This window comes from Equus przewalskii, chromosome 13, assembly GCF_037783145.1.
Source record: "Equus przewalskii isolate Varuska chromosome 13, EquPr2, whole genome shotgun sequence".
NCBI lineage: Eukaryota > Metazoa > Chordata > Mammalia > Perissodactyla > Equidae > Equus > Equus przewalskii.
Window position 1 is genome coordinate 46856917 of NC_091843.1, and position 72089 is coordinate 46929005.

A 72089-nucleotide genomic window follows, 5' to 3' on the forward strand; every position below is an offset into this window, starting at 1 on the left:
GTAGTATCCTGTTCTGCCACATTCATTGGGCTGGATTATATTGTTTCATAGACCCAGTTAACTCTGGAAGAACTTAATAGGTGCATATCATTTAGTGTGGGGGCGGGCAGCATAATTAAACTCACAGTCTCTAATTCTTTTCAAGTTCAGATGAAAGCAACAATTTCTAACATTCAGGGTGTGTTTCCAATTAAATAAAAATCATAGTAAGCACCTCTAGTTTCTTCTTCAGGATCTTTATCATGAAAACTAATTGTATGGTTCTGCCCCTTCCACCCCCTTCGCCCCCCACCTTTCTTCTGGAAGCAGCAATATCTTGCTGTACCTGAAAATCTCCATCCAGGGCACAGGTAGCCACCATAGAATGTGTCTGATCTCCTTTGTGCCCAAAAAGAAATGGCCTAAAAGTGGGGGCAGTGTTGGGTAAGACTAGATGTGGTAACTTGGATTAGCGTTCCAATCACTAGGACACACTTCCATTGGCTCCTGTCCCCTCCCACCAATTAACTAAGGCTCTTCATTGCTCAAGTAATTGTTTATAAGAGAAGATATTAAAAGAATTCTTAGGCCTACCTTTTCGTGAGGATGTCTTATAGGACCACACCTGCTCTAACTGAGGATTTCAGACTTCTCCTAGGTTAAGTTCAGTGAGTGAGGTTTATTGGCAGCCCACACTGACAATTCTCACCACACTGTGAGTCCTAGAGTGCTGGAACTTTGTCCAATTCATCTTTGCACCCCCAGCACCTGCCATCATGCCTGCTGTTAGGAAGTCACTAAATATTTGTCAAACGAGCATATCTTATTTATCTTTCCTACTAGAATTTAGTTCTCAGAAGGGAGGAAGAACCATGTGAACTTAAACTTTAGATTCAATACAGGTTGGACAAATTTCATGTACAGGGAAAGAACTTAAGCTATATCTTAATACACATTTATCAAATTAAAGAAAAAGTAGTAAGTTCAGTAAACACAAGGGGGTTTCAAATATAAAGTGTCTTCAGTCAAAGTGTAGAGCCTGAACAAGGTATGTGAAAAGACCACTCAGAACACTTGGGGCTTTGCGCTTGGAACCAGATGAGCAGCCCCCGAAGCAAAGCCCCACAAGGGGGAAAGCACGGTGGGCTGGGGGTTTCAGGGAAGGCCCAAAGTGAGAGGTGAAACCCACTGGGACTGCAAAGACTGGATGAGAGCCAGACAGAGCCCACCACTCCACCTCCACGGGCTTCCTAAATAGTCACCGCCCCCACCATTTTCAGTTGGATGATGAGTCAAACCAAAACTGTCATCAAAGCTGTTAGGCTTTTTCCTCCTGTTCTTTTTGCACCTAAGGCATACCAGGGAGAATAAAAAGACAACAAAACTTTTGCAGTAAAATAGTGAGTTTGAAGGAGTGACCTATTTATTGTCTTTGGCAAGCGTCCAGGACAGGGTTTCACTCAGCCCCTCCCCCTCCCCGGGGGGGGGGGGGTGTCTGTGGGGGAGGAGGGGGCCGAAGGAGGGCTGATTTCATCCCTTCTCTGTGCAAGCCCTCACTCCTTCTGCCTCTGAAAATAACTCTTTACCTGCAGTTTAAGTGGGACCAGGTCTAATGGGATCTCACATACGCAGAAAAAAAATTTTTAATAAGAAAACAAGAAACAAAAGCCTAGTACAGCAAATGCCACTGAATGGTACATTTTAAAATGGTTGCTAGTTGTTTATGTGAATTTTACCTCAATTTTTAAAAACCTGAATGGACCAACCTTAATTTGCCATCTGTTAAAGTCTTTCTAAAGTCATGAAATTTGTCCATCCTGCTGTGTGTTTATAAAGGGCTGGATCAGACCAAAAGGAATTCAGCACGGTGAGGAAGCCCTGGACTCCAGTCTGAGTTTTAGCCCAGCTCTCCTTCCTCTTGGGGATCCTTTAACTTCTCTATGCCTCCATTTCTTTTATAAAAATACCAGGATTGGAATATCTGTTAACCTAGGTCTCTTCCAGAAGTAAGCTGTTTGATTTAAAAGCAGGAGGCATTTACATCTTTATTGCTACCTTCCCAAAGAGCTTCTTTCACGTTAATCAGTAAGTCTGGGGCCCAGCGATGTGAGGAAAGCATCCAAACCTAAGCAAATCACTTTTCCTGGGTCTCTCCTTACCCACGCACTCGTTCATTGAAAAAAGCAACAATTTAACACATTCCGAGACACAAAAACAAACAAAACTCAACTCTACCCCTGCAAGCGTGTACCCTACCGACTATTTTGAAACCATATACAAAAGGACAAATCACGACAGCCCAGGAAGTGTCGGAGCAGCGACCCGGCGAGCGCTGTGGGGCTGGGAAAGGAGGTGGCTCCCGAGGGCGGAGCTGCTGGGACGGCCCCGCCCGGCTGAGCGCAGGCCAAGTGGGGCGGGCGGAGGAGGGGTGACTCGAGCCAGCGTGCGCAACCCGTTAGGCACTGTCATTCCCGCCTGGCCCACGGGGAACTCGGGCTTGGCAGTTGGGACGAGTAGCTCCCCACAATGTCCTTCTTAATTACAAAGAGAAAAATAGGTACCTCACAGTGGAGAAAACTGGCAGACACCGTCTTATCCAGGCATCAAAGTTAAAATCACCAGATATGGAACAAATTGACATCATGTGCTTCCTGATAATACACTGAGAATTCTGCGGAATTTCTGTCAAAAGTACCTAATTTGATTTTAATCTTTTAAACATTTTAATCAAACACCAGGCAAACCCAAACTGAAGGATATTCTACAAAATAAACGAGGACTGTTCAAAAATATTGTCCTGAAAGATTAAAAAAAAAGAAGAACCATTCTCGATTAAGAGTCTAAAGAGACATAACAACTGAATGCAATACATGATCTGGGATTTTCTGTTGCTGTAAAGAACGTTATTCAAACAACTAGAACAATCTAAATAAGATCTATAGGTTAGATAATAACATCAATGATAATTTCTTTATTTTGTGTTTATGTAAAAGAATGCTCTTATTTTTAGGAAATACACACTGAAGTATTTAGCGGTAAAGGGACATCGTGTCTGCAACTTATTCTCAAACAGTTCTGATAAAAAGCATGTGTGTATGTATACGCATAAATGGAGAGAAAGGGGACTAAAACAAATATGATAAAATGTTAACATTTGTGAAATCTGGGTGAAAGATATTTGGAAATTCTGTAAGCTGTTGCGGCAACTTATTTGTAATTCTGATTTTATATCAAAATAAAAAGTTAAAAAAAGAAGGATTTGAGAAGTTGAACCTTTTGATGCTGGAATACAAACCAAGATTCGCCTGACCATGGTTTTGACCACTGGCTATTTACTGCCTCTCTATTCTAGATCAACAATATTGGACACATCGGATTTTTTTATTGAGATATACTTTAAATACTATAAAATTCTCTTTTTTTTCTTTTCTTTTTTTTTTTTGAGGAAGATTAGCCCTGAGCTAAAATCTGCTGTCAATTTTCCTTTTTGCTGAGGAAGACTGGCCCTGAGCTCACATCCGTGCCCATCTTCCTCTATTTTATACGTGGGACGCCTACCACAGCATGGCTTGATGAGCGGTGTCTGCACCCAGGATCCGAACCGGACAACCCTGGGCTGCTGAAGCGGAACGTGCGCACTTAACCGCTGCACCACCAGGCTGGCCCCAACTTTTTAAATGTACAATTTAGTAGTTTTTATTGGTGCAACCATCACTGCTATCTAACTCCAGAACATTTTCATCACCCCCAAAAGAAACCTCTGACACATTAGCAATCACTCTTCATTCCCTCCTATCCCTCACCCCTGGCAACCACTTTCTGTCTCTATCCATGTGCCTATTTTGGATATTTCGTTTAAATGGACTCATATAATCTGTGGCCTTTTGTGTCTGGCTCCTTTCTTTTAACATATTGTTTTCAGGATTCATCTATGTTGTGACATCTAACAGTACTCCATTCCTTTTAATTACTGGGCAATAGTTCGTTGTACGGATATGCCACAATTTATCTATTTGTCAGTTGATGGACATTTGAGGTTTTGGCTATTATGAATAATGCTGCTATGAACATTCCTGCAGATTTTTTGTGTGGTTGTATGTTTTAAATTCTCTTGGCCGTGTACCTAGGAGTGAAATTGCTGGAGCACATAGTGTATTAGTTCACTAGAGCTGCCGTAACGGAATACTGCAGCCTGGGTGACAAACAACAGAAATTTATTTTCTCACGGTTCTCCAGGTTAGAAGTCTGACATCAAGGTGTTGGCAGGTTTAGTTTCTTCTGAGGCCTCTCTCCTCGGCTTGCAAATGCATCCACAAGCAGAAAATTAACTTTTCTCTTGCAGAACTTGTTTACTTTTGACGACATAACTTGTAGCACTTTATCATGTTTAAAAAAATTGGGGGAGAGGAAAAGCCGGGGTGTGCGCACGGGACAGAATATGCCTTTCTTCCACATTTGGTTAATAAAGCTCGAAAACTTCTTTTCAGAATCTTTATGCCATTGGTGCTTTATAAGAGCCTGGTAAATTAAAAAAAAAAAGAAAGAAATTTGAAAAAATTTTGTTAGTTTCATCTGCATATGTTAAATGCCTTTTGGAATAGCCGTTAGCTCTTTTTGACACAATAAAAAGTATTTTAAAGAAATCTATGTTTAATTTGTTATTTTCGTATTAAATAGTGTGACTTCTTTGGCCTTACTTTTTAAAAGGTGAGGAGTGAGTCGTTCACTCACAGAGAGCCTGAAAATGTTAATTAGAAATAGCTCAGTGCAGAGGTGGAGCATCCAAAGGAGCCAGCAGTGGCTGGTTTTCTGGTCCTGCTGAACTGGGGGCTGGAGCATCTTTCACTCCAAGCTACAGTGGATGGATCCAATCTATCCAAGAGAGCACCATCCAGGGAAGTATGTCTAAAACAACTTGTCAGAAGGAGCACGTGGCCTGAGGCAGGTACTGGGAGAACGTGCAGAGCCAAGGGAATCGGATGCCAGTGAAGATAGGAATCAGGAACGTCCAACAGGGCAGAGGAACAAGAAGCTTCTGGAGCAATTTCAGAGCTTTAGTAGTTGCCTAAAGCTAAGCTTTACATTCTAATAGAATGTTGTTTTGTCAAGCTGGATGCTTTGGAATCTTCCCGAATGGAACACATGGGAGAAATAAGAAAATTTAAAAGAAGGTTGAAGTTGATGTCACAAAACATAGGATAGAACTGAGCAGAGGTAGGTGGCTCTGACAAACCAAGGATACTTAATTTGATTATTTGGGAGAGCTGATTGAGTCAGTAACTTGTAATAAATTTTGAAAAATAGTGTTTATGTAGGTTTAAAACTCTTGAACTCAGCTTGACAGCTAGTATATAGGATCAAAGAAGAGAGGATATTGGATATTTGTATTTAAAGCATAATTTTTTTTACCCTTAAAAATCTTTTAACTTTTCTTCGTCATCACCCTTGGTATTATGTGACTTTCTTAAGGTGTTTTAGAAGGGACTGACTTCTGTTTTATAATAGGACATACGTATATAAAATAATCTATAAGAAGAAATGTTGTTTTTATTTTCTTAGTTTGCATTCCTAAAGCTTTCCATACCCACATGGGAGTACCTGCTACATTATTAAAAAGGTAGATGTATAATGAGAGGAGGAAAACAGCGTCTTTAGGACCTGCCAAAACCTCCCAGGTATGTGTCAGACACTTTGTTTTGGCAAGTTGGAACTTGTATATTTCCATAATAAACAATGTGATTCTGCTTATTTCTCAACAACTTACAGGGAGGTGAAATTATTTCCCAAGACGCAAACAAAAGTTAAATCTGCAGAAACAGATCTATAGGGTTATCTTTTGTTCTAAAACAAAAGATACATGTCATCAAAGAAGTATATCAATTTGATTGTGTTGGTGTTACATTTACAAAAAGTCCCTCAGAGCCACTTGTATAATCTGAGTCAAGAAATTGGACCAACTCTGCAAATATTAGGGTCTATTATATGGACCATTACAGTTATGATGTCCAATGAAAATTCTAGAAGAATATTGGATAGGTGGAATATTTCTAAACATTCGGAATCCTTTTAGTTATGTAATCAAATCCACTTAGCATCAGAACTTTTGGATATTTGACGGAATTACCCAAAGGAAACGGAACAACAAAAGGAGACTATTTAAGGTGTTGACTTCGTGAAGGTATCAATTCCTCAAAATTCTTCAAAAACAGATTATTGACTCAAAACATGAGACATATTCTTTTCTGCTCTATGAATATCCAGAATGCCCAGAAAGGATTAGCGAACCACAGCTGGAATATACAAAAGTTGTAGTTTTATGGATTTTTTTCAAGGATTCATTCTTTCAAGTATGTGCTTTATGGACTCAGATAGCCAACGGATACTTACATTCGGAGGTTAAATAAATTTGCTTTTAGAAAAAAAAAATTATGAATCTGCCAGGAGAACTAATCGCTTTCTTCTGGTTTTAACAAGGCCAATTTCCAAAAAAGCCAGAGAAAACCACAACAACCTGAGAAGGGAATCTTTCTAGTACTCCAACTGGAATAAATAACTCTCTCTGAGCTTACTTTTCACTGGAATTTATATCTCATTAGGGATGAAATCTCAGCAGAGTAATGTGCTCAGCACCATTCAGGCTGGAATCTCACCAGCCATAAACATCTCAGAAATACACATCTAAGCCAGCCTCGGCCGGGAGCCAAGACAATACAGTAATCCACTTGGACAGCTGAGAGGGTGAAGCTGGGTCAGAGATAAGTAGCGCCGGCTGCTTGTTCGTAGCTCACCTCGCACCTGATAAGCCCAGACACAGGGCTGCGCAGCACAGGTGTTCCGGTTGTGTCTGCCTAAGACTTAAAGACTCCACCATCCAATCTCTGTTACTGTAACTATACTCGCCCCTGAGACTCAATATTTGCCAAAATGAATAAATTTCCTAAGTGCGTGGAGGCTGCTGAAATAAAATCCTCAGTCTTTTTTTGAATTGTAGTTTTGTTTCTCCTTGATTTTATTTCATTTATTCAATAAATATTCGAGTGCTTCCTACGTGTTAGGGGTTTCCTTATGGTTAAGCCAAGCAGAGGAGAGAGAGCTGCCAAAGTTTGCCCTGTTCAGTTTCCTTCCAAAGGAACAAACTCCCAAAGGAGCCGGCAGTTTACAATGATGTTTTCTATGGCGGCCGCCAGTGGTGGGGAAACAAAAGTGTCATAGCTTACTGGTGACAGATGGAAGTAATGGCTTGGGTTCAAAAAAAATGTGAGTTTATGGACCAACCACATAAAAAAACCAAATTACTTTAGTTACACAGTGTTTAGGGTATTAGGTAGTATAAAAGTGTAATTTAGATAAGCCCTTTGGTGTTGCCAAATCCTAGTAGCTTTGAAAATTAAAATGCTGTGATTATGAAATAGATTAACACCCTCTGTATATTCCCTACCTCCAGTGTAGTAGCCAGCATGCTTTCTGTTGCAAGTGACAGAAAACCAGTGTGAGAATAAGAAAGCTTACTGGCTTGTGTAACCGGTCAATTCAGGGTGGGGCTGGTTTCAGGATGACAGATCCAGGGTCTCATGAGCTTGTCAGGTCTTTTTCTCAACTTTGCTTTTTCAGTGTTCTGGACCTATTCTCTTCTATACAGATGGGTTTTTTCCACACGGCTGGGAAATTATCAGACAATATCCCCCAGTTAACATCTGCCCCACCTCCATACTGCCAAAGGCGAAGCACCTTCTCCTTCAACTCTAAATGTAAAATCCCAGAGGGATTTTCATTGGCCTGACTTGGGTTGCATGTCCTTGCCTGCTAAAGCCAGGTAAGTGGGATGTTGGGAATGTCTGGAATGTTCCGTGCCCACTCCAGTGCAGGGTCTTGATTTAGCAGCCCCACCAAAATCCCACAATGGCATTGCTGTAGGAGAGAGCCAATTCCTGAAAGGAAGAAGAGCAATGCAAACAAAGCACAAAGACATTCCTGAAGATTCCAATCCTCAACTTTAAATCTGCCCTCATCTCTTGGTTTGCCTGTGTTCCGCTGAATCTTTGGCTAATATGGTTACAGTTCTGGCTCATTGGTTCTTAAACCTTAACATGCATCAGAAACATCTGGAGGGCTTGTTGAAACACAGATCAGTGGGAACCACCCTGCATTTCTGACTCAGTGGGTCTCTTTCCAAGTGATGCTGATGCTGCCAGATCAAGGATCACACATTGAGAAGAAGTGTTCTAGGATTTTATTTTTTTAATTGTCGAAGAGCTTCTTATCCAAATAAATACCATTCCTGGATGAATTTTGCAAATCTTTCTAATCTTCAAGGAACACATTATTGTGATGCAGATTAACATTATGGTCTTGGGCAAGTTACTTAACCACTCTGCCAATTTTCTCTTGTGTAAAATGGAAATGGTACTTACCTTATATGGTTGTTGTAGAGATTAAATGAATTAATATACGTAACACACTTAGAAGTACATCGTATGTAATATACAAGTGTTTGCAAGTATTTAAAATGCTACAGAGAATAGAGAGGGAAATCATCCAAAGTATTTTATAATGGAATCAAAATATCAATATCAAATCCTGAAAAAGATTAAGCACATAGAATGCACCTGTACATTAAAGAATACAATATTACAACCAAATTGGTTTTCATTCCATCTTCTCATTCTTGGGAAGAAAAGCTAGACCCACACTTTTCCTGGCCCTGGGACTCTGAGTCAGGAGTGGGTAATGCAAAGAAGCAGGAGTGAATGAGAACCCCGTCTGGTGGCAGCATTCGGGATCTGCAGGGGCAGCGGAGGCATCTCAACCTGGCTCTTCTGGGGCATAATTGTGGCGGAAGTCTGGCTTCCCAGCCTTTTTCTTTTTCTTTTTTTTTAGAAGAGATAAAATTTGATTTTATTTTTAAAAGATCAGTATTATTGTGTCTTATAAAGCTGGGAAAAAAAGTATTTTAGGCAGAGAGATCAGAATGCCTTAAGTTTGTTCTGTTGACCCAAGGGATGAAACTAGTAACAGGTAAATGCTACAGGAAGTTAAAGAAAATTGGCAAGACCATTACCGGCATTGGACAGAGACTGATGAGTCTTCACGTGGTACGAATGTTGCAGTGAAGACTCAGATATCAGATGGGTACTCGGACCAGGTGAATTCATATTTGCAAACTTGAGATTTATTACTGGATGCTTCTGAATCAAGGAACAAGCAAAATCCCAAACTTCAAGGGAACCCTCAATTCCATGATTCTCCATCTTTCTTGTTCTTAAAGACTGAGTTTGACCTTCAGCCTTCCCAGAGATTCCAAGAACAATCAAATATCTTTCCAAAATTTTCTTCCCTTAAGTTGCTCAGCTTCTGTTTGGTATGTTTGAAGCAAGAATTTTGACTAGTGCAAGATGAATAGCTTCTTGACCTGATCTTAAAAGTGTATATCTCAAACTAAAAGCCAATATTGTATTTAACGGTGAAACACCAGAACCATTCCCATTAATGCCAGCAATAAGACAAGGTCATCTCTTACATCATCTACCATAGGAGTCTCTAGATTTTTCTAGGGAGAGGGTGGCAGGGAACAACGTTGATTTCACCAAAATCTGTGAACACAAGTGTAGGCGAGGGAAGCTGAGCGGCCAGTAGGATGCATGAATCAAGTCAAGGAGAGATTACCACAAACCAGACCAAGGAGCTGCAGCAGGAGAACTTGATAGTGTCTTAACATATTTTAAAAGGCTTAACAAATGTTCATACCCTTGTCTCAGCGGTTTACTTCTGGGGATTCGGCCTAAGAAAATAATCAGGGCCAACGACAAAGACTTGTGTGTAAAGGGAAGAAAATTTGCACCTGGACACAACAGACAATAAGCAGTCACTTGGGGCCAGTCCGGTGGTGCATCAGTTAAGTGCACACGTTCCGCTTTGGCGGCCCGGGCTCGCCAGTTCGGATCGCAGGTGGGGACATGGCACCGCCTGGCAAGCCATGTTATGGTAGGCATCCCACATATAAAGTAGAGGAAGATGGGCACGGATGTTAGCTCAGGGCCAGTCTTCCTCAGCAAAAACAAGAGGAGGAGTGGCAGCGGATGTTAGCTCAGGGCTAATCTTCCTCAAAAAATAAAAAAACAAGCAGTCTCTCTTTTAGGTGGAAACTGATTTCTTTTTCTTCTCCTTCTCCGTCCCCTTCTCGCCCTTCTTCCTTCTTATACTTTCGTGTCCTCCACCTTCCTCCTCCTCCTCTCCCTTCTCCTCCTCCTCCTTCTTAATCTTCTCCCCTTCCTCTTCCTCCTCTCTCTCTCTTTAATTTTGTCATAGCCTAATATGCCTTTTAGTCATAAGACAGAAGATCCTGGCTACTCTGAATGCGATAGGTTGAAAAAAAGTAAGATAAGTTCTTCTGAATATCAAATGGGAAATTTTCAGGTTTGACTTTAGAGCGCCAAGTGGAGGGGCCCTTGAACTAAGAATCAAGAGATTTTGGGGAAAAGTCTCAGGATGAGGAGATGGGCCTTAGTACCCTGGAAGCTACTGAGAGCTTTGGGCAAGAAATGAAAAGTAAGAGGTTCTCTGTGGCTGAGAATGGTTAGTGAACTGGAGGGCCAGCAATGTCTGATCAGCTCGAATTTGTTTATTTTTTGCAAGTAATTAAACTCTAGTTTCGCTAGAATTTCGGTTAAAATCTATAAAACAAAAATATAAGATGGTGGTGTCTTGAGATTGTGTTCATGGGGAGCAAACAGGAGCACATAGAGATGAGCTAGAAATGACCTGAGAATGTAAGCAGAGAGGAGTCAGGACTGAGATGACGGGAAACCTCCAGGAGAATATAAATACCACCTCTCATCCAGGAGTTCTCACAACTACTGGGAGGGCACTGGGCATCCTGCATTTTTGTGGGATCAAGACACAGATATTTTCCTTGTATAGGGAAAAAAAGGGTAATCCAGAGGCAAGGGAATTTGGGGACATTCTGATTACATATGTGCAAGATTAGGGCAGCATTGTTTATACCTAGACATATCTACCTTCAGAACAACATGAAACTCTAGATATCAATTAGAATTCTCAAATTTACTGTCTACCCCAGCTTGAGGAGGCAGGAAGAGCTGGTCCAGCCCCAGTTCTGGGCCTCTCATGGCCCATCCACTTTCTCTTCCCACTCCCAGCTCTACTCCGGCCATGAGGGGGCTTGTGTGCACCCGTGAGAACACTTGTCCTCATATCTACGGTCCATCCACATTCTTGCCCACCCCTCGGGACTAGGAGCAAGCAAACGAGTGGTGTAGTCCATTCTTGGGATAATGGACCAGGAAAGGGGCCCAGTCAGGTCTCAAAAATGAACTCCTCAAGGCAGTTTGGGCAGAGAATTCCAGAGTACCCAGAGCACACTTGAAGGAGGAACTGCGACAGGTATGACAGGTCTGGTTCAAGTGCTGGCTCAAATCCAAAAGAGCTTTCAAAGATGATCTTAAGCTTGGTTTACCCTGTGATTTCAGCAATCTTGTTATGGTACAAGGGTATTTGAGGACAGGTATACTGAAGATAAGTATGAGGAAAAAACACAATCATAAAGATGTTAATAAAGAGAAAGGAGATAACTAGATAGCAGAGAAGACTGCCCCCTAAATTACTAATATAGGTGTTTAGCATAAAGCCTTCTATTCAGATAGTCCCATGTCACACCTGGGAATCTTAGGATTCCCAACACCACAGACCTTCTCTAGAGGCATCTGATCTATAGCCGGAATTTACTTAATTCTATTTTCTAAACCTTGTTTTTATAAGGATAATTTCATTTAATTATCACAACTGCTCAGTGAGGTAGATGCCAATCTAATCTGTAATGCAAGGATGAGGAAGCAGAGCCTTCGAGAAGTAATGTGACTGGGATGTGAACCCGGGCAGACCAGCTCCAGAACCCTCACTCCTGACACTAAACGGCAATTTCCCAATTGGCTAGTAAATCCAGAATAAACCTGAAAACTAGTCACTGGGTCAAAGTGGCTCCTGTTCTCCTAACTTGGTTTGGTAACGTGATGTGGGAACCCTAGTCCTTTTTACTGGCAACCTTTGTGGAGATGCATCGTCTTTCCACGTTTCCCGATTCTCTCTCTCCTGGCAGCCGGTGTAGAGGAAAGAGATTAAGCCTCGAGGATATGTAGACCAGAACTCAGCTTGCACTCTGGGAACTGGCTGCACGACTGAGTCTAAGGGCTGTCCAACTGGGGGCCAGGCCCTGTGACTGACCAGAGTGAGTATTGCTCCTCTTTGCTCTTTGAAACACCTTGCAGAACTGAGAAGGGTGTGTGTTCGTGACACACAGCTTCAGCCATGTTTCTTTGGACATGAGGTGCAATAGCGTGTGCTGGGAACAGAGATGAGTAGAGAATCTCTTTGGTTATCCAGGTTTCGGCTGGGAGACCAGGCCTCCTCTCTCTGGCTAGGGCAATGGCAGCATGGAAGTTCCCTCTGCTCTGGAGCAACTGTCTTTCGATGTGGACGCCCCTAAGGTGCGAGTGAGGGGGTGGAGAGTGGGCATCTGAGTTTTGGCTCCAGCAGTGAGACACAAGCAAGGAGGACTCCCCTTGAAATGAAGGAGCACCTTGGGAGACTCCTAAACATGTTGGGGTGGGGATGCCAGGGGAGAGAAATTGAACTTGCTGATAATCCGAGGATATATGCAAGTGGGAGGCATTGCCTGCACCCCAAGTTATCATGTGGGATACCTCAGTTACATTTTGAAGAGAAGTGAACATTTATACTGTTGCTCTAAAGTCCTGGGATCTTCACTTTGGACAGTGGAGAGGACTTTACAGATTGTCTTATTAACGACACACTCGATATTTAAATCTCCTTGCCGAGAGTTGTACAGCCTATTTCAACACATCTTTTTCCTTTTTCTTTTTTTTTTGAGGAAGATTAGCCCTGAGCTAACTACTGCCAACCCTCCTCTTTTTGGTGAGGAAGACTGGCCCTCGGCTATCATCCGTGCCCATCTTCCTCTACTTTATACATGGGACGCCTGCCACAGCACCGCGTGCCAAGTGGTGCCATGTCCGCACCCGGGATCCGAACCTGCGAACCCCGGGCTGCCAAGAAGTGGAATGTGAGAACTTAACCGCTGCGCCACCCAGCCGGCCCTCTACACATCTTGAGACTGGGATTCACTGTTTTCCAAAGCACCTCCTTCTATGTTTGGAAACATTAATAAAATGATATTTTGAAAATTAAGCCTAAATTTGTCTCGGTGTCATGTTCACTCTTTGGTCTAGGTTCTATACCCTGAAGCAATATGGGCTAAATCTAATCCATCTTCCACAAAATACCCTTCAAAAATTTAAAGGCAAGGGGCCAGCCTGGTGGAGTAGTGGTTAAGTTCATGCTCTCTGCTTTGGCAGCCCCGGTTCACGGGTTTGGATCCCGAGCTCGGACCTACACACAGCTCGTCAGGCCATGCTGTGGCAGTATCCCACATACAAAGTGGAGGAAGACTGGCACAGATGTTAGCACAGGGACAATCTTCCTCCAGCAAAAAGAGGAAGCTTAGCAACAGATGTTAGCTCAGGGCCAATCTTCCTCATCAAAAAAATAATAAAATAAAAAATGTAAAGGCAGCTTGCCAGCCTGAGACATCTCTTTTCAAAGCTAAACATGCTCAGGTTTGGTTGTGCAAACTGCTCCTTGTGTAACATATGGCCCTTCACGCTCCTGATTTCTCTCTATGAGTACTTTGCAGTTGTCGCTTTTCTTTTTAAGACACAGCATCCATGAATTGAATGTCACACTTCTGGAGTAGAGAGAGGGAGCAATTGTCATCTATGTTTTTCTATTAATGCAGACCAAGATCATAGTGGCTTTTTTTTTTTTTTTTTTTTGGTGGAAGCCACCAAATGGGTGTATCCTGATATAACTGTTGGTCACATTCCCTAAGTCATTTTCACATGAGCTGTTGCCAAACTCTGCTTTTGCTTTGCTCAAGGCAGCTGCTGTGCTCTTGTGAGACTCAAACGCCCTGAGGGGTAAGTTCAAGACCATCTAATGTTTGCAGTCACAAGTGGTATCTTTTCATAAAAGAATGATAAAGTATCTTTTAAAATCCCAGAGCGGGTACCAGATTCTCCAATGTTTTAGCAATTATGCTTTGCTCTGCAAATGTAGAAACAGTGTCAGGGTTATACATAGGTTTTGGTTTTCACATAAAATTTAAGTTCAATTTAGAAATATCTTTATTATTTCATTTCTGAAAACAATGGGTTCTTGGGCAAATGTAGTCGAGTATTTGTATTAAGCTTAAAGACTAATTTTTGAAAGACAAAGGGAAATAGCTACTTTTATCCACACAAAGTCTAATTCTTAAAATAAAAAATTATAATTCACTTTTTAATCTTTAAGGGTTTGAAAAAAGATTGAAATGAACGTGTTAGCAATGTTTAGGAAAACTTACAGGATTTTTCAAAGCACTCCATTGCTGCCAGATTTAGCTTGGATAAGTACTTAAAAATCTCAGTAATCAATGTTCCACAAGCAGAGTGTCAGTGCTAAACTTGCAGGGCTCAGTACTGCCAGCACTTGCATATCTGTCTATCATAGGAAGTGGAATGTGCCAAGTTCTTACAAGTATGCTAGTTTCTAGGGTTTTTAAAAACATATTTGGGTCATTTAAAAATCTTACAAATAATTCAGCTCAAGCTGGTTTATTAGTTCAAAACAAATTACTTCATGCTTCATCATTCTCTGGAATTCTATGTATTTTAAATCACATTTGGCCTCGAGCTGATTGTAACCTTATCTAACACGTAATGCTGTAAAGGGAAGGGTCCGGAATCATTTTTGGCAAACGTTGGTGTTTATAGACTTGAAATACTTCATTTTTCTAAAAGTAAAGAAAGGCAATGGGTTTCATTTGAAAACTCATTGAAAAAAATACTGCATAGGGGCTGGCCCGGTGGTGTAGTGGTTAAGTTCACACGCTTCACTTCGGTGGCCCAGGGTTCGCAGGTTCAGATCCCAGGTGTGGGCCTACACGCCACTGATCCAGCCATGCTGAAGCTGCATCCCACATACAAAATAGTGGAGGTTGGCATAGATGTTAGCTCAGCAACAGTCTTCCTCACCAAAAAAAAGCAAAAACAAAAGCAAAAACTGAACAATAGAACACAACTATTGATACTAACATAGTCACTCTGCAAAAGACAGCTGTCTTACTCATCAGCATGCAGATGGACAGGGTCATCCAGGACGGGCTGATCCTCTCCACTTTACCCAGAGTCCAGGTTTCGGGGTAGAATTTCTGGAGGTGGAGATTGCAGAGTTAGGTGATGTTCCTTCAAATATGAACTAAGAAGTAAAGGCAGGCCCCCTCCATCCTTCTCTGCCCTAAGTTCTGCCTCCTCCTAATGGCCTAACCCAGTCGTGAATGCAATGAAGGGTGTGTTTCCACACCACCCCACTCAGTAGGAGATGGCTCCTGGCTTTTATCAGGTCCAGTCTTGCTCAGATGATGACTATCAAGCCACAGAAAGGTCAGCTGAGCACATGGAGCCTCTGTTGGGAAAGGGGCTTGTCATTCCTGAGCAGCGTGTGGTATGCTGACTGCTCCGGGTGTTGGAGGGGGAGGGAGAGTGACCAGACGAGGATAATTAACACGGCAGCACAGCAGAGCAGTGAACCATCTCTCTTGCTTGGAGACTGGATGGCCTCTGAGAGCTGACCTGCCAGCGACGCTGGGCCTCCTTATTCAGGCTGAACACTGACGCCTGTCTCCGCCCACTTCTTCCTGTGTGGTCTCTCCGCCCTTTCTCTCCTTTCCTCCAGTGGAATCTTAATCTGGTCAGAAGGTCAGAAGGAGTGGGTGGGGAGATGGGGCGGGGAACTCTGAATGTGTATCTGAATTTTTCAGTCTTCACCTAGATTAGTGGTTTTATAACTTCAACGTGCCAATAATGGAACCCATCACGTAAAGCAAAGAATGACTCATATCTAGCTCACTGGAGAGGCCCTCAAGGTGCAAGTGAAGAATTTCAGCAAGTGCAGGGTGGGCGGGCAGGGCTGGACATTATACATTATTTATCCTTTGAAGTTTACAACCAAATGACTTCAGAGAGAATGGCAGCAGATAACCTGTAATTCGTAACAAACTAAAATATTTATATGAGTAGTTCCTCTGGCCTCTATACATAAATAAGACGAGAGGAAACCAATAAAAATGAAAATAACGCTTAATTTAACTATGTGCAATCCTTGGGAAAATTAATGTTGGCTAAGTGTTATTAATACTTTTCACTATCGATTTTTAATTTCTGTTTAGTGGAATGAAATTGTTCTTTTCAAGAGTCGTCAATGGGCCCATGTTGCCAACTGTAATAATCGCTTTTATCCTGTTTTTCTTGGTGGCATTCAACACACTTAACCATACATTCTTACTTGATTTTTACCAAAAATTATATGCACACAGTGTAAAAAGTCAAGTAATTCTGTAAGGTTTATTATTAAAAAAAAAAAATGCCAGCTGTTCCCCACCCCCCAACCTGTCACCCCACTTCCATTTCCCATTTTCAAGAGCAGTGCTTTTAACTATTTTTGCTTATTCTTTTGATACTTACCTCCATGTCGCTAAATAATATACTTATAATTCCACTGCTTGAATTTCCAGTTTTAGGCATTATCTATTGATTTCACACTATAGGAGATGAGGAATTAAAACGAACTCTGTCTGTCTCTTCCTCTCTCTCTCTCTGTCTCTCTCTGTCTCTCTCTCACACACACAGACACACACACACACACAGAGGCATATTTCTCATCCCTTTGTCTCTGAATAGAGTTAGATTGTAAGAGTGCTTAGATAAATACTCAGTCTTGCATTATTATGACCATGTGAACGTGATTCTCCACTGAGGCAGGCAGTATTCTTGAATGTTCTCCCTTTCCTGCATAGCATTCCTCTCTGCCCTACCTCTTCTCCGCTACCCTAGATTTAATAATGACTTTTTTCCCCATTTGCTTCATTTTGTCTGAATAGCATTTCTTACCAGTTCAATTTATCTTAATCCATTTGGGTTGCAATAACAAAATACCACAGACTAGGTGGCTCATAAACAACAGAAATTTCTCTCTCACAGTTTTGGAGGCTGGAAGTCAGATCAGGGTGCCAACGCGGTCGGGTGAGTGCCTTCTTCCTGACTGCAGACTTCTTGTTGCATCCTCTCGTAGCCAGCTGGAAGGGGCCGAGGGCCTCTGTGCGGTCTCTTTTATAATGGCACTAATCATATTCATGAGGGCTCCCCCCTTACGATCTAAGCACCTCTCAAATGCCCCACCTACTAACACCATCGCCCTTATGGGTTAGGATTTCAACATATGAATTTTGAAGGAACACAAACATTCAGACCATAGCAAACCCCAAACTTTACCCCAGTTTTGAAATTCTCTTCTCAAGAAGGTCAGATCCATGAGGTATTCAGTCAGTTGCTTCTTTGTGAAGAAACCCCTCCTGGAGCTTCCCAGTGAGCTCTGGCCAGGATACGTGGCCCTCCAGGCGTGCTGAGTAGCTCTTGCTCTGCAATCCCCTTTCATCATCTTTCTGGAGAATCCTTTTTTTCTTTTTTTTGAGGAAGATTAGCCCTGAGCTAGCATCTGCCCCCAATCTTCCTCTTTTTGCTGAGGAAGACTGGCCCTGAGCTCACATCTGTGCCCATCTTCCTCTGCTTTCTATGTGGGACGCCTACCACAGCATGGCTTGCCAAGCCGTGCCGTGTTCGCAGCCGGGATCCGAACCAGCGAACCCTGGGCCGCTGAAACGGAACAGGCGCACTTAACGGCACGCCACCGGGCTGGCCTCTGGAGAATCCTTATGTCTCTCTATTGTGTTGGATCCTTGGTTTCTCAGAATATACACAGTATCTTCCTCTATCTTGGTTTACTCCCTTATGGAAGGCCACTTCCTCTGGCAGCCTCCTGAGAAAGGTACGTGAGTGGTTCATCTTTTTTATTCCTCTGTGTTGGTCCATTGTGTGACTATATCACAGTTGGTTCTTTCATTTTGTCGTTGCTGGGCTTTTGGATTGTTTCCAGTTTGGGGCTATTACAAGTAGTGCCGCCATGAAAATTCTAGTTCACGTCTTCTGGTGATGTATGTAAGAAGTTTTGTTGGGTGTATACTTAGGAGTGAAATTTCTGATGTAGGAGATTAATATGCTCAGATTTAATAGATATTGCCGAAAAATTTTCCAAAGTTGTTGAACTGAGTTACACTCTCACCAGGAATGTTCAAGAATCCCAGTTCCTCTATGGCCTTGTCAACCCTTGGTTTCCTTTCTTGTTAATATTAGCCATTTTTGTGGGTATCTAACTATGATTTAATTTTCATTTCCCTGACTACTAGTAAAGTCAGACATCTTTTCAAATGCTTATTGGCTATTTGGATATCCTTTTTTGAGGAGTTACTGTTTAAATCATGTCCCTATTTTTCTGTTAGGATTGTCTGTCTTTTTCTTACTAATTTGTAAGAGTTATTATATATTCAGGATACAAGTCCTCTATCAGCTAGATGTACAATGAACATCTCTCATTCTGTGAATTGCTTTCATCATCTCTTAACAGTATCTTTTGATGAATAGGAGCTTTAGGAATTAATCGTCTATTTTATAAGTTTTTCTTTTATGGTTAGTGTATTTTATGTCCTGTTTCAGAGATCTTTCTCTCTTCCAAGATCAAGAACATATTCTCCTATGTTTTCTTTCTTTTTTTTGAGGAAGATCAGCCCTGAGCTAACATCTGCTGGCAATCCTCTGCTCTTTTTGCTGAGGAAGACTGGCCCTGAGCTAACATCCGTGCCCATCTTCCTCTACGTTCTATGTTGGACACCTACCACAGCATGGCAGAGCCAAGAGGTGCCATGTCTGCACCTGGGATCGGAAACAGAGAACCCTGGGCCGTGGAAGCAGAACACGCGAACTTAACCGCTGTGCCACCGGGCCGGCCCCCTCCTTTCTTATTAATCTCTCCTACATCTATACTGAAAGGATGTCTCTTTTTTCATTCATAATGTTGTTTATTTGTGTTTTCCTTCTTTTTTTTCTTTATCTATCCTGCAGAGGGTAGCAAATTTTTGTTCTTTTCAAATAATCGTCTTTGAGATTTAATTTTTTAATTTAAAAATTTATTATTTTTTTAAAATATGGAGTTAGAATTTATATGTGTTACAGACAGAGATTGTGGTCTTTTTTTGGACAGTTTTTGAGTTTTATTTTGTGGCTTAGCACATATAAAAATCTTTAAAATGTTCCGTATGTGCTTGAGAAGAATTTGTCTGGTTTTATGCCCGTTAGATCAGGCTTATTAATTGTGTTACTTAAACCTTTTATACTCCTGCTGAATTTTTCTGCTTTTAGGGTCATTTACTGAGAAAGGTGTATTAAAATCTCTTTCTCAGATGGGTGGATTATCCCGTTTTCCCTCATAGTGCTAATGAATTTTGCTTTATGTATTTGGTGCAACCTTAATAAGTGTATAAAAGTTTAGAACTTGTACGTTTTCTACCTGAATTGAGCCATTTATTAATATATAGTGATCCTTTTTAAGCCTAGTAATGCGTTTTTCCTTGTAGTCTTTTCTATCTGATATTATTATAGCCCCGTCAGTTTTACATATTATTTATAATATTTTTCCATGTTTGAAAGTTATAGAAATTTAAATTATGTTTTTCATTAGGAAAAAAAATCTATTTTCTTTTCTTTTTGGTTTCCAACAGTTTTCTTGAGATATAATTTACATACTATAACGGTCACCCACTTAAAGTATACAATTCAGCGTTTTTCACAGAGCGGTGCCACCATCACCACAATGGAATTTTGGAACATTTCTGTCACTCAGAAAAGACCAAATCCATTAGCAGTCACTCCTTATTTCCCTCTCCCCCACAGCTCCTGGTAACCACTATTTTACTTTCTTTCTCTGAATTTGGCTATTCTAGGTATCTCATATTAGGAGAATCATACAATATTTGTCCTTTTGTGTCTGTCTTATTTCACTCAGCATAATGTTTTCACACTTCATCTAGGTTGTAGCACGTACCAGTACTTCATTCCTTTTCAATAATGAATGGTATTTTATTGTCTGGATATACCACATTTTGTTTATCCATTCATCCATTGATGAACATTTGAGTTATTTCCACTTTTTAGCTATTAGGAATAATGCTGCTATGAACATTCATGTACAAGTTTTTGTGTGAACATATATTTTCCACACCTACGATTCCCTTGAGTAGGTGCCTAGGAGTAGAATTGCTGGGTCATATAGGAAGTCTATGTTTAACATTTTGAGGAACTGAAAGGCTGTTTTCTAAAGTGGTTGCATCATTTTGCAGTCCCACCAGCAAGGTTTGAGGGTTTTAATTCTCCACATCTTCAACAACACCCATTATTATGTCTTTTTGATTATAGCTATTCAGGAGTGTATTAGTTCAACTTGCCAAACAAAATACCATAGACCGAATGGCTGCAATAACAGAAAATCTCTCTTAGATCTAGAAGCTGGGCAGTCCAAGCCCAAGATACCAGCACATTTATTTCCTGGGAGACTCTCTTCCTGACTTGCAGGCGGGCACCATCACTCTGTGTGCTCACATGACCTCTTCTTTGTGTGTGCAGAGAGGGAGCGGTCTGGTCTCTCTTCCTCTTCTTATAAAGACATTAATCTTATCAGATCAGGGCCCTGGGCTTATGACCTCATTTAATCTTAATTACTTCCATAAAGCTTCTATCTCCAAATATAGTCACACAGGAGGTTAGGGTTTCAACATACAAATTTGAGGGGATCATAAACATTCAGTCCATAACATAGGGGCTATAAAGTAGTATCTTATTATGTGTTTCACTTGCGTTTCCCTAATACTAATGCTATTGGGCATCTTTTCATGTATTTATTAGCCATTCATGTCTTCTTTGGGGAAATGTCTATTCAAATCCTTTTTCCATTTTGTTGTTGTTGAGGAAGATTCACCCTAAGCCAACATCTGTTGCTAATCTTCCTCTTTTTGCTTGAGGAATATTTGCCCTGAGCTAACATCTGTGCCAGTCTTCCTCGATTTTGCATGTGGGTCACCACCACAGCATGGCTGATGAGTGATGTGGGTCTGCGCCTGGGATCGAAACCTGCAAATCCCAGGCCGCCAACACAGAGCATGCGAACTTAACCACTGCGCCACCAGGCTGGCCCCAAGTATTTTTGTCTTTTAATGATTGAAATGTAAGAGTCTTTTATATATTCTGGATACAATTCCTTTATTTCATATATAATTTGCAAAATCATATGTTTTCTAAAGTAACCATTTTTTATTATAAAGTCACAAAAACACAAACTTCTCCAAATATCAGAATTATTGGAAAAGCAAAGAAAACAAATTACATCAGGAAAGAATTCGAAAATTATAAAAACAGAAAATATAAAAGAAAATGACAGAAAAAAGACCAAGTATGTCTGTCACATCAAAAAATGAAAATGTGCTTATTTATCTTTTAGAAATAAACAGATTTTCAGAGTAGGTCACAAAGTAAAAACCCAAATTCTATAGCATGTGAAAGAAACACACTTAAAAATTGACTCCCAAAGGTTGAAAATAAAAGGAAGGACAAAAGTAAACCAGACAAGTGCAAATAAAAAGAAAGCGAGAGTTGCAATCGTAATATCAAGCAAAAGGAATTTATAGGAAAAAAGCATGAAATGAGACTAAATAAGCCTACTTATAATATTAAATGATACGATTTACATTGATGATATAATAGTTACAAATATATATGCACTTAAAGCATGGTAGCAATATTCGAAGAGCAGAAATAACAGGAGATACAAGAGGAAGTAGATGTTAGCAGTAATATTTACTAGATAGAAGTAGTAATGTCTCCTATATTAGAAGACTTTAATTTGCATCTCCGGGTCTAGAACAGATCAAATAAATTTTTTAAAAGGATGTGAAGATAGAGACAACAGAAATCACATAATAGGGTAGAGCTGGACAATATATCACATTTCATTGAATGGAAGATGCAGTCAATCGTAAAACATATCTTTTTTTAAGTAGCACTGAGAAAATAAATGCTATCAGTTAACCTATGACACAATGTCTTAATTATAACCCTGCAAAGTGCCTGAAGAAGTCTCACTATCCTCTGGTTGTTATTAAATTTATTTCATCTATTTTGAGGGATTTGGCAATTTCTCCTAAATTCAGTTGCTTTGTTTGGTGTACAACAGGTATCCTCTTGAGCATATCTCAGGAAGAAAACATCACACAGATTCATCTGCTCATAGTTACTGTCCTTTATTGTTTTAAGGTTCTCTAAAGTCTTTGGTTGTTTTTTGCAAGAAACTGTGGAATTATAGTAGTTCTTCCATCAACAATACTTGCCTTACTAACATCAAATTTACACCTTTCTGTTTTATTTTCCAAGCCTTTCTGTGTATCCAATAACTTTTAGTTTCAATGCCAAAACATACTGTAATCTTTTCAACCACATTTAAAACGGTAACGAAAGCCAACGTGTATAGAACCAGCAATGTAAACACAACAGGGTTGAAGTGTCGATGATATAAACAGCTGTGGCCAAGGTTGTGCGTGTGCCAGCAAAAACAACCACTCTGTGAATGCCATCTGGCCAAAAGTAATTATAAGAAGCCAGAATCGAAAAATGAATCTCAATCAGGGATTTTAAAATGTAAGAGAAAGAAAATAGTGGCTTAGATTTAATGAAACATGGTATATTATGTTCCCTTAAAATAGATAACACACCTTCATTTCAAGTGCCCATTGAAAACTGACCATATGTTGGTCAAGAAAAAACCCTGAATATCAGCCACGTTCTTTAATCACACTACACTGAAACTAGACTCTCTAATGTTATCACAGAATAAAGGCCCTTCTACCCAAATATGTAAAGAAAACAAATCCTCTTACATAACTCTTGGATCAAGAGGGATGTACTAAAACACTAGGCAGCCATAACGTGTAAAGATGGGCGTGCACCCGAGTTCTCGAATTGTTCAGGAGGAGAACAAAAGCATCCGTTTTTGGCTTTGTCAAATAATATATGAATATTTAAATTTTAGGGATTACCTGCGAGAAAAATAAATCGCATGTATGCTTTCTAAATCAGTAGAAGGGAAAGGAGCAATAAGAACCAATGTGAAGGAACTTACCCTCTCTGTTTTCTTCTAGGAGTTTTATGGTTTCAGGTCTTATATTCATGTCTTTAATCCATTCTGAGTTGATTTTTGTGTGTGGTGTAGGATAGGAGTCCAGCTTCATTCTTTTGTTTGTGGCTGTCCAGTTTTCCCAACATCACTTACTGAAGAGACTGTCTTTCCCCATTATATATTCTTGGCTCCTTTGTCATCAATTAACTGACCGTGTAGGTGTGGGTTTATTTCTGGGCTTTCTATTCTGTCAGAGTGGATTAAGTCCCTCCCTAAGGGCCTCATTTTAACCTACTCACCTCTGTAAAGGCCATGTCTCCAAATACAGTCACATTCTGAGAGACTAGGGGTCAGAGTTTCAACATGTGAACTTGAGGGGACACAACTCAGCCCATAACACAATTTATTATAAAATATTATGTAATTTTTCAATATTTCAATGCGTGAACCATAGGGCATGGCTACGTTATCACAGTGCCTCTCAAACTTTAGTTGTAGATGTGAATACTCTGGCAATCTTGTCAAAAATGCAGATCCTGATTCGGTAGTCCTGGAGGGGCAGAGATTCGGCAGTTCTGATAAGCTTACAGAGGGGCGTTTGAGCAGTAGTGAAACACTGAAACATATGAGGTGCTCGGATCCTTGCAACTTCTTGTAATCGATAGGATTGGATTGAAGAGAAGTAAGAGGATTGGAGATATTTCATGCAAGAAAAACAGCAAGATGAAATAGCAGGGGAACAAATGTGATTCATATTTGTAGATGATAAGAGAAAGAAATTTAAATGAAGTTAGGATAATGTGCCAAGACGACATACTGTCTTAGTGGAGAAAATGAGGTATAGTACTCCTGCAAATGCATAAGTTGGTAATGTTAATAGACCCCATCAAGACAGTCAGAGTTCCAAAACTACAGATTTACAAAACACTTTTTCATGCCACTGCATAATTTCAACACTGCTACAAGTGGCACATTGGGATGCCCGCCATGTGTCATCAGTAATAACAAATGCAATGTTTTTAAAAAGGAAATTATTCAATCAGTACTAATAGCTCCCTTTCCAGTTTATTTACATACATATTTTTTAGACTTATAATCATACATCACATAAGAAGGAAGCTGCGAGTTAGTAAATTATTCAAAGTCTATGTCTTTAATCCATTTGTGTTTCCTTCTCCATACCACCTTCTCCGAAACTACAGGGGTTTCTTGTAACTTCTTATAAAAGCAACAAACTCTTCATTGTTAAAGTCTACCAAATTACCACTGACTTATATTTACAGTGGGTGTATTCTGGTGGAACACTGGAAAATTGTGCAAAATGAAGATAATTCTTTGCTGTGTGAGACATTTCCACACGCTGCAGGTGGTTTAACATTCCTGGTCCCCATGCATTAAATGCTAGTGTAGCATCCTCCAGTCATTATGAGGGATACAAAGATCCCTACAAATTTCCAAAACACACTTTAGGATGGGGATTTATCCCTTTTGACCATCACTGTATAGATTCATCAACTAGACTAGACTAAACTTTACACCTTGAAGATTTAACGCAACTTCCAAATGTCTGACTTAAACCAGACATTTAATATACCAAAGCAGCAAATGCTTCATAGTTGTCTTGTCTGGTAATCCAAAAGTTTCATGCGGAAAGTTCAGGCCCTAGAAAAATCTGAAATATTCCCTTGGCATCTATCACTAAAAACCTCATGTAGCTGGATAGTCGGTGAGTTCTGGAAGGTCTTCTCTTACTAACTGGAAATACAGGAACAACAGCTTCTGTTCTTGTAACCTGTTTTACCCAGCATGGGCCTCTTCCACTCTCTGTTTTAAGCACAACATACCTGAAGACACTTTGTTTAAATCCACTCCTTCCGCAGGATTTTGTAGCATTTCTTATGGAAGACAGGACCATGTTTCGTATCCTAATTTTCAAGCTTAATTACCCTATCCTGAATGAGGTAACTTCAGGGGACCATCTGTTCAGAGAATGACAGGATGAACACTTCAGAGAAAATATATGAAAAGGATGATTAATGTGGTAAGCTAAACAAGGAGACAAACAAGAACATAGCTGGTTAATTTGGAAGGTCTCATCAGACACTTCTTTTAGCACAGCATCTGTATAAAATTATGTGATCTGTGTATCAGACCCTATAATTTGCAAAGCTACAGACTTGCCAACAAATTGGTAAACTCTGGCTTATTTTTCCATTACAGTGAATTTGACGTTGAGAGCAAAGTTTAGATGGATTAATAGCACCAATAAATTAACTCTTGATAACCTTAGTAAATTATGAAAAAAAATATTCTAACAGTAAGTTCCTAGATTCATAAGATGGTTTTGTTTTTTTGCAGGGAAAGATTCACCCTGAGCTAACATCTGTTGCCAATCTTCCTCTCTCTTTTTCTTTTCCTCTCCCCAAAGCCCCAGTACACATCTGCATGTTCCAGTCACAAGTCCTTCCGGTTCTTCCAGGTGATCTGCCACCACAGCAAGGCCACTGACAGACGAGCAGTGTGGTTCCATGCCCGGGAGCTGAACTCCAGCTGCCGAAGCTGAGCACGCCAAACCCCAACCACAGGCCATGAGCGCTGGCTCAAGATGCTCTTTTAATGTAAGCTAAAGCCATGTATTTTTGTAATGTCTGTCACCATCACACCTCAGTTTACTCCAAACATTAAAGCAAAGGGGTTGCATTTTAATTGTTTGCTACAGCTGATTCTAAGACACCTATCTGTGTACTGTGATACACAGAATAAAATCTGGAGGACTAGACCACGAAATATTGACAGTGGTTGTCTCCGGAAGCTGGGATTATATGTAATCTTCATTTTGTTATTTACATTTTTCTGGATGTTTTTTCTTTTTTTTCCCTAAATTTTTTTCAGTAAGTAGCTTTCACTTTTATAATCGAAGTAAATAAAGCTATTTTTTAAAATATAATGCATTACTAGCAGAATGTTAACCATAGCTTGTTGTTTAAACATCTCTTACTGCGTGGAAATAAATACTACCCATAACAAGCAGTATGCAGAAAATAATGCATCGAGAAAATTAAAACCACAAGCTGTGCCAAGCACTACCTGGGAAAATGAAAGCTTTTAATGTTGGGCAGATAAAATATCTGGCAACGAAAGCCATAATGGAGTCCATAAACAAACATTTTACTATTAAGCATTAAGTTTAAAGGTAATTTCCTTTTCTTTCAGAAAAGTTTGAGTCATGAGAGCACTTTAAATCTGTTTAAAAACCTTCTTAAACTCTGGTTAGAATATTTTTTAGGTAAGGTCCATAGACTGAATGTCTGTGTCCCCCTCAAATTCAGATGTTAAGTGTACATCACCCAAGGTGGAGGGTATGTGGAGGTGGGCCTTTGGGAGGTGGTTAGGTCCTGAGGGTGGAGCCGTCATGAATGACATTAGTGCCCTTATAAAAGAGACCCCAGAGAGCTCCTTGCTCCTTCTCCGGTGTGAGGACACAGTGAAAAGACCACAAGTCTGATCTGAACCGGGAAGCGGGCCCTCGCAGACGCCAATCTGCCAGCACCTTGATCTTGGCCTTCCCAGCCTCCAGAGCTGTGAGAAATTTCTCACGTTTGTAAACCAGCCAGTCTACAGTAGTCTGTTACAGCAGCCCAAACAGACTACAACAACAAGGGTTTTTCTCTTAAGATTTGTTTCTGAGGAGTTCTTTTCTCGGGAGTTTTAAGTTGTGGGTTGTGGTGATGGCCAGTGACCTGAGATCGCTGGGTCTCCATGGGTGTCGGAGTCAGGTGGGTCCACTCTCTAACTGTGACATGTGCGCAAACTTTCCTAAATACACACGCGTTATCTAGCAGCAGTTCACAAAGTGTGACCCTGAGGGCTCCTGAGACCTTTAGGGGAGGGTCCAATGATCTGCATAGTAATAAGACGTTATTTGCCTTTTTCATTCTCATTTTTACACCAGCGCACAGTGGAGTTCTCTGAGGGCTGCGTGACAGGTGACACCGCAGTAGGGTGAGTGCAGAAGCAGATCTGAGACTCTGGTGCCCTCAGTTAAAGATGACATTAAAGAGATGTACAAATTCGGTCACTCTTCTCATGAAATTGTTTTTCATTTTGGGAAATATAGTTAATTTCTTAAAAACGTCATGTTAACATGTGAGTTTCTTAATTAATTAATTTTTCATTTTGGTTTTAGTCTCTAATATAATAAATATCAATAGATAGAATCCACATAAATGAAAACTCTTTTGAGGTCCTCAATAATTTTTAAGAATGAAAAGGGTTCCAAAGACCAAAATGCCTGAGAAGCACCATTTAATAGTATAATTAATCTGAACTCTGAAAGCACAGAAAGCTTAATATAGGAGCATAATTATTTTTAGAAATGAGCTTCAAGTAAGGTTTTGTTTTATTCATGGAAGAAACAGAAATGTATAGAATGAGCATACATTCCCGCAGCCTCAACTTGCCCAAATTAATTAATAAATTAATAAACTAATTTAGTGGGACAAGTTGATATGCCAATACATGGGACTCTACCACTGATTAAAAAATATATGATGTGGCTTCACTCTGACAAGTACTGGAAAACACTAGAATTCCTTTTGTCTTATTTTTCATAGCTACAATTCTTAGCCTAGACTGTCATCTCTGAAAGTCTCGTGTGTAGAAAATTGCATTGGTAGGATGTCAGGTTATGGAGCAACACAGCCAGTGATGCGTGAGCAATTAGAGGCCTGATCTAATTAGAGGCCTGATTGACCCCACCAATTATATCAAGCCAAAGGAGAATTATGGTTTGAATGGGTGTGGGTTTTCTTTTTTTTAATGATACAATTTAAGGAGGTGACAGAGTTAATATACGTCTTTAGATACATGAATTTTTGACATTTCATTATGGAAAATTTCAAATATAACAAAATTAGCTAGTGCAGCAGTTTAAGCCCCATGTGTCCATCCTCAACTTGAACAATTAGCAACATTTTACCAATATTGTTTCAACTATCCCATCACTCCTCTGCCCCTCTTTTTAGCCACAGTATTTAAAACAGATCAGAGACATATTATTTCACTGATAAATAATTCGACATGAATTGGTAACAAAGACTTTTGAAATCATATTTAATAAAATAGTCAATAATTTCTTGGTGTAATCTAACACTCAGTCCATGCGCAAATTTCCCTGTCTCAAAACTATTCATTTGCTCTGGTCTTTTTCTTTCTTTTTTTTTTTTTTGAGGAAGATTAGCCCTGAGCTAACTGCTACCAATCTCCCTCTTTTTGCTGAGGAAGACTGGCCCTGAGCTAACGTCTGTGCCCATCTTCCTCTACTTTTTATGTGGGACGCCTACCACAGCATGGCATGCCAAGTGGTACCATGTCCACACTTGAGATCCGAACCGGTGAACCCCAGGCCACCAAAGTGGAACGTGTGCACTTAACTGCTGTGCCACCCGGCTGGCCCCTGGTCTTTTTCCTCTTTTCCTCAGGATGCAAATAAGTTCCACTGATTGTCTTTGTCTCTTAAATCTCTCTTAATCTCATTTGTTTACTGAAGAAGCTAGGTTGTATATGAACATTTTAATTTTATAATCAAGAAAAGAGGCACAAGGAAAAGATAAGAATGCCAAACATTTTAAAATTTAATGGATTCAAATTAGATGTAACCAAGAATCTCTAGCTAAAATTAGACAGGGAGATAAAATACGACATTTTTCATTTGAAATAGAGTACTAAATTGCTTTCTCAAGTCACAATTACTTTGCTTACTTCTCTTTCCCCTTCTGTCACCTGAAGGAAAATAGGGACATTAAAAGAACGTAAGGAGGGGCTGGCCTGGTGACCAAGTGGTTAAGTTCACGTGCTCCGCTTGGGCGGCCCGGGGTTTCACCGGTTTGAATCCTGGGCACGGACACGGCACCGCTCATCAAGCCATGCTGAGGCGGCATCCCACATACCACAACTAGAAGGACCCACAAGTAAAATATACAACTATGTACCAGGGTGCTTTGGGGAGAAAAAAGGAAAAATAAAATAAAATCTTTAAAAAAAAAAAAGAACGTAAGGACTCTGCTGGATGAGACGGGGGCGCCAGGAGGTCAAACAGCAATGTCAGAGTAGGCTATCAAAAAAGAGTGCTCCCAGCCTCCAAAGACACATTCAGATGGGGGCTTTGGTCCAAGTCTCTTAAAATTTCAGAGTAGCGTACTAGCTCCTTGCCCGCCCCACCCAAATTATTATATTTAGTCATTTTGGAATACATTCTAAGGTATTCCGCCTTGATCCCCTCTTTAGGGCTCAGGAAACCCTAGCTGCTTTTAGGAACTTTGGTGGGAATGGCATTAGCTCCTGGGAGCTGTCTCCCCCAAGATTACGTCCCTCCCAGAGGGCAGCCCCAGGCCAACGACTGGCTGAGGCAGGGATACAAAGTCCTGGTTTCCTGGCCTCATCTGGGACGATGCTGAAGGACCGTCCCAGTTCCGGAGCTCACCACAGGACTGTAGGACAGGCCGAGGCTCAGCTGCATCTACATCATGGGTCAATGTCTCCCTCTACCCATGCTGCCTTCTTCACTCCCTTGCAGGTGCATCTCCTAAGAGCCCTCCCCAGTAAACCGTCTGCAGTCCTTTTCGTCTCAGTGTCTGTTTCCAGCAAACTCGATCTAAAACAGCTGATTTCAAAAGTAAGTTTCTTCCCATCCTTATTCTCCAGCCACCCATTTACTTTCCAGAGGCAATCATGTTTATCAGTTTGCCACATATGCTCGCAGAGATGGTCCATGCAGGTATAAACATACGTGCATGTATTCTGTCCATCTCTTGTGTTTTTTTTTTAAACATGATAGCTTACTACACAAATCATTCTTTACTTGGCTTTTTTCTTTTAATAACATATTTATCTCTTAATAATACGTTTTGCAAAGCTGTCATTATTTTTAATGGATGTTTACAATGGATATACCACAATTTATTTAACCATTACTCTATTATGATTGTATATGTAAGTTGTGTCCAATCTTTTTTTAGTACATACCATGCTGTAATACATAACCTTGTGTGTGTGTGAGTTTTCAGAAATGTGTAACTACATCTCTAGAACACACAGCTAGAAGTCAAATTGTTTGGTCAGAGGGTATGCATTTAAAATATTGATAGATGTTGCTAAATTGCAAATTGATGTATGAGAATGCTTATTTCTCTTTACTCTAGCCAATGTCCTGAGTTATTAACCTTTTTGATCTTGATCAATCTGTTAGGGAGGGAATTATCTAATTATAGCTTTAACTTGCTATTATGAATGACATTGAGTGTCTTGTGTTTAAAAGGCATTCAGAGTGCATTTTTTTCCCATGAACTATCAGTACATGTTCATTGTTTATTTTTTCATTGGGTTGTTGTATCTTATCTATTTGTAGGAGCTCTTTATATATTAGGAAATCTAGTATTTTAATATGAGCTACAAATATTTTTTTCACAATTTGTCATTTGTATTTAGACTTTGCTTTTGGTAGTTTTTGTCATGCTAATTTCTAGAATGTAGTTTAGTTTATCAGCCATACTTGGTTTCTAGGATTTGTCTTATAAGAACACTAGGAGAAAAAGACTTTTAGATAAAATCCAGGGTATACTAGAAAAGAATATTTTAATGAGAATTTTGGATGAAACCAGGACTATCAAATTATCGCTGGTAACAATAAAAATCTTAATCTTCCCCCGATCCCACCCACTAAAACTTGCTGCTCTCATTGTCTACCCCATCTCGGTAAGTGCCAACTTTATTCTTCTGCTTGCTCGAGGATAACCTTGGAATGGTCCTTGGCTCTCTCTTTCTCTCACATCCCACATTCAATCCATCAGCAGTTCTTATCAGCTCTACTTTTTAAATATCTCTAGAATCTGACCTCTTTGCATAACCTTCACCACCAGCCTGGTCCAAGTCATCATTGCAGATTATCATAGAAGCTTCAGAATGGTTTCCCTGCTTCTACCCTGGCCTACACAGTTTACTCTCAAGCAGTCAGAGAGATCTTTTAAAAATGTAAAACAGATCATTGAACGCTCTGCTCAGTGCCCTGCAGAGTCTCCCTATCTGGTTCAGGGAAAAAGTCAAAGTCCTCACAATGGCTTATTGTCCACTGAGACCCTCCCACCTCATCTGCTACCGTACACTGGCTGGCTCATCCTGCTCTCCTTGCTACTTATTAGTAGAAGATCAAAAGTTCCTGGCTCAGGGCTGTTGCATGTCTTCTGCCTATCTTTAGAATGCTCTTCCCTCAGTAGCCACAAGTTCATTCCCTCGCCAATTCCAGTATTTTCCTCAAATGGCACTTTCTCAGTGGGACGCCCTGTGATGACCCTTTGAAAATTTCACCCCCATCTCAACCACTTCTGGTACTCCCTGTCCTCCTTCCCACTCTACTTTTCTCTGCAGCTCACATCCCATATGGCATTCTATATGTCTCTTATTTATTTGTTTAATGTCTTCCTCCCGTACCCCTGCCCCATGAGGGCAAGGATTTATTCCTGGAATGTTCACTTTTGTATCCCTAGCCCAGTGCCTGTCACATAACTATGATGGAATGGATCTTGAATTGTACCCAAGGGAATTTATTTTCTAATTCAGTTCCACAAAAGTGTACTGAAAACTAGCTACATGAATGGCTCTGCACTTAGACCAGTGGAGGTTGCAAAGAAAAATCAAAACCAGACCCTATTCACGTGGAAAAAGTTTCAAAGGAGAATCAAGGCATAGTATGAAAAAAGGCACAGATGTAAGAAAGCTTCAGCTTTTCCAGATACTTGTATTAGAGTTAGATGTGTGAAATAGGTACTAGGAAATTAATGCTGGAAAATGCAAATTTGAGCTTAGTTTTAAGAGATGTGAGGGCAAGCTTACACTTAATTATGTATGCACTGAGACGAAATGAGCAGAAATTAATATGATGGGAAATGGATTTTAAATGCTTAGTCTACTAGCATGTCGAAGTTGCACTGGGGCTGGAAAGGCAGTTTAGAGTTGAGTGCTGCAGTGTCAGTGGAGGAGCCTGAAGATGGGGACGGTGGCCTTAGAAAGAATTGATATGAAAAACGTTGATTAACATAAATTGGCAAGTGATTGGTCATAAAAAGGAAAAGAGAGGGGGCAGATGGCACTGAGATTTTAAGTCGAGGTGATCCTCAATAGCATGCTGCGGACGCCTTGTGGAACCAGGTCTCAGATCCTTCAACTTGTCCTCTGGTGGTTTGATGTATTTGTATGAAAGGAGATTTTGAGATTATTCCATAGATCCTCAGCAGAGAAAACCAGCAACGCCTCAGCTCTCGGTGCTTAAGCAAAGAGCTGGTCTCTTTATGCAGGAATATAAGGAATAAACAGCCCAACATCGGGGAGCCGGGGCTGTGAGGAGGCGAAAGGAGCCCGATGCTTGGTAAAAAGGCTGAAGAGATTATCTGCCTTTTCTGTCCCTTGAAATGCTTTACAGGATGTCATTGCTAGAATTTGCTGAAGCCCCAGAATTTGACAAACGTTTTCATGGCTGTTCAGGAAGGCGTAATCCAACAGCCTAAACTGAATCCAGCAGCTCCTCCAACCTCTGAGGACTGCTCATCAGCCCAATGAAAATATGCGTATTATACAAGGGGTGAGGCAAAGGCAGCACAGAAAAAGGACAGAGAGAGCCCAGACACTTTCCAGTCCCTTCCGTATTACACTCAGCCTAGGTTTCTCACACAAATATTGAGATCAAATGCCCCGGGCCAGTATAGAAAAAGAAAGTCTATGTGATTCAGAGACATAGAATTTCAGACTTATTTATCAGAGAAACAGATTTATCTGTAGTAGCTTGTGGAATTTTTTCTTTAATAATTTTGTGCCTTCTAAACGACTCTCTTTAGGTTTGTTAATTTTTAAAAGATAATTACTGAAACCAGTAAACAAAGTTTTATTGGAACATAACCATGCCTATTGACTTATACAGGAAATGAAACTTTAATCAGCCTATAGCTTAATGTTGTATTCATTCTCAGTGTGGGCTGTGTGTCACTGACATGGTCATGGCCAGGTGCCCTGGAGCATTTCTTGGCATTGCAAACACAGCCATTTCCCACTGAACTCACTTGGCACCATTTCCCACTCCTCTGAAACAAATCATCCTCGATTACGGCCTTAATTGAATGGAGTATCTGTGCTGTTTGAGACAACTTGACTACGTCTAGAGCCAAAAGCAACAAACCTAGTGTCTTTGACTCTTCTCCAAATTTTGAAGTCCAATAATAAAAGATATCCTGTGATTAAAGGGTTTGTTATAGGTTAAGTTTAGTGCAACATTTAAGGCACTAAAGTTCTGTGCTCCCATTTCTCCCAGTCTATAAAGACTTGTTGCTGTACATTTTTTTTTCTTTTTTCTTTAAATGGGAACTTAATTTTATTTTTTTGAGGAAGATTAGCCCTGAGCTAACATCTGCTGCCAATCCTCCTCTTTTTGCTGAGGAAGACTGGCCTTGAGCTCACATCCATGCACATCTTCCTCAGGTGACCTTTATATGTGGGACGCCTACCACAGCATGGCTTGCCAATGGGTGCCATGTCTGCACCCGGGATCCAAACTGGCGAACCCTGGGCTGCGGAAGCGAAACACGCAAACCTAACCGCTACACCACCGGGCCGGACTCTGTACATTTCTTGAAGAGATTTTATTTTAATATAACACAGAGAGTCACTAAATACAAGAGCAAAGAAGGACCTTAGAGGCCATGTTGCCCTCTCTCACATTGCATTTCATTTGTGTTTTACGGTTGATGAAGCTGAAACTCAGAAAGGTAAAGCTATACTTTACTAGAGTCTATAACAGGCTGGTGGAGGAAGCAGAACTGGGATCCACTTGTTCTGATCCAGTGGTTTTGAACTCTGTTATGTTTACTATAGGATAATAAAGTGACTCTATGTAACAATGCAAACTTCAAGTACAATAACTCATAAATAATTCAGTCATTTTTCAGAGGAAATGTACCAGAGAATCTGTGTCAGAAGGGACCTTCAGAAGCATCCAGTTCAACTTCCTAGTATGTCAGGAATCCCATTAGAGTTCACAGATAGAGAGTATACTAGTTATGGTAATGTCAGCTGCTGTAACAAAACAACCCACAAACTTCAGTGACTAAACACTATCACAGTTTATTTCTCACTCATTTAACAGTACAAGTGTTCCTGATTGGTAGCAGTCTTCCCCATGGTGACCCAGGAACCCAGGCTCCTTTTATCTAGTGGACTACCTTCCCGGATTTCCACGTCCTCTGCATGCAGGAGAAGGACGGGGGAAAGAACAAGTAGAGCAGGCTTCTTAATCTTGGTCTGGAGAGAATACACCTCACCCCTCCCAAACTCTATTGGTGAGAACTATTTACATGGTCCCATTTAGTTGCAAGAGGGGCTGGGAAATGCAGTCTGTGGCTGGACAGTTGCCTCTGTACTCTGTGGAAGGAGAACTACAAATGTTTAGTGAACCCTCCCAGAAGCAAGGGCACTGGGCCTATACTCCTGCATCAGTCAGTCAGTCACTGACCCCAGCCTATCCCTGGGGTGGGAAGTGCCTTAGCCTCCCAGTTGTCTCTGACTTAGGTACCTCCCTTCAGCCAAATGTAAGCCTCTGGGTAAGAGCACAGATGTGAGCCATTAGCAGCCAGCTCTGGCACACCAGCCTTTAAAGGGGATTTAGGAAGACGCTAATATCACCTACTACAGTCTATCCTTTGTACCGCTCAGAGCCAACTGTTTCTCACGTTAATGTGACTTCATCTGATCGCAGGTTCTCCAGGATTCTGCCTGGTGCAATTTCTGGGTTGTTATACGAGGAAGATTACTAGAACAAACTCCAACCTTGATTGTCGCAGATGGTCCTCAGGTTATGATAAATACAGTTATGTCCAGGGTGATCAGTCGTTGCTCTTTCCAGCATGAAGGGAATCTGATATAATCATTTTACCACCAAGTAGCTGTTGGTTCTCTCAAGGGGTTGCACTGTGAGGAGGACTCAGCGTTGCTCTTCGTTACTGGTGTTTGGATGGGCAGCAGTAGCAGTACCTAGATCAGCTTTGAGGAGAGGAAACCCACACTATTGAACTCATGCATAACTCCCATTGCTGCCACCAAGGCTATTCTGTTCATAAGCCAACTGTGCAAGGGCCGGTGTGGCTGAGGATAGGAGCTAGTTGGCATCTGCTGGGTGACTCTTCCTGTCCCTTGGTTGGTTGTGCCTGATCTGCAGTAGCTATCCTCTGGTGGACATTAACCAGTGCTTCTTGCCCACTCCTATTGATCTATGCACATGCGTCTTCTCCAGACCTACTTCTTCATGATTTTCTAGTCTTGCTCTTTCCCAGCCAGGCCATTTGCCACTGCCCATGAATCTGTGTATCACATTTTCTGAGGGCCGTTTTCTCTCCACAAAGAGTAGATAACCAGGAGCACCATCTGAAGCTCTACCCACCAGGAGAATTTTCCTCTATCACCATTTTTCAGCCCAAGTGGGCTGGAGTAAGCAGCAATCTATTTTCAACCTATATTAACACACCAAGATGAGGATTTTTCCTCCTCCATCAGCTGATCTTAGGGAAACTTCTAGAAGCTATAGATATGAACTGAAGGGAAAGTGTTGATGTAAGAGTGGCAGCAGATATGTCATCCTGAACTACTTGTTTGTGCAGCTTAGTTACGCTTTTAGGCCCCGCTTGAGCCCAGTTTCAGATGTACTGTTTCCACCTTGTGTTGGAATGCTGCTGGTGAACCCAATCCTATGACTTGGTAGGTCTGACCAAACCCAGCTCCTGGTGGGTAGCTCTAGTATCATAATCACTTGATGTGTCATAATCAGATGGTCACTTCTAGGTCTCAATAGTGTGTCAGAAGCTGTTTTTTGAATGGTGTATCGTTCTCTGCTGCAGGTGGCATGGCCTTGCCCAAGAACTCTAGGAGTCTGCCCTACAACTCTCATATTTGGGCTTCCCAAGTATTTCACACAGCATCTTTATTTACCACAGATACATCTAGTATGCTAGAATCTTTTGGGTCACATGGCCTAAGTGGCAGTGTTCCTATACTGCAACCTGGATTCACCACAGAGCCCTTTTCTGCTCTGAGTGCCACTTAAACTGGTAACCTTCCTCATCCCCCAATAAACAGGTCAGAGCCGTCCCCAAATGTGATAAATACTGTCTCCAAAATACCTACCATGCTCTGTGCTTCTTTTCTCAGTGGTAGGAGGCACAAGGTGCAATAACTTGTCCTTTACCAGAAAGGAGATGTCCTGGTATGCCCCAGAACCCTGTGCCTCTAAAAATGTCACCAATGTGGTAGGCTCCTTCATCATTTTAGGATTTACCTTCCGCCTTCTGAAGTGCATGTTTCTTACCAGAATCCCAGAGCATTTGCCATTTCCTTCTTATCAGGTTTGATTAACATCATGGTATCAATATTGCTGACCAATATGAGATTCTGTGGGATGTCCATATGATCCAGATCCCCTTAGACTACATTATGACAGAGAGTGGCAGAGTTAAAGCAGCCCTGGGGAGAAGTCGGGAATGTATACTATTATCCATTCTTTGTGAATGCAAGCTGTTTCTGATTCACTTTTCTGATAGGTATAGAAAAGAATCTATTTGCCAGTTATAGCTGCACACCAGATACCAAAGACTATGCTAATCTGTTCTAGTAAAGATACCAAAGTCAGTCAAGCAGCTTCAATTGGGGCTACTGTTTGGCTGAGTGTCTGGTAGTCCTTGTCATCTGCCATAATTCATTTGGTTTTTGTAGAGATTGAGCTATTGAATTAAATGGAGATATGTGGAAACTATTGTCTCTGAATCCCTTAAGTGCTCGAGGATGGTACTAATGTCTACCATTCCACGTAGGATACAGTATTTTTTTCACATTAGTGCCATTTATTTGTTTTTATTTTTAACTTTTTATTTTGAAGCAACTACAGACTCACAAGAAATTGCAAAAATAGCACAAGTTGTCCTGTGTACCAAGCTGCCCCTTGTTTTCCCCATACATGTTAAATGCCAGAGCCATTGCAGCATTTAACGCAGCCTCTTCTACCTATATTTCGTCCCAGTTCACTGCAGGTAAAAATCTTAGCAACCGAACCACTACAGCAAGTCAAGGACTAATCAGTTCACCCACCACCAATGACCAGGTTCCCATTGCCATCTAGTGGATGAGTTATCCAATGCCAACATCTAGATCTAGTCAGCTTCCTAGGACCACTTCTGTCACCAGCTGTCTTAGGTCATGTTCTCTGTGAGCAGAGCCTGAGCAGGGAATTCCTGCTTCAGTGATCTTGAGGATAAACCTATCAGGGAGTGAAAAAAGTAGGAGAGAGCAGGGGAGGAAGTTCAGCCAAGATGGCTTTAGAAGAAGTCTAGTCTCAGCCTGATCCCATGGGAAGCCCTGAATTGTGAATGGCACCACAGAAGTTGTCCCACCCAGAGGTGAGGAGGCAGCTACATCCCTTCATCACTTAGTCTCTGTCCAGGGCCCTCCCTTGGGTGGAGGACATGACTTTCAGCCATTATCTCCAGGACCAGTGCCAGGTGAGGAGGCTCTTGTCAGCTAAGGGCAATGTTCCATAAAAGGACAAAGGCCTGAGCCATGAGCAGCCAACACCCACAGCATCTGGGGATGAATATGCAGCCTGTTAAGGGGAACGTGGGCAGGGCTGCCAGCAGCATCTGCTATACCTCCCTGGGGAGAAGATATTCATTTAAAAAACTGAATGATGAGAAGGAGGCAGCCATGTGAAAATCTCGGAAAGAGCATTCCAGGTAGTTTTGAAATGGGGACTCACTTAGCATGTTTGAAGTGCAGAAAGAAGGCCAATGTGAGTGGAATGTGGCGAAGGAGGCGGGGAAGGGAGACACTGTGCTTGGGAATCTGACAGAGCAGCATGACATCCCCAGTAGCTGGCTTTTACTCTGACTACCGCTTCCTCGTGGCCCTTTATATCCTTAAAGCACGGTGATAAAGTTATTTGTTTTCTAAATAAATAATTCACTCTGGAATTACTTCTTTTTAATTATTGGAGAAACAAGCTATAGTGTTAATTTGATTTGCACTGAGAAATTTGAGTTAGTGACACAATGAGAAATGTTATTCCTGCTTTTGTTAAAAATAAATCATGGCTATGATTTATTACAACAGAAGGACATGGAACAAAATCAACAAAGGGAAAAGGCAGATGGGGTGAAGTCCAGGGGACAGCCGGCTGAGTTCCCCAGAGTCCTCTCCAGCGGAGTCACACAGGACATGCTTAATTCCCCCAAGCAATGAGTTGCGACAACACCCACGCATCAGCTCATAGCTCATTATGAACATATCATATCTTAGATATGAATGTATCAGATCTTAGATATCATAGCTATCATGGATTTTTATAAGGTAACGAGAAACAGGTCCAATCTTGACCTTGAGTGCCTTATCTATTCCTTCCTAATTCGGCTGTATTTAAATGAATTATCTTTGAAAGGGAAAACAGATTAGTCACCTAAATGGCTTTCTTAAAATACCTCACCACAAAAGAAAGTTCTGCGCCGCTTGCTATTTCCTACACCACACATTGATTCCCACCCCCGCCCCCCCGCAACTGTTTTACCATCTTTCTAGCAGAAAGTGTTTTATAACTTTCCTTGAAGGTTAAAATGGCTCTCCCTAATAGTGCCTCACTGACCTCATTTATAAATCTAACTACCGAGTGGAAGTACCACCACGAATCACGGATAGGTCGATCCTGCCTCCATGCGCTCAGGCCTCTCCTGTGCACTTCATTCACACCAATAGAAATTGTCATGAGAGCCCCCTATTCTCCATTCACGTAGCTTTGGAGAATCTGGGGATTCTCACCTGGATTGGTTTCTAAACAATTGTTCCTATCTCTTAATCTTCAGTCTATCCTTTGAACTATTGCCAGGTTTATTTTTCTCAAACCCTGTTCTGATCATTAACATAACCTTCCATAGTAATTTATTTCAATTACTCGTTTTGGAGATTCAAAGTCCTCCGCAAGCTGGATCCCTTTTCCTGCCCATGATTACCTTCTTTTATTCCCCACAGAAAACTGCTCTGCCTGGGATATTCTCACCATACTGTATGCACTGTTTTTCTTCCTTCCTCATTGCCTCTGTGCTTTCCCCACATGTAGAAAGTCCTCTCTAGTTCTCACCTCCTCACGTCTTAGCCATCGTTCAAATCCTGCATCCTCCTGGGATTGGCCCTGACTCCTTTGACTCTCTAAGACTTATCTCTTCTCTGAAAGGTAACACCCGTCCAGGACTGGTCATCCAGTAATCACTTAGAATAAAATGCATGTGCAGTTGCTTAAGAAAAGGACAATGCAACCATGATCTTTGTCTTCCAAAGCCACTATAACAATGAACCTTGCCGTACTTGCAAAGAATCTTTTTTTTTTTTTTTAAAGATTTCATTTTTTCCTTTTTCTCCCCAAAGCCCCCCGGTACATAGTTGTATATTCTTTGTTGTGGGTCCTTCTAGTTGTGGCATGTGGGACGCTGCCTCAGCGTGATTTGATGAGCAGTGTCATGTCCGCGCCCAGGATTCGAACCAACAAAACACTGGGCCGCCTGCAGCGGAGCACGTGAACTTAACCGCTGGGCCACGGGGCCAGGCCCCGCAAAGAATTCTTTTAATTCTCCAGAAAGAGCAAAGGATGAACAAGTTTATTATCCTGACCAAAGAAAGAACAGAGTTGTCAGGACTGATTGCTAGGGGAATTAAGCATGTCCTGTGTGAATCCACTGGGAGAGACTCTGGGAAACTCTCCCTGCTGTCTCCTGGACTTCACCCCATCTGCCTTTTCCATTTGTCGATTTTGTTCTGTGTCCTTTTGTTGCAATAAATCATAGCCATGACCATGACTATATGCTGAGTCTTGTGAGTCCTCCTAGTAAATTATTGAAACTGGAGGTGGTCTTGAGGCCTCTCCAACACACAAGCCAAATGGCCTTCAGTGGCAAATAGATAAGCAAATTGTGGTACATCCAAACAATGAAAGACTACTCAGCAATCAAAAGGAATGAACTACTGATAATAAACTGGGTGGATCTCAAAGGCACTATAATTAGTGAGAAAAGCCAATCTCAAAGAGTTGCATACTGTATGATTCCATTGATACGACATTCATGAAGTGACAAAATTATAGTGATGGGAAACTCATCAGTCGTAGTTGGGGAAAAGATGTGACTATCAAGGGGTGACGTGAGGGAGCTTCTCTTGATTACGAAACAGTTCTGCATGCTGATAGTGGTACTGGTTAGTTGAATCTATACTTGTGATAAAATTTCATAGAATGATATGCCAAAAAAAAAAGAAATCCAAAAGACAACAGTGCATGTAAAAACTAGTGAAATCCAACTAAATTCTTTACCTCTGTACCTGAATTAATACTGTTTTACCAAAATCAATTTCCTGGTTTCGACACTTCACTATGGTTATGTAAGATATCGTCAGTGGGGGAAGCTGGGTAGAGAATACATGGGAGGTCTCTGTACTATTTTTACAACTTCTCATGAGTCTTAAATTATTTCAAAATATAAAGGTATTAAAAGAAATGTGTGTGTGTTTGTGTGTGCGTGTGTACATGCGAGGGGAGAAAGAAAGAGAGAGAAAATTAAAACATTCCAGTAGATTCCTAGTCTACTTATACCGAGCAGAGGACAATACATTTTTCTCTTTCTGGTGATCTTCAGGAAAAACACTGATTTCAAAGTCTCTGCCAATTCTTCATGCTGCTGATGGGAAAAATTAGGTATAAATCGCTATTTTGTATTGTTTTGTTAAGTAAAGCACCTTAAAGAATTTTCTTGGTGGTGCAAAAGACTAGAGAGCCTAAGTTACTTTCTCTATTGTGGGCAGGAGTCATGTATGATATTATTTTTGCATTTAGAAAAATGTTTGTCTCCCTTAATTTGGATTTAAACTGCATCATCTCTGAGAATTATGGCTTGTCTGTCCTTGGGGCGCGCATTTGCGTGCGTGATTTGCCCGAAACTTGCCCACAGGGGACAAGAAGCACATAGAGAGAAGAAAGAGACCCATTTTCTCCTCACACTGTCAGAGAGCAGAGAGGGCTCTCTTTTGTTTACTATTTGACTGTCTTTTGTCCATCTTAAAAATCGAATTGCTAATGAAGGGTTAAATATATGCCACCCCAAAATACGCTGCTTTGGCATAAGAATTATTTTAAGATGAAGGCAATTGAGAAGAAGCAGATATACGGAAAGCACTCTGCCCTCCCACTATTTGCCTGAAAGCAGGATATAAATTTATAAAGGTGGGGTCCACCCTGTGGCGTAGTGGTTGAGTTCAGTGCGCTCCACCTCGGCAGCCTGGGTTTGGTTCCACTCATCAGTGGCCATGTGGCAGTAGCCCACATACAAAATAGAGGAAGATTGGCATGGATGTTAGTTCAGGGCGAATCTTCCTCAGCAAAAAAATAAAAAACAATTGTGAAGGTGTCCTCCACTCTACCAGGAAGGACAAAAGTCAATCACCAGAGACAACTCTAGACCCTTATCAGCCCAGAGACAGCACCAGAGGAACCTAGGTAATAAACTGTGCTAAAACTAGCCCTTATCTGCCATTAGTTTCTCCATATATTTGCCTTCCCACAATTTGCCGGCCCCTAGAAGCTCAAAGTCCTTTCATTTATCTTGCCAGTTCTCTACAAAATTATTGTTCTTTTGTTAAGATCTACATAAGCCTAAGTGCTAACTACCATTTTGAGTTACTCGTCACTGGGTACTCCCACTTGTATGCATGATGTTGGTGTTAACAAACTTCTGTTTGTTTTTCTCTTATTAATCCGTCTTTTGTCAGTCTAGTTTACAGGGCCCCATAAGGAGAACCTAGGAGAGTAAATGAAAAACGTTAAAAATTTCCTCCCCTCCGCTCATCTTTTTCTTATTGGTTTGAAAGAGTTCTTTGTGTATTTTGAATGGAAGTCTCTGGATTTACATGTTTCGTGTATCTTCCACCAGCCTGTGGCTCTCTCCTTTTCCACTCTCTTAATGGAAACTTACGATGAAAGTTAATAAGATTAATTTTAATGAAGTCCAAAATTTCAATCTTTTCTTTCTTCTTAGTGCTTTTATACTTAGTTTAAGCAATCTTTGCCTACCTCAAGTCCTTTATATCAAAGCTGTCTCTATTTGCCCCAGAATATTCTCTCTACAACTAGCCTTTGGTCCAGCCCTGAAGACTCAGCACTCTGCATTTGGGGGTGGAGAGTGGTTTTTCTCGCACAGTTTCTAGTCCATTCTGTTTTCAAAGATAGGTCTGAAAGCTTTCAGGAAGGCATTGTAATCATGATAATTAACACGCTGTGCAGCACTAACGTCCATCCATCAGGATGTACGCTGAGGGTGAACAGTCTGAAATGTGAAACAGCAACAGGGCGAACGCTGTTTGTGAAATGAAAACCGTTTAGCTGCGATCCAAAAGTCTCCAAATGTGTATCAGCTCTGTGGGCTGTGGCTCTGATGACTTTTGGACAAACTACAGTGTTTAAGGACATGCTGTCTGCGGTAGGCTTCTCACATAGCAGCACTTCTTACATAAATGCAGGGCCACTCCGAGTGCCGGCCTCACAGGAACCTCACCTGGAAGCTTATTAAAAAGGCAAATTCTTGGCCCCCATCCTGGACCTAATGAATCAGAATCTGTGGAGGTGGGGCCCGTAAATCAGTGTTTTAATAAAATTTCCAGGTGATTCTGATGTACACTAAATTTTGAGAACTACTGCAGACCAAAATTTCTTTTGTTTTTTTTAAAGATTGGCACCTGAGCTAACATCTGTTGCCAATCTTCTTTTTTTCCCCCCTTCTTCTTCTTCTTCCCAAAGCCCCCTGTGCATAGTTGTATGTTCTAGTTGTGAGGGCCTCTGGTTGCACTGTGTGGGACGCTGCCTCAGCGTGGCCTGATGAGTCGTGCCATGTCCGCGCCCAGGATCTGAACCAGCGAAACGCTGGGCCACTGAAGAAGAGCATGCAAACTTAACCACTCGGCCATGGGGCCGGCCCCAGAACAAAATTTCCAATTGAAATAAACAGGAAACTTAATATTAGTCCCTCAAATTAAGCATCTGGCACCCAGCATACTCTCAATAAATTATGATGAGCAAGAATATGAGTGCACGAATGAAGTTGGGAGCACGAATAGACGCAAACCACACCTGGTCCTACTGCCATTCATGTATATTCAGATGCCAACATGTGTCCCACGTCCTCCAGTCATTAAAGTTTAAAGTGAAGGTCTGTGAAAAAAAAGCAAGTTCACTTTCACATAGTCGACCCAATACTTAAAAATGAGACACAGATGTAAAGTGTGATAATTGGTTGGTTGGATAATTGGATAGTTGGACTGTTACAAGGTCTTTGTGAGAAGACTGCTGTTTCCTGAAATAAAGAATTTACATTTATATTACAGGGGTCCAGTCCTCAGGTCAAAGCTCCTTGTTTTTTTATTTTGTTTTCTTGTTGTTTGAGTTAAAATTTTCTCCAATGTAAAAATGGCCTTCTTTTCCCTCTGGTTAAGAAGTCCAGAGTCCATTGTTAACCCAGACAAATAATTTACAATGAAGTTACATCTTTATAACGGAGACATTGACACAATATTAACTTCTGGCAATGCTGGAGGCAAACTTACATCACTCTTCCAAGATTGCTTCCCTGGAAGGTAAAATAGTGCTCAGCAACAGTTCGTTCAGAAGATAATGGTGCATAAACATGTACAATTTTATCACGATTAATTCATTATCTTTGAAATTATGCCGTCAGAGCATCCAATAGCAAAACGCTCCAAGGGCACCCAGTAAACAGGTGGAATTAGAGATACAGAATATTCCCTTCCTGCAGGTTGTTATGGGAATCTAAGGAAGATGGACTGTGAATCTGTTAACTTTTGGTCCCACAATTAACATAAAATTTTATAGTTTGGAATTTAGTGGATAATGAAATGGAGAAAGCTAGAATACTAATATTTCCCCCAAACCAGCAAAATAAAACACACTACATCAAAGCACATAGCACACTTGAAATACTTGTGTGGGTGGGTTGAGGGTTGGGGGTTTGGAGTGAGGTGTGATGCAAAGCGCCCTGAGGGTCCCAGCTAAGCTTCCCAGCTCCTCCTTCTGTCTTTCACTTCAGCCATTCACTAGACACTCATGGCAGGTCTGCTCAGCGCAGAGCACCGAAGTAAAAGCCAGGGGAAAGAGCAGGAGGATTATGGCATGGTCTTGGTCCTTCAGAAGATTTGTACAGGCAGAATCATGATATCAAGTGCCATCAAAGCCCAGAGAAAGGAGGATTATTTCCAACATGAGAGATATAAGTGTGAAAGCTCCATGGACAAAACACAGCGGAGCCAGGCTTTGAACGGCTAGAAGGTTGGCGTATGGTTATATTAGACAGGTTGGAAAAATCAAGAAGGCTAAATGTGGGACAAAGCGCAGGCTATGGGCAGCGACTTTGGGAGGAAATGACTACAGAGAAAGGAATGGGAGCGCAAGGACGTGGGGTGGCGATGGCACGTGTGTCATGGGCAGTACTACAACCATTTGTGCATCCTTTCACTGTCCAGTATGCCAGACACTGTGCTAACGAACACTGATTGGGCGTGGGTGGCAATGGTCCTTTTTTTTCTCTCAAGATTGGCACCTGAGCTAACATCTGTTGCCAATCTTGTTTGTTTCTTCTTCTTCTCCCCAAAGCCCGCAGTCCATAGTTGTATATTCTAGTTGTGAGTCCCTCTGGTTGTGACAGTGGTCCTTATATAACAGTAGACTCTGGGTGTTTGGATCATTAATGGTTTTTTGTGTCTGTGGTAAAATACACGCAACATAAAATTTACCGTTTTAACCCTTTCTAAGTGTATAGTTCAGCGGCATAAGTACATTCACACTGTTTTGCAACCATCACCACCATCCATTTCCAGAACTTTTCAATGATTTTGGAGCAGGAGGGTGAAGGGATCACAGGTGACTTTAGCAAGATTATTCTAGGGGCTAGCCGGTGGCGCAGCGGTAAAGTGCCCATGTTCTGCTTCCGCAGCCCGGGGTTCACCGGTTGGGATCCCGGGTGCGGACATGGCACCGCTTGGCATGCCATGCTGTGGCAGGCATCCCACGTATAAAGTAGAGGAAGATGGGCATGGATCTTAGCTCAGGGCCAGCCTTTCTCAGAAAAAAGAGGAGGATTGGCAGCAGTTAGCTCAGGGCTAATCTTCCTCAAAAAAAAAAAAAAAGATTATTGTAGTAGCACTACGCAGGATTGCCTGAGCTGTCCCCACATTTTCACGGGAAAGGTGAGAGAAGAGGCGGGGAACAAATTAGGAGATTAATGTAAGAAACTTGGCTCTCAAGGAGGAGACTAGCTCCTCAGGGAGAAGGAAAGAAGGGAAAGCTATTGAAGATGCCACCATCTACCTACAAGGAACAGAGGAGATGGTATTGCTTTGGTGGGGAGAGAGGAGGGGAGCAGAAGGAGTCTAAAGTGGTTTCTAAGACCCAGAGAACTGAGAACAGGAGATGCTGTTAGGTGATAGTATTTATCAATATTAGATAACTTTTAGGAATAGGTAAGTCAGGAGAAAAGAATAGGTCTGAAAAGAAGAAAAGAGTAGGGAAAATGAGGAGATCATCTGATGAATTTGAGACTTTGGTGAGACAATGATTTGAAACATGTAGCTTGGGCCAGCCCGGTGACACAGTGGTTAAGTTTGCACGTTCTGCTTCTGCGGCCTGGGGCTGGCCAGTTCAGATCCCTGGGACAGACATGGCACAACTTGGCAAGCCATGCTGCGGTAGGCGTCCCACATATAAAGTGGAGGAAGATGGGCACGGATGTTAGTTCAGGGCCAGTCTTCCTCAGAAAAAAGAGGAGGATTGGCAGTTGATATTAGCTCAGGGCTAATCTTCCTCAAAAAAAAAAAAAAAAAGAAAAAGAAACATGTAGCTTGGAGTAGAAATTCCAGCCTAGCCCATAAAAGAGATTAGAGATGTGGATTTTTTGGTTTTTTGTTAGTGGTGGTATTTGAAGCCAAGATGGTGGATGCAAAATATTCCTCTTCCCATTTTGGGAGGACTTACCGTTTTCTGCATTCACTATATTCTTCCTCTTGGAAAAAACTACTTTATGACTAAGTCAGCCATGGTATGGCTATAACCTAACTCACAACCCAATCCATTTGCCTATCTACAGACCTAATAATAGGTACATTGTATTTAGTGTCATGCTAAGCACTTTATATATTAGCTAATACACTATTTGCAAGAACTGTGTGCATTAGCTATCAGTAGCCCCATTTTCCAGATGAGAAACTGAGGGGGAGGCATATGGTGTATGTAGCTTACTTGAAGCCACACAGTAAGTGGTGGAGTCAGAATTTGAATCCAGGTCGGTCCAGTTTCAAAGTCCTTGTTCTCTGAAGCATTTTACTGATGGTTATTAATTAGTCCCTAGAAAAGATACGTTTTCCTGTTTAAATGTGTTCTCCCTTGTTTTCTCTTCTCCTACTTTCAAATTTTTACACGTCAGATAAAATTCCTCTGTGGCTCAGTAAAGTACTGGGTACCAATGAGGGTAGTCTAAGAGTTTAAGCTCCCTTTGTTGATAAAATACTCTATTTGAAAATTTCTTACAGAAGCACTGAAGAGTTTTTACCTCTAACGTCTATTATGTTACAATATCTTTAATAAGTAAAGACAGTTTTCCCATAATAAAAAAGAGCAAACAAACAAAATGTTTTACAAAAAAAAAAAAAAAAAAAAACAGAAAAAAGCTTTGTTTTCCTGGAGTGATGCAACAGAGACCTCTTCTGGTTGAGAACCAGAAGTCTTAGGCAGAGAACCAACTTGGAAAGATTTGGGCTGGAGGGAACTAGTAAAGGAGGAAATCGAAAAGGAAATAGGTTCCACAGAAGAGTTGACATTTGCATTGGATTCAGCACTCTGACAAGCAGAACAGAGAGAGGAGTTTATTCCATTTCTGGGAAGCAGTGTGTGCAAGAGCAAAAGTGTTCCTTCTTTTCTGATGATAAAATAAATGCTTGCTGTAGATAATTTGTAAAGATACAAGGACATAAATAGGAATCCTTCAGAACTCCACTGTCCAGAAATAATACTGTGAACATTTTGATGCACTGGCTTCCTGCATTGTTTTATGGTCATATACATTCTTTTTTTCCACAAAACTAGGTAAATCCTGACTCTTTTCATTCAGTGTTCTAGCACATGTATTTTTCCACATTTTTTTTTCCTCCCCAAAGTCCCACTGCATGATTGTATATCCTAGTTGTAAGTCATTCTAGTTCTTCTATGTGAGCTGCTGCCACAGCATGGCAACTGATGGACGGGTGGTGTGGTTCCGTGACTGGGAAGTGAACCTGGGCTGCCAAAGCAGTAAGCAGTGAACTTTAATTACTAGACCATCAGGGCTGCCTCTCCACGTTCTTAAAAGAAGAAAAAGATGTTTTCTGATAGCCAAGCTTCTATGGGTAAACCATGTTAAAGCCAGAGAGTTTTCAATGAATACTTTCATATGGTCCCCATGTTGCCAGGCCCCCTGTTAACACATTGAGATTTACACAGCTTGGTCAGTGAAGTGCTAGCTACTTTCCAGCTACTGCTCACCTTCTCTGCCAGACTCCCCTCTGTGGGGTACACCTATATAGCTACTCTTGGTGGCCCCTCAGCCTGCCAGGAAGCTAATTAGTAATGGTCAATTATGATCACCAATATTCTCAGTATATGAAAAATACATCCATTGGCCTTTTTGGCTTTGGACATCCCAGAGATATCACAATCACTAGGACTAACCCACTTGGGTTAAGATGCAGCGTTGTATTCAGCTCTCTTGCAAGGAAATAGACAGCTTCAAAACAACCCATGTGAGGGAGGGGGGCTCTGAAAGGTGCAGGCCAAATGTACACAGTAATTAGAGTCTGCATTTAGGAGCATGAAGTTAGATGAGGAACAATCTGAAAGAGGATCATTTACTGGGAAGTAACTCGGGGGTCACAGAAACTTGGGGAAAATTAAGTAGGACAGAATAATTGATATGGTAGGGTGATAAGACTATCACCGAGCCAGACCTCACAGAAGGGTGAATGGGTTGGCACCACTGGATGTGAACAGTATATTCAGAGGTTTTCATGAGGCAAGAACCGAGCACTGTGCACTGTTCACTTTGACAATTCTGTTCAAGACTTTTTTCAGTTTATTCCTAGAGATGCATAAAGATCCTGCTTAAATCAGCTCCTGCAGCTCAAGGCACCCCTTCCTGGAGGGCTTCGCGTCTTCAGGATGTCCTGCAGCACTCCCATTCCTCCTCCCTGCGAAGTTGGGCCCGAGGTGTCGCCTGGGATTTTAATTCTAGGTGGGTGGTATAAACACAAGGAAGTGTCTCAAATTTTAACTTTAAGACCTTCCTAAAAACGATCCCATTATCAGCCAAATTTGTGTTTGTTTCCAATGAAAGAGGAAGAATAACAAAGAAATACTTAATAGGCACAGAGTCTAGTCAATGCTTACTCTTCAGAATTGGTTAATTAGCTCAGGTCTGTTTTGGAGGTAAGGTAGTATTAGGGGATTATAGGAAGTAAAAGTCTTCTACTTGTCCTAAATAGCTTTTAGAAATTCAGAACCACCTGCTTTTTGTTTATTAAATTAGATGTATGAAGTAACTCCTTTGTGGGGCACTCCCAGCTATTTCTCAAGTCTGTACTGAATTAGGGGGTAGAATGACATGATTATATAAATCATATTTCACTGTTTTTCTCCCTCACATACCTTTACTTAGTACTCATTAGATCACGAGATATAATGATTCTAGTATCTCTTTTAATTCTTCTGACTGGGGTTTATGTTTTCTAGAGATCTTGGATCTAAAAGACCACAGGATTCCTTAGAACTACTTTTAAAAGCAAAAGGCAGGAGTTCCATTTCCAGCATGACAATGTGAAGAGCTCTACAGATCGGCTCCCCAGTAAAATTAGTGAAAATTATAAAAAGATATTCATTTCAAGTCTCTGGAAATGGTCCTGGGTGCATACAGCAAATGAACAAATATTTGAGAAAATCTACTAAAGCTCAGTGAACAGTGAGGGGTTTGAGCCAGGACCTGCTGCTTCCCTCTCCCCTCCCAGGTCAATGGAAATGGAAACTTTACTCCAGATGGGTGCAGGCAGGGTTCCTCTCCCCAGAGCCTCCAGTTGGAGAGCCATCTTCCCAGAGGGGCAGGACATCAACATTTCTCATCCTTCCCCCAGCTACCTGTTTCTGAAGCTAAATTCCAGAGATGTGTGGTCAAGAGGTGGAGGATCTCTTCTGCCAGCCCCAGTTTGTGGGATGGAAGCTCTACCTTGGGCAAAGAGCCACTGAGAATACTGGGGCCCCAGTTGCCCTTGCCCCAGATCATAGTGGTGGTTCCACGCTGGGAGAGGCAGGCTGAGAAGACCTGAGGCTACTCTTCTCCTCCTCCACTGAGTGCTCAGTTCCTAGAGTGGGGATGTCACTTGGAAAGAAGTGTGCATTGTTTCACTCACAGTTCCACGGCTTAGAGATTTCGCCTGGGAAGAAAAGCAGGCCATAAAACAGATAGACCCTAATTTCTTCCCAGAGGAATTGACTTCATTTGCAACTATGTATGGAGAAGTTCAAGCCTAACATTACTCTCAAAAACAAAGGAGGTTGTGGTGAAAGTCAATTGGGATGAGATTGGTAGACTCTCTGGAGATATAAGGTCAAGTGTAGGTTATCTAGTTTACCTGAATCAGGGAAAGGACAGCTCAGGGGAACCCTCCTGAGGCCAGAACAAATCACAGTGACACTGGGAACTGTCCCTTCAAAAGAGCCGAAATTTGATGGACTTGGTCTTTGGAGAAATTCATTCCCTAGGGCATTGTTGAAACCAATAGAGCAATCAGTCTGCAATCAGTAGAGCTTAACAGCTGAGTGTGGTCAGGGTAGGAGACAGAGCCCTGTCCAAACTATTGTCATCAGTGGGTGACTGTAGGCACACTCAGGGCTAAGGCTTCACGCTCGGGAGAGTGGCGGGAAGGGGAAGAGGAGAAGAGAGATTTGACTTCACTAAAATAATCCAGCCAGTCTCTAAACAAATAACCAAGCAAATAGAAACATCCCCCCAGGGGTGGGAAGAGAGACCAGTATCCAGAGTTGCTACAATATATTTTCCAAAATATCCAATTTCCAACAAAATATTTGTGAGACATGCAAAGAAACAGGAAGCTATGACCCAGACACAAGAAAAAAAGCTGGCAACAGAAACTGCCAGCTGTTAGTTTTAACAGACAAGGCCTTCAAAATAGCCATTACAAATACATTCAAAGAACTACAGGAAATGACCGTTAAAGAAGTAAGGTAAGGTAAGATGACAACATTGTATCGAATAGAGAATATTAATAAAGAGATAGAAATTATAAAAAAAGGAAATTCTGGAGTTGAAAAGTACACTAACTGAAATGAAAAATTCACTAGGGGCCTCAACAGTATATATTTAAACTGGCAGAAGGAAAAAATATTCGAAGAAAAGAGCATTTGAAGAAAGATCAGTAGGCATTATGGCAGACATAAATCCAACTATATCAAAAACAACATTAAATATAAATTGATGAAACAATCCAATCAAAAGGCAGAGATTATCAAATTGGATGAAAAAACAAGGTCCCATGATATCCTTTCTACAGGAGACTTTAAAGATACAAAATAGATTGAAAGTAAAAAGATGGAAAAAAATATATCATGCAAGTGACAACCACAAAAATGATGGAGTGGCTATACTAATATTAGACAAAATAGACTTTAAAACAAAAAATATTACTAGAGATAAAAGGAGACATTTTATAATGATAAAAGGGTCGATCAATCAGGAAGATATAACAACTGCGTATACGCATCTAATAACAGAGCACCAAAATACGTGAAACAAAAACTGACAGAAATAAAAGAAATAGACAATTCAGCAATAGCTAGTGATGACTTCAATACCTTACTTTCAATAGTAGACCGCTAGTGTTGAAATAAATTTCTAAGCCCAAGATGGAGCCACTCCTGCCCAGGGTGCCACATCAACAAACCAAAACTTAGATTTTCATGTCCCCGTAAACATTCCACTTAACCAGAAAGGCAGTATATCCCGTCAATCCTCAAACGCCAAGCTAGCTCTGGGCTCTCTACTTACTTCCTTGTTTCTTATCCTTTATTCTATAAAAGCTTCCTGCCTTATGCCCCATTTTGCAGTTCTCCAAACGGAGGCTGTCCGTTGCATTAAGTGTTAGCTTGTATCACCTAAATTGTCTTCTTTAATCATTTTTTAACACCCTGTAAATATGTTACTTTTACTTTATTTACAGATCTTTAAGTTGATGTTAGATGGACATCTGTATCTTTTTTTATAATAGTTTCCTTGGTGCTATTATCAGAGAGGAACACAGCTAGATGAAGCATAACTTAGATCTACTGTGATCTTTTTTTAAAAATTGTGGTAAAATATACATTACATAAAATTTACTATTTTAACCCCTTTTGAGTGTACAATTCAATGAAGTAAATCTCCTTGTTGTGCAACCATCCATTTCCAGAACTTCTTCATCATGTGAAACTGAAACTCTGTACCCATTAAACAATAATTCCCCATTCTCTCTCTCCCCGGCAGGCCTCGGTAACTACCATTCTACCTTCTTCTCTAGGAATTAGACTGTTCTAGGTATCTCATATGAGGTATCTAAGTGAAATCATACAATATTTGACCTTTTGAGTCTGACTGACTCACTTAATGTTTTCAAGGTCTGTGCATGTTGTAGCATGTATCAGAACTTCATTACATTTTATAGCCGAATAATATTCCATTGCATGCGTATATCACATTTTGTTTATCTATTCATCTATTGATGGACATTTGAGTTGTTCCCACCTTTTGGCTATTGTGAATAATGCTACAAGATTGGTGTACAAATATCTGTTCAAGTCCCTGCTTTCAATTCTTCTGGGCACATATCTAGAAGTGGATCAGAAGGTGATTCTACGTTTGTTTGAGAAACCACCATATTGTCTTCCATAGTGGTGCACCCCTATGCATATGGTCCTTTTTATGTTGTTAAATTATGTGAATCCACTGTTTGCTGTAGGAATTGACACTCGGATACACGGAACCCATACAGAAAGTACAACTCAGCTAAAATTGTATGATGTATCATAGAGTGGCCTGCCAAACACTTCTAATTAGCATGTTGATTAGTTACCAGTGTCCAGAGCTTTAGGGGTATGTGTGTTAGTGGAGTGGGGCAGAAAAACGGGTGTTGGGGCAGTCAGAAAAGTAGCAAAAATAATTCTACATCCTGCAATGCTATTTCAGTTTGGCTCATCTGACGCCGAGTTTTGGAGGCAATGAATAATAAAGATGCAGTGAGGAGGAGAGAAAGGTAGAGGAGTGTGGTAAGGTTAGACACAGGACTCGATCAGTCTGCTTCTTAACTATTTGGTGTAACATTAATTTCAGTGAGACAGTTTTCCTTGCTCCCCCACTTTATCTCACATATTCTCGGAGCCTCTTTCCTGTCTAAAGTTTTTATAATGTACAACGCATGCAACTGACTTATAGCTTTTAAACAAATTGAACCTGTCGGTGAAATACAAATGTACAATGGACTTAAACATCTCTGGGAGGGTAGAGAGAAAGAGACAGATTGAAGCACTTCATTACTTTATTCTTCCTCCCTCAGACCAGTCGCCTCCGGTAGCCGTGGGAAATCACCGTGCTTTGGTATCTGGAGAGAGGAGAGTGCAAAGGCATGTCTGCAACTTTTGCTTCTGGTGGGCCTTTCTTCAAGACAACTTTACGGTCTTCCCCATGGCAAAGCCTTTCGCTGTGATTCAAAAACAAAGAGTCTTCTAAAGGGCCAGCATAGATCCCACACGCCTCCGCATGCTAAGAGAAAAAAAAAAAGTCTGCTGAATATCACACCAGACATCACTTTATTAGATTAAGATGGAAGTTGGCCAGTAGTTTTCTAACTGTCCCTGTCGAGAAGGAAGGTCTAGTGGACAGAGCAACATCCCTTTTTTAAAGCCACGCTCTCTCGCCGGAGTCTTCCGACCGCCAGGAGGCGCGGCGGTGTGCACCGCAGACTATGAAGATGAACTTGGAGCCAGATCATAGAACGTTAGCTTCACAACTTACGTGACCTTGTACAGGTCATTTACTCCCCCACCCCTGCCCACCAAGAGACTGAGTTTTCTCAAATATAAAATGGGAATTATCAAAGGATTCTTTGAGTGTTGAATAAAACATTATATGTGAATGAAAAACCTTTTGCCAACTACTAGGTATTAAATAGATATAAAGTATGCTGCTGCTGCAGCTGCTGCTGGATAAACAACAGCTACTTGAGGTTACTGCCTTCAGTACACATTCACTTCTGACTGTTCAATAGGGCTGAATAACATTCTGGCCTGGTCTTGGGGCGCAGCCCCATCTCTTCTATGCTGTGTTCTCCTTTTTATCTTGTTAAGTGGTCTGTCATCTCCTTCAGGAAAAATGGTGAGAATAAATAGAAGGAAGGAAAGCATAGTTAGCATTTACTCAGTGTACATCCACTCCATTTAATTCTCATTTAATTTTCACTTTTTCTCTGTAAGGTAAAATGTTCCATATACCAGTCACTGATTATATTTTATTTATTTTTGCTGAGGAAGATTAGCCCTGAGCTAACATCTGTTGCCAGTCTTCCTCTTTTTTTACTTGAGGAAGGTTAGCCATGAGCTAATGTCTGTGCCAATCTTTCCTCTATTTTACATGTGGGTTGCTGCCACAGCATGACTGACAAGTTGTGTAGGTCCATGCCCAGGATCTGAACCTGCAAACTGGGGCCACCAAAGCGGAGCATGACGAACTTAAACACTACGCCACAGGGCCAGCCTACTATTTATATTTTAAAAATTGTTAGGAACATTGTCAACTAAATTGCAAAAGTGAAATAGCTTATGAAAAAATTATGCTGAATTATAACTCTAAAGAATAAGGTCAAGAATAAAAGAGACGTTGTGATGCATTCAAAACAGTTTTTCATTATTGACTTCAACTCAAAGTTTACACCCTATAGTTCTAGTAAACGAAAAAGATAAAGTCAGTATAATATTGTCACCGTGCTAAAGCTATTTAGGACTTTGAAAATGACTTGATAAGCCACTACATTACATGAAATACAGCCCAATATTAAGATTATAGAAAGTCTTAACAACTATATAAATTTGATATTTAAGTCCGTTAGCTAAGTCTTGATTTCCTTGGTTTTATCTTTGTTTTCAAAATATCAGATAAAAATACATATAAAATAATCATCTCAGGGAAAATGGCAGCTTCATTTATTACATCACATATGTGTATTTTATAAGAAAATAATTATGCCATATTTTTGTGATTTATTTTACATATAATATTCATATTTTGTAATATCATCTGTCTTGGCAAAGTATATTCTTATTCAACATTAATTGCTTATCCATTATAAATTTGCAAATTAAACACATTTCTTTCTAGGAATTCTAACTTGAAATCTTCTCTTGTAGTCTGATTATTACATTATATTCTATTCTCCTTTAGAGAAACAACTTACCTTTTCACAAGTGAATGGTCAATCTGAATTTGGATAATGTTTTGAAACTACTAACTGAATGGGCAACCAGTCTCATCTGTAAATCTAGCAAAGTGGTCCCATAGCTCTCAGGCTGAATGTGCAATACAACTTTAAAAATGCTGTAGGTTTTTGGGGTTTTTTTGGCTGAGGAAGATTCACCCTGAACTAACATTCACTGCTAATCTTCCTCTTTTTGTATGAGCCGCCGCCACAGCATGGCCACTAACAGACAAGTGGTATAGGTCTGCACCTGGGAACTAAACCCAGGCCATCAAAGTGGAATGCACTGATTTAACCACTAGGCCACTGGGGCTGGCCTACTGTACTGTAGCTTTACTATTCATGGCACCTACTTCTGATGAGCTTCTTAACAACTATGAGTTAGCATTATGTAGAGGAAAAGGTAGACATATGGTCCTGAAATCTTTCGGTCTACATCTATTTTAAGTTCATAACTGGGTTATTTGAATAGGTATTGCTATTTGACTTTTGCTTGCAAGTTTATGTGAAAGCGCATCAAATAGGTTTTTGTCAGAGAATAGAATGGTGGCTGCCAGGCCCTGGGGGGAGGGGACATGGAGAGATACAAGTCAAAGGGTACAAACTTTCAGTCATAAGAAGAATAAGCTCTGAGGATCTAATGTTCAGCATGGTGACTATAGTTAATAATATGGTAATAGATACTTGAAAGTTGCTGAGAGCAGATCTTAAGCATTCTCACCACAAAAAAAGAAAGTTAACCATGTGAGGTGATGAATATGTTAATTATCTTGATCTTGGTAATTATTCCACAATGTATATCACATTATCACATTGTACACTTTAAATATATACAATATTTGTCTATTATTCCTCAATAAAGCTGGAAAAAATTAAAAATAGCTTTTGTACAGTTATATATGTCTATTCATAGATATATTAAATAGTGTAGGCTTTTTATTATGGATGTTTATAGGAAAATACCTTCAGATTCACATTCCTGAATTTCATGTTTTCTTTCCAAGGCATAACGTAACGTCCCGGGATCAGCCTTTGCTTAAATGAAAACCGTGGCAAATGAACCTCACTATACCTGAAGATTAAGAAAGCAAGAAGGGTATCTTGTGAGTTAAATAGAATAATTTTAGCATCCTCTAGGGAATGCAGGCAGTTGTGCTGTGTCCATGAGGTCTGGACCGCCACAGCTGGACAGTGCTGTGCCATGGTTTGAGGCTCACTTAACGATAATCAACCCACTAAATCCCCAAGTATCACCAAGATCAAGAGTCTGGACTTGATGCCTGGACAGCCAACTGCATACTGTCCTTTACAATTTGACCCTGATGTTCATTTCAATCTGATTTTAAGGGAGAAGGCAGCGCACCATGATCTGCCTCAGGCCTACCCACTGCCTAAAGGAATCTCTAGCCAGTCAAAAAAACCAGTAATTTATTTTAGCTTCTGAATTTAGTACATGCTCTACACTCAGGTCAAACTTGCCTTCCCTGCACATACATTGTTTCCCTCTGGAACATAAAGTTTGCTATATAGATGCCAAGGGGAAGCACAAAATTGTCCTCATCAGTGTAGCACCTGGATTGCAAAAAAAGACCCCCAAAACCCAGAACCCTTAAGTCCTCACTTAGTAGCAGGCTTATATGAATTTTCATCAGAACAGTTGTTGACAAGTTTAGGTAAGACAGGACAAGTGTCTTTTCCTGAAGCCATCACTGCCAGTAGTCACAGGAATTCTCATCTAGAACTTCACTCACTAGTCTAATGATGACGACATTGCTGCCTCAGATGTAACAATGTTTTGCTAACTTCATAGCAACCCATTGCAGTTACATTAGCATTTTGATTTCAAGAGTGCAGAGCTTAGAGCTATTTTCAGTGTTTTTTTTCTTTTTACCCCTTCTTAACACATCCTTATCATGAACAATTAAAAGGTGAGGATGCTTGCAGTCTTGACATAGCAGAAAATGTAGAGGACTAAACAATTATTCACAAATAATCACTTCATATTAAGATCCTGAATTTGCCCTTAGCTGATTTCCCTCTAAATACTCCGTATGGTTGATATATGTCCCATTTATGCTTCGCCACTTATTATTTAGACACACACTTTAAGAGTGTAAATCAGGGGCCGGCCCTGTGGCTGAGTGGTTGGGTTTGTATGCTCCACTTTGGTGGCCCAGGGTTTCAGCAGTTCAGATCCTGGGTGCAGGCCTAGCACTGCTCATCAAGCCATGCTGAGGCAGCATCTCTCATAGCAGAGCCAGAAGGACCTACAACTAGAATATACAACTATGTACTGCGGGCTTTGGGGAGAAGGAAAAAAGAAAAAGATTGGCAACAGATGTTGGCTTAGGTGCCAATCTTTAAAAAAAAAAAAGTGTAAATCAAATTTGCTTAAACCCAAACCAATTCAACCCACTTTATCCCCTAAGATTTGAGTCATATTGCAGGTGATTTCAGATTACAAAAATTCATTTTAATAAGGCAAGATTATGAGTGAGGATGAGCACCTGAACTATTTAAGGACAGAGAGGTGGAGTGTTTTTGTTGTCAATCCTACTAGCCAACAAGTAGGATAATGTTAGGCTGAGCAGGAATTACTGCAAGATGTACTGGTTTGGTGAGACTATTAACTGAACACAAGTTTGGATAGGCATTCCTAGATCTGGACAGCCAGAAAGGTTTAGAGCAGAATAATTTTAATAGACAAAATTCTTTTTAATTAATTAACTCGTTTTCGAGGAAGATCAGCCTTGGGCTAACTACTGCCAATCCTCCTTTTTTTTGCTGAAAAAGACTGGCCCTGAGCTAACATCCATTCCCATCTTCCTCTACTTTATACGTAGGATGCCTACCACAGCATGGCTTTTTGCCAAGCGGTGCCATGTCCGCACCCAGGATCCGAACGGGCGAACCCCAGGCTGCCGAGAAGCAGAAGGTGCGAACTTAACCGCTGCGCCATTGGGCCGGCCCCAATAGACAAAATTTTAAAGAACTTTAAAAATTGAAGTGTCAGTTTCTATACACAACATTAGGATGCAGTATGAACCAGAAATCTGTGTGGTTTCCAAATGTTAAGGAAGCACTATTGATCAAAATGAACCAGGAAGGTGGGGGATGGTGCAATTCATTTAACGAAAATAAAGTAGCCTCAGGCATTAATACCCTTCAAAACCCAATATTTTCACTAGAAAAACAAGCAGTATTTACATGAATACGTGGCATTTATAGTACTACATGTTGATTATTTTTCGAATGTACTATAACTTTAAAATCACTTCTCATAAATAATGAGGAACAATATTCAGTTAGCTATTTAAAATATTTTTTTCCTTGGTTATAGCAATTTTTATGAAAGAATATTTGAGATTAAAAGATAAAATCACTTGAAACTCATTAAGGACTGCCAAAATTCTAATTTTATTTTTGTAGTCTTTTATGAATAAAAAGCAACCGATAACCATTTTCCTTTTCTTTTCCCACTTAGATCCTCAGATCCCACTTCAATGACCACTTTAGGGACTATGGAAGATTTCAAGTACACCGTCGGCAAAGAACAGCCTATAATTGCTTCCTACATATTTTTTCTTAATCTTTTTTATAAACTATAGTCAACTCTTGGAACATCGTAAGTAAACTACTTATTTCCTTCAATAAAAATGCATAACTTCAAACTTCATGCAGATGTGACATTTTTAATATCTAACTTCCTTAACATAAGGTAAAACAGGCTTAGGCAGGCTGCCACTGGGAATTTTTTAAATGTCCATGGTAATTACACAGGTATGGATCACATTCAGAATTTAGTATATGACCAAGTTAATTAAGAAGTCAAAACAAAGTTAAAGTTAAGAATCAATACTTCTTTGAAAAACTTCTGATGTTTATTTACTTCTGGACATAAGTGGGAAAAGCCATCGGTATAAACCTATTTTAAAATTGCCTAAAAGTGCTTAGAGCACAGAAAACGTAAATTTGAATACACTTGTAATAGCTGAACGATCTATGTCTTCTTACGATCTTTTAATGGAATGTTTTGAAACCGATCATAACTCACTGCAAAGACAAATCAGAAAAAGAAAACAAACTTTTAAATGGCATGTTATAATGACCTGGACTAAACTGATTATCAACTAGTAATTATTAGCACATGCAACAGAATGAGAAACTAAATCCTCCACTGTATACTTTTCAGTATTTTCTCAGACATAAGACATTTTTACATGTTTCTACCAATCGCATTCACCTCCCAACATATTCGATTTTATTTAAAACAAGAAAATGGTTCTTTTCAGATTTTTATGTTGATCAGTGCAAAGTAAAATGAAGCAACCTCAGTAGAAATGGTTTATTACAATGTTATTTTAGAAAGACATTTCTCAAAATGTACTAAAAGATATCCAAATCATGAGAATGATCAACTTCAATGGCTTCCTCCGCATCCAACTTTGTCTCTCCATGTCCTTCCTGCGATTCATCAAGAGAGGCCAGGGCCTCATTTGTGTCACTTGCGAAAGTTTCTCGTGATGTATCATCTTCTTCTTGAAAATTTAGACTTTTAATGGCTTGTTTCATCTTTTTCCCCAACACCTGTGTTCTCCTCTTCCTAGCAGCTTTTTTATTTTCATATTCTTTTTGATTTTCAATGTAGAAAATGTCCTACAATAAAGGAATAACTTGGGTAAATAAGAACTATCATTTATTAGAAGTTATAAGTTTGTTTCTTTAAATTCCACTTCTCACAAAAACAAAGTAAATATTATTGTTAGACTCATAATTAGAGACAGAGTCCAAGACATTAAATAAGTCCCCACTGCAAGCAGAGGATGAAGCTATGATTCAAATTCACCATAGTGTTAGGTCTAGGGCCCATGCTTATTCTACCACTCTGTAGTTAAAATTTTCTAAATGGAAAGATACAGTAGGAAAATCATGTTGTTTAGGATTTAAATAAAATATAATCTATCATTAAAAAACAGAAGTCTTTGGAATAAAGATATACTAACTTTGAAATGTCACCACAATCATACGTGATTGCCCGTGCTGAGAACCTGAGCCATGCCTGAATTGTGACTGAGCATGATCACGTAATCTACACAATGCAAGAAAATTCCACCCCTTAAAAAACATTACTGTCATTAATGTGTGAGAATGTAAATCTTTGTCAAAAACTTTTATCACAAGGCATAAAAATAATATAGCCAGCACTGCAACACATTCCAGAATGCCTGAAATGGGATTTTAAAGCATGAAAGTAAGAGATTCTTCTAATATAGGGTTTCTCAACCTTGGCACTACTGAAATTCCAAGCTCTGTAGTTCTCTGTGGCGGCCGTCTGCTGCGTGCACTGGAGGGCACCTGGTCTCTACCCACTAGCACATACCAACCTCACCCCCAAACTGTGAAAGTCAAAAACATCTCCAGACAAGGCCAAACGTCCCGTGAGAGGCAAAACCGCCAGCAAATGAGAACTGTTCAAGTAGAAAATACATTTGCATTGAACTATTAAATGGAAAAACATAAAATAACATCTGGGACCCTGACAGAGCAGATAAATATAGTTTCCGAGGGTACAAAAGAGTAGGTCAGGGATCTAAAGAGAAGGCTAAATGACTCTGCTACGACAGAGAAGGTTCAAAGGTTTAAAAGAGAAGCTAGTATAGGCAGGACACACTTCCGACATCCTATTCTCTCTCTTTTCTTTTCTTTTTTTTTTAAGGAAGATTAGCCCTGAGCTAACAGCCGTGCCCATCTTCCGCTATTTTTTTTTTTTTAAAGATTTTTATTTTTTCCCTTTTTCTCCCCAAAGCCCCCCAGTACATAGTTGTATATTCTTCGTTGTGGGTCCTTCTAGTTGTGGCATGTGGGATGCTGCCTCAGCGTGGTTTGATGAGCAGTGCCATGTCCGCGCCCAGGATTCGAACCAATGAAACACTGGGCCACCTGCAGCGGAGCGTGCGAACTTAACCACTCGGCCACGGGGCCAGCCCCCATCTTCCTCTATTTTATTTGTGGGATGCCTACCACAGCATGGCTTGCCAAGTGGTGCCATGTCCACACCCGGGATCTGAACCAGCGAACCCCGGGCCCCCAAAGCGGAATGTGTGCACTTAACCTCTGTGCCACTGGGTCGGCCTCTTGACACCCTATTCTCTTCTGGGAAGGGACTCTTAAAAGCTGAATTAAGCCAGTGCCTATTATATTCTTAATGTGCACCTCTCTTCTTGTTTATAAACAGCACTGTGAAGGATGGTGAGATAAAAGGGGCCCTCTCCTTCTAAAATTCATGCTAAATAGTTATACGCAGCACACAGAATTAGCAGAGGAAGCAGTAAGGACCCCTGAAATTACGGGAATAAGGCAAAGCTTCAGATTTTTTTGGTGAAGAAGAGGAATAAAAGTATTTGCTACAGAAATAAGGAGGGGCTGGGAGCGGAGGAGGAGGGCACATATGTGAGAATAAAGTGCAGGAAGGACAAAAAAGGTGAATTCAGAGGAAAATGAGGCTGGCTACCATCTACTGAACGAGCACTTTTCTGTGCCAGGGATTATGCTAAGAACTTGACACACACGTTAACTCTTTTCATTCTCACAAGAACCTTACGAGGTAAGTATACTACCCTTGTTTTCAGATGAGGAAAGGAGGGCACAAGATTACAGAGCTAACATGAGAGGGTATAAAGTCTAAACTCATTTATGATTTCTCCAAATCCATACTCTTAAACCCTATTATGTTGCCTTCACAAAAGTATAATAATTCACAAGTGTTTCAAGAGCCTACTTACCTTTGAGTGGAAAGATAAAAAGAAGCTGTAAGTAGACAGCAGCATTTTCATTTTATGTGGACGTACATCCTAGCATCTTGATAAAAACAATCCTATGAAGTACAATGCTTGACAACACTAAGCAAAATTATGAAGTTTCCCCTTTCCTTCCAAATACGGCAAGCCTCATTAAAAAGGAACGTTACTCCCGTGGGTTAAACAGAACAAACTGGGGAAAGGCCCAAAGAAATGTTGTAGCATGTTGTTAATGTAGCAACAACAAAAGCAGACAACAGATAATCTGAGAGCAATTCTTTCGCCCCATCCACATCTATGTACAATGAACTCTACAAGTTAAAAAAACTGAACTATAAACTACCTGCAGAGGAAGATCTTGATAGCTGAGCTTTTTAAAAATATAGCAAATTGAGTGATGTCAGGATCATGGCAGAGTGAGTTGTTCCCTCTGTCTCCCCCCTCTAAGTTACAACCGACTGGACACTAATTGACCAACAAAGGATTCCTGGGGTCAGCCCAGTGGCACAGTGGTTAAGTGCGCACGTTCCGCTTCTCGGTGGCCCGGGGTTCACCAGTTCGGATCCCAGGTGTGGACACGGCACCACCTGGCAAAAGCCATGCTGTGGTAGGCATTCCACGTATAAAGTAGAGGAAGATAGGCAGGGTTGTTAGCTCAGAGCCAGTCTTCCTCAGCAAAAAGAGGAGGATTGGCAGTAGTTAATCCAGGGCTAATCTTCCTCAAAAAAAAAAAAAGAGACACCCTACACAGCACAACAGGGCACATAAGAGATCCACGCATCTATACATCCAGAGGTGGGTGGACTGGCCCCTGGGGAGGCAGTGGACCTAGGGGAGTAGTCCCCTACCCCTTCCCTGGCAGCAGCCATTCAGAGGGTGGATCCTCACACTGATGGGTGCACCTACTAGAGGTTGCTGCAGCTCATGCCACTACAAGGGGACTTGGTAGGAGCAGAAAAAAACCGATGCAGCTTGCTTCCCACCTGGTCTCCCAGTGGATCCAGCCCACACATCTGTGAGCAGTCACTGTGCGGGCATAAAAAAGGGGTACAGCTTGCTCCCTGCCCATCTCCCAGTGGATCCAGTGTGTGCACCTCCTCGCCCTCCCCTGGCAGTGGCCAGGTCTTTCCAAAAGTGGGACAGTATACAAAACTTGGCTTTTCCTGGCTGGCGAAGGGTGTCCTGAGCTGAGTTTTCAAAACACACTGGCTAATGCCAGAGACCAGAGGCTGCTGAGTGAGCAGCAACAACAACCTCTCTCTGCCTAGCCCCTGCTCCCCACAGGTGGTGGCAGGGAGAACCTGCAACCAGAGGCTTCAGGAACCACAGTATAACTGGTGACGCAACCCCCAGTGGTGGCACCCCCGACACTAGCTCCACCAGCAGCTGGGGCTGCATACAAATCCCTGGGTCCCTGGGCCACCAGCAGTGACAGCAACACCAGTGAACCCAGCAACCCTGGCAGTGGTGCAACCAGCACCCCTAGACAACCTGGGAGCAGCAGCATCCTAGCCCATGGAAAACCTGCAGAGAACCAGTGGAGGAACACAAGACCCAGGCAACCCCAGAAGCATCAGAAGTGCCTGCAGCCTAGTGACCCCAGCGGTGACACCTGAAACTGCAGTAATGTTGTAAGCAGCAAGGCACCAGCAACCTCAGAGGCACAAGCGACACAAGGAGGGCAATGATGACACCTCTAGCAAAGGCAGTGGAGGGTGTAAAGTATAAGCTCTCAAATACAACTAGAAGCAGCTCAGAACCAAAGTAACCAAAGCTGTACCAAAATAAGAAAGGTGGTTACTAACACAAATGTGCCAGCAGAGCATCAGCTCATCAAACACCACGAGAACTACAGTAACACAGACCAGAAAGAGAATGATAACTCTCCAGAAACTAAACTTCAAGTCACAGAAGATTACAATCTAACTGACAGAGAATTCAAAATAGCTGTCATAAAGAAACTCAGTGAGTTATAAGGAAACTCAGAAAGACAGTTCAATGAGCTCAGGAATAAAATTAATGAAGAGAACGATTTCATCACCAAAGAGACTGAAACTCTAAAAAAAACCAAACAGAAATTCTGGAGATGAAGAATACAATTAATGAGATGAAAAATAATGTAGAAAGCATTAAAAACTGAGCAGACCATATGGAGGAGAGAATTAGTGAGCTCAAAGACAGAGACTTAGAAATGATTCCGGTGGAAGAGAGAATTAAGATTTTAAAAAAACGAAAAAATTCTCCAAGAAAATCCAACTCAATTAGGAAAAGTAAGATAAGCAATATAGGTACCCCAGAAGGAGAAGAGATGGAGAAAGGAGCAGAAAGCCTATTTAAAGAAATAATAACTAAGGACTTCCCAAACCTGGGGACGGAATTGGACATGCAAGTACCTGAAGCTAATAGAACTCCTGATTACATCAATGCAAAAAGACCTCCAAGGCATATACTATTAAAACTGTCAAAAGTCGGGGCTGGCCCCGTGGCCGAGTGGTTAAGTTCGCGCGCTCTGCTGCAGGCGGCCCAGTGTTTCGTTGGTTCGAATCCTGGGCGCGGACATGGCACTGCTCATCAAACCACGCTGAGGCAGCATCCCATATGCCACAACTAGAAGGACCCACAACGAAGAATATACAACTATGTACTGGGGGGCTTTGGGGAGAAAAAGGAAAAAATAAAATCTTTAAAAAAAAAAAAAAAAACAAACTGTCAAAAGTCAATGACAAAAGAAATAATACTAAGACCAGCAAAAGAGAAGAAAATAACCTACAAAGGAACCCCCATCAGGCATTCAGGGGATTTCTTAGCAGAAACCCTATGGGCTAGGAGAGAGTGGAATGATAAATTCAAAATACTGAAAGACTGGGGCTGGCCTGGTGGCGCAGCGGTTAAGTTTGCACGTTCCGCTTCTTGGGATTCGCCGGTTCAGATCCCGGGTGCGGATATGGCACCGCTTGGCACGCCATGCTGTGGTAGGCATCCCACATACAAAGTAGAGGAAAATGGGCACGATGTTAGCTCAGGGCCAGGCTTCCTCAGCAAAAAGAGGAGGACTGGCAGGAGTTAGCTCAGGGCTAATCTTCCTCAAAAAAAAAAAAAAAATACTGAAAGATAAAAACTATCAGCCAAGAATACTCTATCCAATGAAATTACCCTTCAAATATGATGGAGAAATAAAAGCTTTCCCAGACAAACAAAAGCTAAGGGAGTTCATCACCACAAGACCTGCTTTACAAGAAATGTTGACAGGAGCCCTCCTACCTGAAATGAAAAGGCAAAGGTATACAAAGCTTTGAGAATGGAGATACACAGAATCAGAAAATTGCAGCTCTCTATCAGAATAGGTAAATAAACAATCATAACATAAAGGATAAAGGGAAAGAAAGCATCAAAAATAACTACAACCACTTGAATTTGGTCACAAACTCACAACACAAAAAAGAATTTGTGAACACAAAAAATAGACGGGGAGAGGAAAAGGATGGAACCCGCATAAACTAATGGAGATAAGAGGTTATCAGAAAAAGGACTATCTCATCTATGACATCTTTCATACGAAGCTCATGGTAACCACAAAATGAAAAAAATCAGAGCAGAGTCACAAATCATAAAACAGCAAATTAACTTTTTCTATTCATAAACTTTGTATTTTCTAAAACAAAACTTAAATAATTCCCAAGTCATAATACCAAAACAAAATCAAATGAAAAAAAGGAAAACAAGCCCACTCAGTTCAGTTCTGGCTTTCAAGTTTTACAGACTGTGATTGCTAGTGATATAGCAATGAAAAGAATACCTATAACATCACCATTTGGATGGCATATAAAATTACCTATAATAAAATCCTATTTGCCTTCAGGTTTTTTCCTCTAACAGTAAAGGTACTCAATCTACGCACATGCAGAAAATTTGGAAACACAGAGAAAAATCTTTAAAGCCAAAACATTTATAACCTCTCACAACAGACCAAATCATTGGCAACATTTTAGTGTTTTACACACCAATCTATTGTCTCATGCCTCTTTTCCTTTATAAATTTGTACTTTGTCTTTTAAAAAAATTCAGTGTTAACTGCATTTTCTTAAAATTATTTCACAAAAATGGGGGCTACAGGATAGTCCGTTAAAAAATGTCCCTATAGGGGCTGGCCCCGTGGCCGAGTGGTTAAGTTCACGTGCTCCGCTGCAGGCGGCCCAGTGTTTCCTTGGTTCGAATCCTGGGCGCGGACATGGCACTGCTCATCAAACCACGCTGAGGCAGCGTCCCACATGCCACAACTAGAAGGACCCACAACCAAGAATATGCAACTATGTACCGGGGGGCTTTGGGGAGAAAAAGGAAAAAATTAAAATCTTAAAAAAAGAAAAAAAATTCTAAACAACAACAACAACAACAAAAAATGTCCCATAAGTCAACTTCCCCCTATTATTAGATATTTCAAATGTTTGTTACACTGCAATGTTTCTGGTAGACTAACATAAAAAAAACCCCTACAAACATCAAAATCCCATTCTCCACAATGAATTAGGAGAGCTGAATTTCAAGACATGTGATTCAATGAAAACAGGGGTTTGAAGTCAGTGTTCCACGTAATCCCAAGCATATCATTTTTATTTCTCTTCACTGGCATAACAGGCTAACACACACTTTGATAGACTGTGGTAAACATTAAGTCATATAAATATTTGGCCTAGTGCCAGGCACACAGTGACTAAATGTTATTTCCTTCTCTCCTGCTTCTCGAAATTATTTCTCCAAGGCTTAGTTAATTACAAAAAGCTTTTCTAGATACTACTTTATTTAATCTTTTTATAGCTCTATTAAATAGGCAGGGCACATATTAAAACCTCCACTTTATGAGAAAATTGAGGCTGAGGGAGAGTAAGTGATCTGCTCACAGTTATATAATCACTAAACGGCAAAAATAAGATTAAACTCAGATTTTGAATCTTAGAGAATTAGAATTCTTTTCATCACATCATGTTATTTCTCTGAAAAGAGTGACATTTTGCTATCAAACAAAAACCAACAAAGAATGTTCTTCTTAATATACACTTTTTGTCAGGGTTTACTTTGGAGGGGAGGAGGAATGTTAAGGTATAAGTTCTGTTCTACCACTCAACAGTTGTGTTCCTATGGAAATTTATATTGTTACAGATTTGTGTTATCAAAATAATTGTTCCAATGAGGAATAAAAGCAGTTATGAACTAGACACTTCAAATGCGCAAGAACAGTTACATTTCCTGTAGGAATTTCAATAACAGATTAAAAAAAAAATGACTGGAAGTGCATAGTCAGAAAAGAAACAACATTGAGCAGAATATGATTACATGGAGCATCAGCTCAAGAGAAATGGCTTTATTGACCTGTCATCATTAGCATTATAGTCAGTACAGCTCAAACACGGTCCTATCACCTTTACCGCCCACTGTTATTCTAAAGAGAATACAAAAGCTTCACACAGAGCAGCTGTGCTGCACGTGCACCAGCTCTTTCCTATGCAAGAAGCTGGCTCTCTATCTCGATCATATCTGCTAAATGCAAATGTTTCTTAATTAAAAAATTAAAACATATCAAATATTGAGTTGAGAAAGACCCACACTGTTGAAAAGTTCCCATACAAGAAATCCTAGTAACACAAAAATGATTAAGAATACTGATAAGCCTAGCTTCCAGTTTATAAGAAATATCAGAGATAGAGAAGTGAATGAAATAAATTCTTGAGTAGACACCACAATGTGGTACCTTCTATAAGATAACCATCTTAGACTCTTGAAAAGGTCTAAATCATAAAGGAAAATGTGGGATTAAAAAGATCAAAAGAGATATAACAAATGGAATGTGGAAATCTAGATAGGATCCTGGTTTGGGGGAGAAAAAAGAAATAAAATACATTCTCGGGACAATTCAAGAAATTGGAATAAGGTCAAGATACTGGATGATACTGTGAAATTGTTTTTATTTCTCTGAGGTGTGGCCGTGTAGGATATTGTCCTTATTATTGGGAGATGCGTGTTGAAGTAACTAAGGCTGAGTATCATGATGTTTGCAACTTATTTCCAAATGGTATGGAAAAAAATTGTACAGGTAAAACAGGAATGTCAAAATATTAACAACCCCTGAATGTAGGTGGAGGATATATGGGTATTCGTCCTATTATTCTTTCATCTCTTCTGCATGTTTGAAATTCTTCATTAATAAAAAGTTGTAGGAAGATTAAAAAATAACTACATGCTAAGAGACTAGGAAAAACTGCCATAAAAGAAATCTTATCTTGGCTCTGAACAGGAAGAAAAAGAGGAGGCAGAGCTTTACAAAAGGCACAAGTTTTACTTGAAATGAGACAATGACAAAATTAGTCAATTTAAAGCAGAGCAGGTGACAGATTAATAGAAAATGAAGCTGGAAGCTGAGTAGAAGTCAAATTACGAAGGATCTTAAAAGTTAAGGACATTATCATTTTTACCTTAATTTGTTCCTCGCTGATACTAGGAGTGTTTTTCAGGAGATTCAGAAAAACTCCACCCGGTGTTCTTCTTCGACTACCATTCTACAAAAAGGAACAGAGAAATTATCCTGTATAGACTCTTCCCATGAATGGCCAGAGCATTTTTTAAACAGAGAAGTGCCCAAGGAGATGATAAAGTCTACCCTGACCACTGCAGTTTATCTGCAATGTCTTCCTCTCCCCTCCTCTCTATATCTCCATTTGATTTACTTCTTTTCCCAGAGCATTTATCACTTTCTAACATACTTGAAGATATTATATTTATTCTTTTTTGTTTGGTGAGGAAGATTGGCCCTGAGCTAACCTCTGTGCTAATCTTCCTCTATTTTTTATATGCAGAACACCAACAGACTATGACTTGATGAGTGGTGTGTAGGTCCACGCCTGGGATCTGAACCCGTGAACCCTGGGCCACCAAAGCAGAATGTATGAACTTAACCACTAAGCCACTGGGCCAGCCCCTATATTTATTCTTTAGAGACTGTCTTCCTCCCACCCCCAACTACAACATAAGCTTCTGTCTAGAGCAGTGCCTGGCACATAGTTAACATTCAGCAGATCTTCATTAGCTCTCTGGAATATCAAGTTTAATTACTACAGTATTAAAACATTGATGAATCCATAACTTTATGCTGAGCTAAACAAAAATCAAAGTACCTCAACAGTGACACAAACAAGGGTGCCCGTACATTCACGATTATTATAATCGTTTTGTTGCTAACTTCTCTTTTGACTTCTGTAATCTACGTTCATAGGCTGTTTCCTCAGCCAATGGTCTCAATTCTAACTGGTTTCTTTTCTCTCCATGTCCACAGCATAATACTGATTTATTCTCTTGTGATGTGACCATTCAGATTCAGGAGGAGCAAATAAGAAGGAAGCCACTCAAACGTCATCCTCACTGTGTGGGGAAACTGAGTTAAATGAGACCTGCAAAACCACTCTGTGGGATCCATTGCCACTGCCTGAGAGCCAGCCCGAGCCAAGACTGCTCTTCCTGCCACTCAGCCAGCAAAGGGTTCTCAACCTTGTTTTTTCATTAGTGCTTCCCCTACCCCAGGAGCCTTTTCAGACAATTTTTCTCCTACTCCCCCCCCACCACCCATGAAATTTAATACTCACAGATACACTGTGTATCTACCTGTGCTCTATACATAACAAGAATAAGATTCCCGCCCCCCCCCCCCCCAAGAACCAAATGTCAAGAATGCATGAATAAATCAAAAGCAACACCACTCTGTTCACCATCACTAAGCGCTGGGCATTGTGAGAAGCACTTTATGTGCATCATCTCTGATCCTTATGACATAAGATTAATGCCCATTTTACAGTTGGGAGACTGAGGCTCTGAGAAGCCAAATAATTTAGCCAAATCTCACACCTAATAAGTTGCAGACCCATAATTCAAAACAAGGCACCCCAAATTCCAAAACCCATATTCTCAAATCTGAGCTTCGAGGTTCCCCCTGGACTCTTAAAATTTTAGCCCTTACTCTTAATAAATCCTATAAGAGATGTGTTGTTGACTGCAGATTAACAGGCTACAATTTATGTACGTTTTTTGTAAGGAAAGGATTAATTGCAAAAACCAATTATACTGCATTTTTAAATTCAGTCTTCATTATTAAAGAAGTTTTTAAACATCTTAAACACACCGAAATATGTTACGATACATAAGAGATCCAATGATCAGAGAGGTTTATTCTGTAAAAAATCACATAAGTGGCTGGCCCGGTGGTGCAGCAGTTAAGTTCAGGTGTTCTGCTTCGGCAGCCCAGGGTTCACTGGTCTGGATCCTGAGCGTGGACCTACGCACCGCTTGTCAAGCCATGCTGTGGCAGGCATCCCACATATAAAGTAGAGGAAGATGGGCAAGGATGTTAGCTCATGGCCAGTCTTCCTCAGCAAAAAGAGGATTGGCAGCAGATGTTAACTCAGGGCTAATCTTCCTCAAAAAAAAAAAAACAAAAAACACATGAAACACAACACAAAACCAGAAACAATGAAGCAGTTAGACTTACCATTATAAAAAGGCCACCATTTTGTTCAACTTCAGCAGTTTCCATGAGAAGTTCAATTGCCTTTTTATTCCCAATTATCCTCACCACTCGGGCTATTAGATCTTTCTTTGGTTCCTGCAACCTAATAAGGAAGAAATAAAGTAATATTAACCTCTTTAATTGTTGTATAAAGTTGAAGAAATCTACCTTAGTCTCTAGGTTAGTCCCCAACAAGAATTAAAATCCTATTTTAACATTTGCTTTTCGAAATCTTCAATATTTAACCTTGGAATCACTGACATAGAAACATTCCTATCTTGGATCACTCAAGGAGACAGTAACCACCTCCAGTCCCGTAACTGGCCTCTTCATTTTCCCTTCCTGGATTATGGTGGATTTCAAAATAAATGTGCACATACAGCAAGGGGAATGCAAGGCTAAAAGCAAAAGCACATAAAACCAGTCCTCTCCTGTCAAAACAAATAACAAACATACACTCTGCTTTCAATTATTATGACTAAAAGTTAGCTCTCCTAACTCCAGAGATGTCTGGGAGCTTTCAAATGAACAGAATATGGGGGCCGGCCCCACGGCTGAGTGGTTAGGTTTGTACACTCTGCTTTGGTGGCCCAGGGTTTCGCTGGTTCAGATCCTGGGAGTGGACGTGGCACCACTCATCAGGTCACGCTGAGGTGGTGTCCCACACAGCAGAGCCAGGAGGACCTACAACCTGAATATACAACTATGTACTGGGGGACTTTGGGGAGAAGAAGAAGAAGAAAAAAAAAAGAAGACTGGCAAGAGATGTTAGCTCAGGTGTCAATCTTTAAAAACAAACAAACAAATGGATAGAATCTTTCCCTCACAGGTTCCCTGCCTCAGAACAAAGGATATAGCTAATACCTACTGACAGCTTATTATGGGATATGCACAATCCTAAGAACTCTATATACATCATCTCAGTTAATTCTCTCAACAACCTTATGATGCAGGTACGATTATTTTCATTTCATCATCGAGAGGTAAAAATACAGGGAGCCTAAGTAACACTTCTAACGTTGGAGCCCACACTCCACAGAGATGAAGAGGACCAATATTGCTGAAGTCCTACCCGTTCCCTAACGAGACCCGGCTTCCTGTTTCTCCTCAAGAGGAGGCAGTACATTACTGTGGAAAGAGCACTAGACCAGGAACAAAGGGACCAGAGTTTGGTTCCAGGCCTGACACTTAAGTTTGTGACCTTGGGCAAGCCACCTAACTATTGGGCCTCAGTTTCCTTATCTGTAAAGTGAAGGCTTTGGTTTACAAAATCTCTAAGTTCTTATTCGGCACTCAATTCCAAACTCACTCGGTATTTCAAAAAGCCAGTACTAGTGTTGACAGGCTTGCCTGGAAAGTAAATACTTGTTTTCCTACCAGCTATATTACTCTTGAACCATATCTGTTTTCAAATTTGTGTCAGTATTCATCAGTCATTTAGAGCTAACGAAGTTAAAATTTGAACTTGTTAAAAATACATGAAATATAAATTTACAAGATATCAAGTAATTCTACTCCCAGGTAGCTACCCAAGAGAAATTAAAATACATGTCCAAAGACCTGCATGTGAAAGTTTGTAATAGCATTATTCACTATAGCCAAATGGTGGAATAGCAATTCAATATGGATGTGTGTATATGTGTGCGTGCACACATAAGTAAATAGTTGATTCCTGCTACAACATGAACCAGTCTCAAAAACATTACACTAAGTGAAGGAAGCCAGGCACAAGAGACCACACACTCTAAGATTCCATTAATACGAAACGTCCAGAAAATGAAAATTTATACTAACAAAGTAGATTACCAGTTATCTGGGGACGGGAACAGGATTAACTTTAAATGGGCTTATGGGTAAGAGGAATCTTACTGGGG

General features: G+C 40.7%; 2 protein-coding genes and 2 long non-coding RNA genes across 4 annotated transcripts in view; 2 read left to right on the forward strand and 2 right to left on the reverse strand.

Moving 5' to 3' along the window:
• The first annotated feature begins 5187 nt into the window (after positions 1 to 5187).
• Positions 5188 to 6969, forward strand: LOC139075103 (uncharacterized). Its single transcript, XR_011525155.1, has 2 exons — positions 5188 to 5654; positions 5746 to 6969. It is a non-coding gene; the product is annotated as an uncharacterized lncRNA (long non-coding RNA).
• A 10474-nt stretch (positions 6970 to 17443) lies between these two features.
• On the forward strand, positions 17444 to 29833 carry LOC139075104 (uncharacterized). Its single transcript, XR_011525156.1, has 3 exons — positions 17444 to 17931; positions 25589 to 25778; positions 29735 to 29833. It is a non-coding gene; the product is annotated as an uncharacterized lncRNA (long non-coding RNA).
• A 23062-nt stretch (positions 29834 to 52895) lies between these two features.
• Positions 52896 to 56706, reverse strand: SPMIP10 (sperm microtubule inner protein 10). Its single transcript, XM_008529962.2, has 3 exons — positions 56492 to 56706; positions 55834 to 55942; positions 52896 to 53162 (listed from the first exon to the last, which is right to left on the reverse strand). Exons 1-3 carry the CDS (start codon positions 56575 to 56577, stop codon positions 52953 to 52955), a joined length of 405 nt encoding a protein of 134 aa, XP_008528184.1. The 5' UTR covers positions 56578 to 56706; the 3' UTR covers positions 52896 to 52952.
• Positions 56707 to 58263: 1557 nt separating this feature from the next.
• The window catches only part of PHAX (phosphorylated adaptor for RNA export), a 17064-nt gene continuing 3238 nt past the window's right edge, over positions 58264 to 72089 (reverse strand). Inside the window, exons 3-5 of the mRNA XM_070569362.1 lie at positions 70198 to 70318; positions 68135 to 68218; positions 58264 to 59526 (exon numbers count right to left, since the gene is read on the reverse strand). Of these exons, the coding sequence (XP_070425463.1) occupies positions 59257 to 59526; positions 68135 to 68218; positions 70198 to 70318 (475 nt within the window). The 3' untranslated portion in view covers positions 58264 to 59256. The remainder of the gene's footprint in view (positions 59527 to 68134; positions 68219 to 70197; positions 70319 to 72089) is intronic.

Coding starts and splice junctions, on each gene's coding strand:
- SPMIP10 (XM_008529962.2), bottom strand. CDS start 56,577: ATGGCTTCAGGAAAAGACACTTGTCCTGTCTTACCTAAACTTGTCAAC. Junction 55,943..56,491: donor TCATATAAGCCTGCTACTAA/GTGAGGACTTAA, acceptor CTTAATCTTCAG/GTATAGTGAGGTTCATTTGC. Junction 53,163..55,833: donor TCAGGAATGTGAATCTGAAG/GTATTTTCCTAT, acceptor TTTTTCTCTTAG/CATGCGGAGGCGTGTGGGAT.